Below are 72,089 nucleotides of genomic sequence, written 5' to 3' on the forward strand. Positions count from 1 at the left end.
TTGAAACATTAGTGAAGGAGAGTGAATTGCCACAAATATCATACACAGCTTGCTTAGTAACCAGGAAAAATCTTAAATATAAACATGTTGCCAGTTTAATCCGGTTTTACATTATTTCAAAATAAGATAGTCACCATTGTTCACACATTAATGGTCACACGATTAACATAAAAATGCATTAAACATTGCCTTCTAATTTTTAAAAACTGCTATTAGAAGTTGCAATCTGTACTTGAACAAGGTGTGTGGGAAGGAAATGCTAAAGCTGGAGGAAAATGCTTCAGCCTGAGAGTAGCCAACATTTGTTATAAATGGCCATATCTACAGTTTAAGATTTATTTTTTAAAATAAATGGCTCCATCTATTCAGTAAATGCTGACATGACCAAGGACAGTCTTTGCACGAGAAGATCTGTCCTGTTCTGTGAATAGGATCCACACAAATGAATCCCTGGTCATGGAATAGGACAAGAAAGTTTATGCATATGGAAGATTTATATTAGTTAGAACATGGAATAAGAACCCAAGTAAACACAGTATGCATTTCTCTTCCCCATATAATTTCTGAAGGGGTCTATGTAACAATTCCCAAAATTGACTTTGTACATTCTGTGGAAAGTAGCAAAATGATTTTTAGAACAGATTTGTTCAACAGCATGCAAATTTTTTTGTCCACAATTCATCACTATCCTTTTGCAAGCTTACCATACTTTTCTAATATTTCATCTCCTTAATTGTGGCTTCCCAGTAACAAAACAAACTGTGCTATTAAGTAGAATATCTTTTTAAATGTATTTAACCACTTTCCTTATCAAGTGACTTAAAAAAAAAATTGGTACATACACAAAAACTTTGCAAAATCCCATATATTTCTTTTGACCTATACTGAAGGAAAGTTTCTACCATAACTTGATCTGTTTTTTCACTTTGTAGTAACATTTACAGAATGTAACAGAATTTTAGCAATTGCTGATCAAGTTTGAAAAATGCTTTTTATTGGCATCAGGAATAAAAAGGTGTAACGTTAATTTTCACATTCAAAACTTTAGCCTTGTTTTGATATATCGTAAATCTTCAAAGAATAAAGCAAATATGAGGTGTTTTCTCCAGCTTTTCCTGCAGAAAAATCTAAAAAAATATTTCACTTTTCAGACAAGGTTTGAAAAAAATATATCAGAAAAACAGCACTTAATAAAACGACAAACCAGTTTGTAGCTTATCACTAAAAACCTCAAATCTGTTTTGTGATTTCCACTTTTTCAAAATGAAGCTTAACTTCAGAAATTCATTTTGATTCAATTGATTTGGCATTTGGTGCCCCCTAGTGCAGATGATGTGCTACATTTCTTAAGCTTTGTACCAAGTTATTTTCCTCCCAAGTTGCTTTATTATTACAGCTTTCAGCACGCAAAGCAACTTTCTCATGGAGTATAATTTTCCAAAATCTTAATTATTTTATTGCTTTGAATGTTAGCTAAGTTGTTCAAGCCACATTTCAAATACCTGCCAACAAAAAACTCTAAAATTACATCAATAATTTTAGGCATCAAATGTCGTCTCAAACACATCTTAACTAGGTACTGCATTTTTAATAGCATTAGAAAGCAGATCAGGGCCTTCAAGTAGAATGCAAAAGTGCATATAATTACAAAATGCAATCATTCCATTCCAAGCAAACTAAAACCTAATGTTTTCTTTGGAATTTTCAACATCTGGTTCAATATCCAAAATGAAGACATGAAAAATATAAGATTCCCGTACCAACTCATGTAGATTTCTTTGAAGCTTTGTCTAGTGACCTCTACTTGAAAAAAAAAACCTGACTGTTCAGAAACAAAAAACAAAACTTTATTTGGTCCCACCAATGATTCAGTGTGTGGTGCTGGCTTCATGATTTTGAAGTCTCAGGCACTGTGTGAAGTCTTCATTTGAGCCTATTTCATTTTGAAATGAAATCATGACAAGGTTTGCTTTGTGGTCCCACTAATTATAAAGTTAATTCAACGATATGTGCAGTGTGATCAGATGCCATGCATTAAACTTAATGAAATTGAGAATCCTGAACTCTTATCTATGCACTCATTCTGAGAAAAGCCATGCTATAGCCATGCTGAAGACAGGAAAAACTAAAGTTCACATGGACCATATCAAAAGTTTTAAGAGCTACCAATAGCATTTTACTCATAAAGCTGTGCAAGAAAATGCTTTAAATACATGTTTTACAATTATTAACAGTTATGCACATGAACATTGAAAATCAACCTCCTACCAATTCCATTGTCAATCAAGATACAACACATCATTAAAAACTTTTAAAAGTCGCAAACTTCTTCCTATACATCACTTCCAAGATTAAACAAAAGGGTGTTGAAGAATACTTCAAAATTGTTCTGAAATACATCCCACTCACCACCACAAAGCAATGTTTCTCTTAGAACAGAACTTTTCCCTGCAAACATTTGAAATTGGACTAGGGTCTGATGGTGACATTAGAAAACTGCAAATCTATAGAGGAGAAGCTTCCTTTGCTCACTGATTCCACAAAAATTGTGACAGAAGCATCTAATTCTTTTCCCTTGCAGCATTTACCATCTATACATGGAGGGACAATGGCAGGAGTTGAGGTTAGCATCCTTCAACTAATTCACCCTTTAACAGGAGTGCTACAGAATTTCATAATGAATGACAGGACAGATCCTAACAAGAGCTTGAGTATTTAGAGGAACGTGGTTTAGAGTAACTGTCAAATTTTGCTTGCTGAGATTAGCAGTAAAATCTGAATTTCCCACTAATCTTTTTCTTTTCTTTCCTGTCAAGCTTACCTCATTTCTATCCTGAACATATAGCTGTAAGAGTGATTTGTGGTTCATAGGCAATTTATTTTAATCTTTAATCTTTAGCTATTAACTGAATTACATAGTATTTACAATATATAACTACTCCAAAATATGCCCAAATACGGAAGAAAAATATAATGAAGACATGACACAGAGTACATTATGCGCTGTATGAGAGAAATAGATATTGGAGTTGAATGAACCTTGTGTAAGTGCTCCAAAAACCAGGGTGATTTTAGACATATGGCCAGAGTCAAAAACACCCATATAATAGGAAACAAATATAATAACTACATTTAAATAATACTTCAGTTGTATTCATTTTAATAATAACTTACAATCATAATACATGCTACCAAAAAGCTTGTGAATGAAGTTTATTTAGATTGAATGGTGAAGAAAGCGATACAATACAGGTAAGACACTTTCAAGATGAAATAAACCTCTAATTGCACAGGAGGATGGAAATTCAACTCAGCTCAACACAATCAAAATCATTACACATTCTGCCTTCTGAAAAATAGGTATGCCATGCAAAATTAAAAACATTCTAACCAATCCTATGGTACCATTTAAAATGCTACCAATACCACAATAATTTATATCACATTAAATAATCATTCACAAAGAATGAAATATTTTCAATAATGAAAAAATGGTTTTTAATGCTTAAATCATGGTTAGCATAGTTTTCATGAATACTTGTTCAGGTATTTGGCTAAGCTAGTGAATAGAGAACATGCAGTGCAAAGACCTCTTTTATTCAACTGAACTGTCTTTAACCAGCAGTGATCACAACAAAGTGATGTTTACTATATTTTCCACATGATTTTATAACCATCCATGCACTGACTTCACGTGCACAGCAATTATTTAAGACTCAAATCTAAGATACCATACTGTATGAACCAGACAATTTAAGCACTCTTGGCAATTTTTTAAAAAACCATAATGTAAGAATGATGTATAATTAAAAGTACATCATGGGACATGGTCTTAAAGGTTGAAGAACTGCAATTAATTGCTCATTTAAAATTGGATCAATGAAAAAATTGAATTATATATACAGATATATATTACAGATGAACCTGTAAGATGAAAAGTATCTTGATTGAACTAAAGGAATAAGGAAACGACATTTTGGAAGAGGGTGTATGAAAACGTTTTCAGTGTTTTGAAGGGCGTGGGTACCCTTTCCCATCTTTGTCCCACCTACAAAAGATCCTTTTTGATTTTATAGCGCCATTACATCTAAACAGAAATCAGGAACATATGCTTGTTCACTCTTAAATACCCTGTTTTAATGTGAATCAAAAGTTTCCCTATGTTAGACAAATGATTAGCTAACTTATCCCCATCCAAAAGATATTTTAAGTAGTGATCAATGTGATGAACAAGTGGAATGTTTACTAGATTCCTCAGGAATATGCACAATTTAGGAACAATCTACTGGAATACATTTTCCTCCATTAAACTAAACTGAAGAAAAGCCAAATGAATGCTGCTGCTTAATATGCAAGACTCTCAAGTGGTCCTTTTCACAGCTGCTTGTGATGAAATGCAGATGGGGATGTGAAGTTTATAGGTTTTCCATGTACTGCAGTTTTGAAACACTTATTTTACAAATACAATGCAAATAAATATCAGGCTAGTAGAAAATATCTTATTTACAGTTTTACAAATGCAATCATTCTCTGTGTAAATGTAGTGTTTTAAAGAACAGAGTTTTAATAAAATGAGTTCCTGTATAGCAACAGTTTGTTAGTTTTCACTGAAACGGCAAATAGAAAACAAAGTTCAAGTTAATATCTGTTTTATAATTTAGTACAGCATCACCTGGAATGAGATCTGTTAAAGTGCTGAAAAAGTTTCTGAACTTGTAGAAAACGTACTATACAGTTATTAAAGCTTCATCTGTCAAAAATGTTAGATTTTATTCACATTTTCTACCACCAAGATGCGGAAGAGGGGAGGGAAGGATATACGTGTAGATATATTAGCAATTAAGATTACTGCTAAATTTGACCTTTGTAAAATAGCTGGAGCTTCAAGCTTCTGTGACAATTTCAGGCTTTACAATCTGGTAGGTAATCAAATATTCTGGATAGGCCTGAAAGATAAAATAGTGGTGATCAAAATATTTACAGAACGTGAAGCCAAATATATGTGTGCGTTTATGTACACACACACACAGAGAGAGAGAGAGAGAGAGAGAGAGAGAGAGAGAGAGAGAGAGAGAGAGAGAGAGAGAGAGAGAGAGAGAGAGAGAATAGACGAGTTTTGAATGAAGAAATAGAATTGTTGAAGTAACTAAACTGATTTAATATTGAACTATTAAACGCTAGTGAAAGTAAGAAACTGCCAAAAGTCCCCTTTAGTTTTGGTCCAATGGAGGTATCTGCAGTTTTGAAAGACAACATGATATATTCACAAAAGGCTGCCACGAAAGGGAGTTGCCCATGGTCAAAATGATCACCATAGAGAATATCTGCAGTAATTAAAGTAATTCCCAAAATTCTTTCCACTGCCCCCAGTTTAATTTTATTTATTGCCATGCTATGCTATTCTACTCTAGGTAGGCTCTCAGTGGTTTATAAGAAAAGGCAATGAATTAAAATTTCATCTTATTTTTTGTGGTAGCATTTTCAAATAAGCTACTGGCCATCATTTTTATTTTCTAGAATAAAAATGATGGCTAGAGAAGTTCTAAAAATACCTGTACTTTGTTTTGTAACATATACACACTCACTTCATTTTTTAAAAGGCATGTTACTGCTAACAGGTAATATCCTGGGGACCAAAAAAATTATGCTATACCTTTTCTTGCTGAACAAAGCAAAATAAAAAAAGTTTTGAATAGATCTTCATACATTTAAGGAAAACATGTGTTTATTAGATGTGCAAAATTTGTTGACTAATGATTACAACATCCAGGATCCAGACTAAAGACATTTGACGTATTTCAAAGGGAGGCTTCTTCATAATATTCAGTTTCCAGATCATTGAATATTGTACATTCTAATATTTACAAAATAAAACCCTAAATACACTACCTGTTCTCCTCTATAGATGACATATTCTGCTAAAGCTAGCCCATTCACACTAGGTCGTCCAGTAACTGAATGGTGTCCTGGTGGAGAATGAGCCATTTTCATGGCACTGAACTGTAGGAATGATTTACCCAAAGTTACTCGGCAAAAAAGCAACTGCCTATATTAAACAAAAAAAGCATTTCATTAGTAAATGTGTAAAAAAAACCAAATCCAGTGAAAAAAATACCCTTGAGTACAGGATCACGTTGTAAAGACTCTGAGTACAATCTAAACATTATATTAATCAATTAAAATGATGCCTTTCTCTAATCCATTCAACCCATCATTCTTGGAAATCTCCAGTGAAGGAGCACACACAACTTCTGGAGGAAAAGTTTGTCACCCATTAATTGTTCTGACTATCAGGAAATTTCTGCTTATTCTAGGTTGGGTCTCTCTTTATTCATTTTCCATCTGTTACTTCTTTCTTGCCCCAAGGTACTTCGGAGAATAGTTGACTCTTCTGACAACCCTCAAATATTGGAAGACTGTTATCATGTCACCCCAGTCCTTTTCTTTGTTAGACTAGACAGTCTCAGCATCTTTTCTGTATCATGGCGATACAAAACTGGATGCAGTATTCCAAGTATAGTCATACCAGTGCCGTATAAAGTAGTACTATCATTTCATGTGATCTTGATACTATCCTTGATCCCAGGTTGATGGAACCTGGGACTGCATTGGCTTTTTTGGCAGCCATGGCACGTTGCTATAGCTAGCTCATTAAGTGGTTGTTCACTAGGACACCTAGTTCCCTTTTATAGTAACTACTGTTGAGCCAGGTGCCACGTATTCTATACCGGTGTGTTTGGTTTTTCCTGTTATTTTATTTGTTTAGACCCACTGAAATATGTGTGCCAAATAAGATTCTCTGAAGAGGAGCTTATAACCATAAAAATAAATATAACTTACCTATGGCAGATGTAACAAGACCTGTCTTTGTGAATGGGGCAACCTGTGCCGCCACCAATACCATAGACATACTGATTGCTTTTGGAAGAATTTTCAGCAAAATAAATTCCTGCTCCAAACATTCCTCCAATGTAAGCATGCCTCTCATCAAAGCCTTTGTGAATAATTGCATTCACAAAAGGAGAGCCTGAAAATAAAACAGAAAGTGGTTTTTATATTCTTCGAATACAAGTATTTTTCCCATGTTTATACATACAGTTTCTGCCACTTATGCAGAAAAACATACTGGAACATCTAGCCCAGAAAAGAATTGTGACTGGATTAAATATTGGGATGGGGGGGGGGATCTGATAAGGATTCTGGCATGGAATAAGACATCTAATTGGGTTACAACTAATTCTGACATGAAGCCTAATGTACATATTCCTTAACCAGCACTGATTTAGTGCATCAGAGAAAAGTCTGGTTTGAGGTCTGTAAATCTATGACTGTACTACAGAACCAACACCTGACTCTAAATTAGGCATACACAATCACTAAACATTCAGTTTTATGTAGGGCAGTTGCAGACACTGGAAATGCCCATCATGATCTAACTGCATATATCTATATCTATATCTATATCTATATCTATATCTATATCTATATCTATATCTATATCTATCTCTATCTCTATCTCTCTCTCTATCTCTATCTCTCTCTCTATATATATGTCTTCTCAAGTTTTCGCTGGTGTGTGTATGTAAAAAGTTAAAGTCTCGGGTGTTTTCCCGCGTCATTAAAAGTCTGTTAGTTGAAATGCTTAAAATCCTGGCTAAAATCCCAGTTTAAGATCCTCCAAAATTCCAACAAAGCACTTTGTAAGGTCTTTTGAAACTCTGGCTAAAATCCTAACCAACACTTCAAAAGTTTTCTTTTTGGCAACGTCTATCTTCTGGCTCGGTTTTCTCTCTCTCCCTGCTACCTATCATCTGCAAAGAGGGAAGGACTCTGGCAGGCATTACAACACCACTGGTTGCCTGTTGGGAGCTCTGCCTATCCTCTGATGTTAAAACTCGAGTTTCCCTTAGTGCAGGTTATCAAGTATTTGGAGACCTGCACTTAGGGAAACTCGAGTTTTAACATCAGAGGATAGGCAGAGATCCCAACAGGCAACCAGTGGTGTTGTAATGCCTGCCAGAGTCTTTCCCTCTTTGCAGATGATAGCTAGCAGTAGGGAGAGAGAGAGAACCGAGCCAGAAGATAGGCTGAGATCTCAACAAGCAATCAGCGGTGTTGTGATGCCTACCAGAATTCTTCCTTCTTTGCAGTTGACAGTTAGTAATAGGGAACCAGAGAAAGCTGGGCCTTTAACACGCAGTCAGGCTGCAGCTAGGATAATGAAGCAGGAGAAAAAACTGCTGCCCTCCAATCAGGACCCAGAGTTGCAGGCTAACCAGCATACATCAGCAGCAGCGAACATAGAAAAGCGACAACTCCGATCTTGCAGCATACCCATAACTTCTAAACTGAAAGTAGGGGCCCGATGATGACAAGTTAGAGAGCTTGTCGAAGGTCTAACAACTCCCCCCCCCCCATCACACAATGCCTTTGGGCCTTATCTGGCCTTTCCCAGGAGAAAGCTGCCAGTTTAGGAAGATTCTTATAGGTAGGGAACAACAGAATAGCTAGTTTGAACTCTACAGGTGTGAATCCGATTGTGCCTGACAGATGTCATTACAGTCTGGTTATTTTAAATCAATGTATATATGGTATATATTTATAGATTACATACTCTGGAAATTCACTAATAGGATTTTGATTGACTTGCACACGCCAATTAATCATTTATTAGTTAAAAGTCAATAAAGATCTTGTATATACAGTGATCAGAATTTCTAACGATGAACAATATACTGAAATCATGTGAAGAAATGCAATATAACTTTTAGACAAAATGAAATACCATGAAACAACATCCTTTCATTAGCATGATTATGATTCTCTTCAGAAACCTCTTTCCTCCTGTGAGTGTATCTTTCCCAAAGCTTTTTGTTACATACTTTTTGTATCTAGAGGGGAAAAAAATCCAAAATTTCAGTCAATGTTCTTTCATACTTTCTGATATCAACTGCATTATACCAGTGTTTCCCAAAGTGTGGTACGCGTACCCCCAGGGGTACGGGAAGAGTTTGGTGGGGGTACGCATTGCACCGGAGTTTGGTGGGGATCACGTGGGAATATCCACTGCACCGTGCTTAGCTGCGCCCACAGAACAAGGAAAGAAATAAAAATCGCAGTTTTTACACGGGAACTGGGGCCATCGTACATCGTATCGCAACTCACTATGGCGGGAACTTCTGCGCATCCTTTGCGCAGCTCAGGTTCGGCCATTTTTAAACTGCGGGAACATTAGCAGTTGACGTTGAGCCGCGGAGCTGTTTAAACGCCTGAGAATTGCAGTGTTTTTTATGTTATTTTATGTTTTTTATGAGGGGTACTCAGCGTTACGAAAATTATAGAAGGGGTACACATATGTCAAAAGTTTGGGAAACACTGCATTATACAATTAACATGGAATAAACAGATAATTCTTCCTAAAATAAATCCACACTGGTAAGATAAAGTTTCTTTTTATAGAATTTTTGATAATCTAAAACTTTATTTAAAAGTAAAAACAGTTTTTACTGTTTTACTGACAGTTAACTATAGATAGTCCTCAACTTATGATTGGGTGCCCAAACTGCAGTCTTGTGACCTTGGGGGCATGTCGTAATTTCAGAACAAAGCTGTACGTACAGTGGCTTTTGGGCAGTCGGTCATAATGTAAAAAGGACACTAAGTGATTGGTCCTAAGTTGAGAACTACCTATTTTGAAGTACCTATTATTTGCATTTGAACTGATTATGTTTACATTTTTCAGAAATAATAGTGACAGAATGAGGACATACATAAAGTTAAAACCACAAATTCAAATTAAATTATATACTTATTTATAATAAGTAAATAATAAATAATGTTAAGAAATTTTTTTTAAAAAAATCTGATTTTTTAAAATTTAAATCAGAGTTTTTGATTTTTATCAAATTTATTTTAATAAAATGCTTTTGGAGTAAAAATCTATCTAAAGATACTTTTCTATTTAAGATACATTGATACTTTAGTATTTCAGCATGAAATGGAGCTTATTTATGTAGCATGAGGCTGTATATTCTGCAATATTGGGACTGTCGGTGAGTCAATAGCGGGTCAGAGGAGGAGCTGCTACAGGACAGAGATGACAGTTGCTCTTTAAAAATTATTATTTAAATTGAGTTGATTTAAATCAAGTCTTTTTACTAGTGATTTAAATCATGATTGAAACTGTGATTTAAATCGACTTGATTTAAATCAAATCCACCCTGCTTCAACTAGAATGTCAATCACTGTTATCGATTAGCTGAAGACTTCAAATCCCAAATTTCTTTAAAAATAATGCATTATTTAGAAGCTACTACTAACCCCTTTCAGCTTTTAAAATTACTCATTTGAGAGAAGGATACCAGAGTTACCTACACATTACCTTTAAGATGTTGTATCTGTTGAAAATTCCACCAGCATGGCCACCATCTCTGTGTTCTCGTACAGTGCTTTGCATCTTAATATTAAAATGTACACAGATAAATATATAAATAAAATCTAAATCAAAACACCTGAATTTAAGTCAGCTGAATAAAACGTTCTTGTCTGGAAATAATTTCCTCATAATTGATCAGTGTTCTCTATCGGAGTTATGTAAATTGGTATTGGCTTATTTTGTAGACTCTCAAATGCAGATTCATATAATCTCATTTGAAGCAGGTAGTTGGTGGATGAAATTTACATTAGTCTTCATTTCAATTAATTCTTTGGAAAGTCACAAGTACTGCTTACTATAATCCATTTTAAAAGGTTTTTTCTTCTTCTATTCAATGTTTTATTCTTAGAGTCTTCCGGTTTCTAGCTGGATACCTTAGCCACACCACCAAACTTGCTCTCTCAAAAGATAATTTACTATTGGCATAATTATGATTATAATACATTGTAAACTGCCCTTGGGTTTGAAGAGTGGAAAACAACAATATGAAATTAGGACTAATTGTTCCCAAAGTAGTCAGCGTTAACTGCTGAATCAGTCATGCCAGGAAAATTACAGTTACATTTATTGTATTTCATAGCAATAGATTTAACTAATGCTAGACATAATGTTTAAGTATTTAAGGATATACATCAATAATATACCTCATCCTCCACCGACTGAAACTCTTTATCATCCGGAGAGAGATCTATAAGGATTGTTCCACTACCCGAAGTATTCAATGTTAGATATTGATTAAGACCTAAGAGAAATGAAAACATTAGCATTGCATCTTGAGTATATTTTAGACCTACTGTCTGATTCATTCATATTTTTTTTGGTGACTAAAATAAATGAAAACTGCAACATTACAATTTTGAATTACAGAAATGCATAAAATGTATCTTAAATATTTTACTTATTATAACATACCTTGCTGTCCAGAGATCAGCCTCTCAACTCCTTTTATTATTTTGTGTCTATGACCATAAGCATTAATTCCAATTTCCTTTAATTCTCTGTGCCCCATTTCAACAAGTACATCCAATGTTATCTGCAAAGAAAAGGAATGATTAAATATTAAAATTATTAATTTTCTTCATAACAATTCAATAGATTGCCAAAAAGGTGTGGTCAGATTTCTGCATTTCAACCGATAAAGTGATAATGTTTTTATAGAAGCCATATTGTTATTTAATGCTTTGAAAAAAGAGTGAAGTAGTTTTGCCATGCTAATAACAAAAATCACAATTTCTTAAAGTTTTTCTTAACCATTGAAATATATTCTGCATTTGAAAATAAATCTTAACACTTTTTTCTTTAAAATACATTTAAGAAAATATGTGACAGCCCATTGCTTGAATAAGAGATACTTACTTCTCTTATTGTTTTACTATTGTTATCACTAATTTTTTAATACTTGTTTAAAATTTAATTTAAATCAAATAGTTCGAGATGCTAGGAAATGAAGTGTTATTACACATTTCAAATCTTTCACACAAAGGCTTTGTTAAGATGCAACAAGCCATACAAGGTTTGTAGCTATACAACCGAAACTCAGATATGTATGCTACTTCTTCATCTGTAAAACAGCTATACCCAAACTAACCATATAATGTGAGGGACAGTATCAATGTTATTTTGTTGTAAATTGTGAACTCTGATTTGCCATATTAGAAAAAAAGAGGGAGAGAATTATACCAGTTTATACTTCCAAGATAAATGAGTAATGAATTGAGGCAAAAACGATGCCTTATAACAGGGGGGTGTCAAACTGGCAGCCCGCAGGCCGGATGAGTCATGGGCGGGCCGTGCCCATCCTGGCTCCACAAAGGGAAAAAAGCAGCGATACGTCACAAAATATCACATGATACGATCGAGTTTGACACCTGTGCCTTAGATGCTGAATATGTGGAAGCTTCTTGCATAATCCTTTTTATCTCAATCAACAAATTAACTTCATTAGTAAAACACTGGTGTAATCAAAATAAAAATAACATACTATTAAAAATCTTTCATGTTTAGCACAACTGGAATGCTGAATTATTGGTGTAATTACTAATATAGGTAAATCAGTGTTCATATCATTATATTTCCTGAAGTTAGCAAAAATAATTTGCAGACAAAATCAATTCTCTAAAACGTTGTATTAGTTTAAGACATATTTTAGAGAACTATAGGAAATGAAAGAGGGAAAGCTGGTATGTGTTCATGTATTTTAACTTAGCTGCTTGAAACTCAAGATATAATCAATCTTCACAAATCCTGGTTATGAACATTCTCCCAAGCTAAAATTTAAACCAACGATTTTGCAATTGTTTCCCTGGTTTCCAAACCAAGATGGTTACTTACCTGCTCTCTTTCAAGTATGTCAATCAAATGTTCAAGTCCAAGATTTCTCACAAATTGATTGATGCTAAAATCTACACTGAGAACTAAATATGAAAGTAATTATTAGCTACATATAAATTGAACTGAAATTATTCTATCAGATTACAGGAATATGTTCACATCATTCTCTACAAGAATATCCAATGCAATATTTTCATAAAACTACCATATTGAAATACACTTTTAAAGTCCAAATTGACCTTATACTCCACTTAAAATTCTATTTAGCCAAATTAAACAATTTTAGTATCTTCTTAAATCTTATCTTCACTATACATCCAGTGTATAGTGTACACATTGAAAAACATTTTTGGTAGAATGTAGGATTCCATGGGAAATCCTACATAAACATAACATGTCTAAGCCCACAATTAATTACTTTCATGATGCTAATTTTTTCCAGGAAAAAGATACACAAAACTCCCCAAATCTTAAGATATTAGAAATTGAATAGATCAGTTTTATTGTTGCCCACTTCAAGTCAAGCTTCAAGTCAAACTTAGATACATTTAACCCACAGATGATTATTAAAGCGATCACTTAAATAAACTTTAATTTAGATTCTTGCATAGAGCAAGCGGTTGGATTAACAGTACCTTCCAATTTTATGATTCTGCATTAAAATTATACCAAATATGAATCTGTGATGGAGAAACCTAGCTTTAGTCAGATCATCATTAGATGTTAGTCTTAATGCATAACTATACTGCCTTTTGTTTAGCAACTTAAAGCTGACCCAGTAGAAAATGCCAGGCTCACCTTCTTTCTTTTCCAAACTAGAGGCTCCTTCAGCACCGTTTGTATTAACAACTGAGAGTTCAGAAAAGCTACCAGACAAGCTGTCCAGACTACTGGCAGCTGACAAATTAGATGGACTGGATGGAATGGAAGAAAGTGAATCAGCTGACGTTCCTGTATTCTGAGACACATTTATAACCTGAGGCTTATAACAAGATGGCAAGGCAGAAAGTGGCATGGCAGCTGCTAAGAGTGAACTAACATCATCTGCCTGGAAATTAAAAAAAAAAAATCAACATTTTGTTAAAATAGTCACACTTACATGCAAGTCAATTGCAAGATTAGGTAAACAGTGCTTTAGTTGAATTACTCTAATTTTCTTTTTGTTACTTACAATGTAATTTCAGATACTCTGCCCAGAGGTCCCTTTGAGTATGGTAACTCTGATGCCAAGACTGAGACATACTTAAATTTTAGTTCTACTTGTTTAAGGGTCTGATTAAAATCTATTTCCTGCTACAAATCTGAACATCACTCTCTTGCTTTCTAACCTACCTCTCACAGGCTTAAAGATTAAAATGCTGCACTTGTAACTTACAATCCTATACTCACTTACCTGGGTGAGTGCCCTGTTGAATTCAGAGGAATATATTTCTGAGTACCCAGTTGTAGGATAGCAATTTAAAACCACTAAATGCTTATGGGATACAGCTAAATGCACAAGAATGCCAATTTAAGCATAACAATGAATGGGTGATTTTGGACTTAACTAAATATATTTACAGTATTCATGGTATATTCATGGCATATACAATTTACAGATATAAGACATATTACATCTTGAAACAAAAATTTGTTTCACGTGGTTAAAATACTTCCTAAAAAATTACGTTATACTTATATTTATGGGCCTTAAAATATTTAATTCCTAAAACTTAATGCAAAAACAATTTAAAATATAAAACCACATTATTCATACATATGGTTATGTTAATCCAAGAATGGTGTTTCAAACTAGAACACCATGGCTGGAATACCTCAAATTGCTTCTGGTTTTATTGGATTTACTTCTGGAAACTGCTGAAATCCCCAGGAGAAGCATGGTCCAAAGGGGACTGAATATTCTGAAGTTCTCTTGAAAATACAGTTCATGGATCAATGGATTTTGCGCATCCATCTTTAATGATTCCCAAGTCATATATAGCCCAGGAAACATGAATCTTGGACAAAGAGCACATATAGGCTGCTCCAATTCCAACAAACCAAGCATGGCTGGTATTTTAAATGTGGTCACAAATTGGTTTTAAATGTTGAAAACACATAACTGCTTCTGTAATCCCTCGCTGTACTTACAAAAGCTACACTTACATTCCTTATGCCCATCTTCAATGAGATTTGTGGAGTTGCTGTCCTTGCTTGAGCTTGTAGTCCACAACGGTAACTATGTGTTTTAAAACCCTCAAATCTGATGCCCTGGTCAGCAGCCAGCAACGGAAGCTTAATACAAACTTCTCAAAAAATTCCCATCACTTACGGTGACTAGGTCTAATGGCGTTTGTCCTTCCTGGTTTTTCAGAGTAGGATCAGCTCCATGGGCCAATAATAAGGCACAAAGCTGTGTCCTTCCTTTCTGGGCTGCTTCATGCAAAGGTGTGAAAGCCCATTTGTCTGTAGCATTTACACACGCATTATACTTTATAAGCAAAGCTGCTACATCTACATGCTGGAAAATAAAATACATTTATATAGTGCAATCTTCAGGAAAAAAAACTTTTTCCCCTATAATTTGGTTCAGGATATTAAGTGCAATATACAAATCTTCAATTAATGCTGCTTTTCACCACAAATGACCTTGGCTGGAAAGTGGATCTTTGAGAAGGTGAAGTTTCAGATCGTCAAATTAAACTGTAGCCCCTCAAGATATTCTTACACACTCCACTTCTTATTAGAATTATTTTGCTAGATCTCATGGACATTTTAAAAAATGCTATGGTGTTTTTGTTGTCATCCTCCCCACAAGTAGAAAAAGCGAGCTCTTGGTGAAAGAGTTGTCCTTAAAGATAAGTTTAGGCCACCTTACATTTTCTAAGGCAACATTAGTTGCAAATGAACCTTTTAAACATACAACACATAATGTGTATGTCTTGTCAGACTGCTGAAGTCATAATCCCAACATTTGAATATATAAAGAAAATCAATCTGGCCAAGAACTTTTGGTTAAAAAAAAAATCTGACAGAGGAAAGCAGTACTGAAGCAAACACAAAATCCTTGCCACTAGCAGAGCCTTGCAGTATTCTAAGAAGAGGTGAAGAAAAACTGAATTGTAGACTTAAGTCTATTATGCTTTAGACCTTCCTTTCAAATTACTTTGAAATTGAAAAAAACAAATTAGTAATTACAAATTTAGATCTGATGGATTATAGCAAAGTGCACAACTTATCTTTCCGCAGTCTACTGCGACCAACGTTCAGTAACTGAGGATAGTTCTAGATGACCTAACTATCAAAATTTCCAATGTCTTACTGCATGAGGCTTACAATCCTGAAAAAAATCTTTCACATCTTTAAGATGTGACTACATCTAAACACATAATCATGAAGAGCCTATGCGTAACATACTGCTAGCAACGCTTTTCTTTGTCAACTGGTTATCATCAGGTCCTCTACAGTCTGGTCACTTTAATCTCAGAATGTCAGGGATGGGAGTAGAAGAGAACTGAGACAGCAAACCTCAGATATCATTTTTTTAGACATCATCTGTAATATTTTTGCCTATAGGTATATCAGAAAGTTTAATACACACCAGTTAACACAATGTTTGTTTCATATTACTATGAGGAACATTCCATATTATTATTGGTCACAGTCAGCCAGATGTTTATACTGGATTTGGCATTTTTATCCGCCTATTTAGTCCATCCCAAGGTTCTAAAATATATGCTCTTTGATAGTTTTTATTTATTTGCATCCCGCCTTTATTATTTTTACAAATAACTCAAGGTGGCAAATACATCTAACACACCTTCCTATTTTCTCCACAACAACTTGTAAGGTGGACTAGGCTGAAAGAGAGTAACTGGTCCAAAATCACCCAGCTGTTGAACTCAAAGAGTTTCCTACTTTCTAGCCCAGGGTGCCAAACTGGCGGCCCATGGGCTGGATGCGTCACACACAGGCCACACCGTCAGCTCCACAAAGGGAAAACCGTCGTGATATGTCATGTGACATGGTGAATTTGACACCTGTGTTCTAGCCTGTTAGAAGTATCATGAAAGGAAGTAAGCTGTTCTAAATAAAGCTGCCTTTTGGAATTGACTGATGGTGATTTTGTCAATGCTGATGGTGTTCAAGTACTGTTCCAGATGTTTTGGGGTTGCACCCAAGTATACTTGTAACCATTGGTAGTATCTTTGCATTCTTTTACCACAGTTGTTCTACATCTATTTGCAGGTCTTTTTCTCTTTATTCTGCTGTCTCCAGGTATTATCACGTCCACTATCCAGATTTTTTTCTCTTTCTTATCAACAATTGTTAAGTCTGGAGTGATTTGCGGCAAGTGACTGTCTATTTGAATTCTGAAGTCCTAGACCACTTTAGCATCTTCCTTTTCTATTACTTTGTCTATTTATTGTTCCACCAATTTATTATTAATTCCATATTACTATGGAAATGACTGAATATGAATACACTGGGACATATAACATTCCTTCAAGTAGAAAAGCCAAATTCTGCTTTTCTTTAATGAGACCAAGGCTATGGATGTGATTATTTTGCTCATTTTTACATTCATTATAATTCTATAAGGAGTTGAAGCTTACAAATACTGACTTGCCTAAGGTCAACCAGTGACCAACAGAGATGATGGTTATCTCTGAATGGGTCCTTGTACTTGTTTTGTCAGTCCTAGTTCACCACAACATTGCAGTAGTAATATCCATAAATATATTCTGCTCTTTATATTGAAATAACCATAGATTTCATTGCACATAAAACTTCAATGTATCAGTGAAATAATACTATGCAAAAAGAATTGAATTGCTGCAATTTTGACTAGGGATCATCCCACTGAAAACAAACCAAACAAAATGTGTGCTCATAGATGAGCTTTCACTGGCGTGTTTTCTTCATCCTATTAGCAAACTCATAGTTTGATTCCAAGACTCACAAAATGGAAACAAAACAGTTACTCTATATTTTCACGCTAAATCATTAGTTTAAATAGAGACCTCCCGTAGTATAAACTATTCTAAACTGAAGAAGGAAAAGAATAGTGATAATAAAAACATGAAGGGATTTTTGGAATCTTTCAGAAATTTACTGATGAGACACATTGTTATATTGCTTTATTTTTGTAGCAATCACGATGGAAGAGATTTCAATCCATATATGTGAATGCAAAAATTCAGGAAAAAGCCTTGAAGCTGCAGTGCCAGAAAGGTTTAAGAGACCCACACTGGCTCCTTTAAAGCTGATGTGTAATTTTAAAATGTTTACAATGAAAGATCAACCTACTTACCCCATAGGATGCTGCGTTATGTAAAGGAATTAAACCTCCTTTGTCCTGTGCATTTACATCAGCGCCGTGCTGTAATAAGTATTCAGCAACTTCCAGATTGTTGTAACCAGCTAGGAGGCAGTAAGAAAAAATAGTTTTAATAAATTATTCTGTATCTAACTAAACAAGTACAATAAAAAGCATCACCCACTTCTTTTCCTATTTTCTGAACATTAAACCACAGGTACTTTTTTTTTCAACACAGGCAGCCATATACAAGCAGCAGTCATATGGGGCAAAGCACAATGGCAGGATACATGTTTTTCTGCATTAAAAATTCCAGGTTCAACCCTTTACCTCACCAGTAAAGACAGCTAGGAAAAACCAAGATCTAAGACCCTCGAAACCTGCAGCTTTTCAGAATAGACAGATGCTGGAATACACTATATTATCCAAACATCTGACTCTTAAGGTAAGTTTCATATATCTCTAGGGGCAATTTTCAAAATTAAAATCAAAATATGTCTGAAGTAGGGCTTTGACAATCATTAACAACAATTACTGCTATTAACACACTTATTTTGCTCAGCCCTTTATGATGACTTAACCAATATATGTGATGTTCTACTCCAGAATCCTACTCAAGAGCTTTTCCATATGAGGATTGTGATACAGCAACATCATTATATTTTTTAGAGAACTCACCTGCTAAATGGAGTGGAGTAGAATGCCGGCCTTGTGTATCACGACAGTTGACATTATCAGGGGAACACAATTTTTTCACCCTAGCCAAACAGCCCTTCTTTGCAGCATCAAGCAAAGCTGCATCTCCTCTAAGGAGATCTTGAATATCTGTATCACCATCTTTAACAAGGTCTAATGGGGTATTTCCATCTCTGTTTTTCTTTGTAGGGTCAGCACCATGCTAATTCGGTAACAAATTGAAAAAAATACATATTAATTCCACTATAATGTACAACAATCCACCATATTCCTTCTAGCATTTGTGTCACAACCTGCACAATTTAGATAATTTCCTCTATTCATGTGAAACATTATGAATACAATTGAATTTTACACACACATCATCTAGATGTCATGGGATAAACCTTTCATAAGGCATGCATTTCAAGCTATTTACCTGTAACAGTAGTTTACAAATTTCATATTTTCCTTTTGCTGCAGCTTCATGCAAAGGAGTGAATTTCCATAAATCAGCCACATTCACAACTGCACCATGTTTAACAAGAAGTTCTGCCACTTCATAGTGTCCATAAGAACAAGCATTGTGCAAAGGAACCAGGCCACTGAAATTTTTGAAGGAAAACAGAAATTTCAGTTTAAACTAATATTTCAATACTCTAAAAAGATAGCATAGTAGGCCAAAAACTTCGGCTATAATATTGAATTGGAGAAATGGGAGAAACTTTGGAACAAAAACTATAAATTGACGATGTCAGTAGCTCATAAAGAAAACATGTATAAAATGTTTTATAGGTGGCATCTCCCACCAGCGAGACTGGCTAAAATGTTCCCAAATACTTCATCAACCTGTTGGAAATGTAAACCAAATCAGAGAACATATTACCACATGTGGTGGAAGTGCCCCAAAGCAAAACAATATTGGAATAAAATAAGAATATATTTAGAAGAGATAACCAAACAGCAAATAGATATGAAATCAGAATTATTTTTGTTAGGAATACTTTCAGGGAATTATGACAAAAAATACAATATTTAATTATCCATATCACAACAGCAGTGAGAATAATATATGCACAAAATTGGAAGAACAACAATATACCATCAAGAGGAAAACGTGATAAGGAAAGTTTTAGAGTGCGCAGAGATGGATAGACTCACAAAAGAAATACAAGATAAGGGAGAAACAGAGTGCTATATGGTATGGAATAAATGGTATGAATGGTTAGAGGAGAGGTGCAAAGGGTAAGGACAGATTAAACGAGGAAGATACAGGAGTTAGAATGTAATAACAAACTTGTAGAAATGGAAATGACACATAATATATGATTGTAATGTAGTACATTGATATACCAATATGTATAAATAAATATTAGAACCATATGTATAGATAAAGGTAAACTGAAGTAAGGTGGGGGGGGATGGATATATATGAGATGAATACTGATATGGAAATGTTGTAAAGAAGAAAATTGTAAAAAATGTTTTAATTTTGTTTAATAAAATCTTTTTTTTTTAAAAAAAAAGATAGCATAGTAACCTTCAGGAAAAATTATTAATCTGAAGTTTTAAATAATAGTATACTGATGGACTAAGTCAGGTGTGTCAAACTCAATTTCATAGAGGGCTGCATCAGGACTGTGGTTAACCCTGGGGGTGGTGGTAACTGGGTGGGCATGGCCAGCTTGACGCCACTCCCCAAACTGCTGGCATGTTTCCTCTTTGCATCGGGTAAATCGGGCCGAAGCTACACTGGCCTGATGTTGCCTCTTCGCATTAGGTAGACTGGGCTGAAGGACGTGGGCTGGCCCCTTACATTTTCCAGGATGGCCCCGTGGGCTGGATCCGGCCCACGGGCTTTGTGTTTGACACCCCTGGACTAAGTGCTTTAATAATTCAGAAATTACTTATTACAATGACTGTAGTCACATTACAAATACAGCATACATAATTGATCAAGTAGTTATCATAACATATTTTATATAATCAGTGAAGTGGGCATTAAAGAGTATTATGATAAAAAGGCAATATAATAGATACCATGCAGTGGTGGGTTTCAACCGGTGTTACCACCTGTTTGCTTCATGCACGCGCTGTGTGTATTAAGGAACAGCTGAGACGCAGCAATCCACTCTGCCGCACCTTTCAGCTGGGCTAAAAATGACCGAATATAAGATATGTATAATGCAGGGGCAGGCAGAGGGCCAAGCTAACCATCAGAGAAAACCGGTTTGCTCTCACCTCACCATCTCCACTACCGGCGAACTGGGGAGAACTGGTAGCAACCCACCAATGATACCATGTATCATGACAGAACCCAAATAAATGCAGTAAGAAAGGGAATTCTCCATTCCTCTTTGTGCCAATACCCAACACCTGCATTACAATGGATTTGTGTCACTTTATAAATTTTCCATCCACAATATGCGTCACAAGGAACCACTCAGTCATTGGATATGAGATGGGCAGCAAATAAATAAATAATTGATTAACTTCCTCATAACATTTTTGTCATATACAGACAAAAAAGTTATATGCAGAGAGATGAAGCCTTAATTGCACAAAACTTTATGCATAAGATTTGTAATACAAGTATCTAGGAATATAGACCTTCAAGGCTTGCCATCCCTGAAAACAAATGAACAAACAGAAGAAATGTGAGCATTTGCAAACCAAATATGGAGTGGATTTTTACCCTTTGTCTTTTGCGTGGACATCAGCCCCATGCTGCAAAAGATATTCAACTACAGACACTCTATTGTATCCTGCTGCAAAGTGAAGCGGTGTGGACTGGCGCCCTTCAATATCCCGGCAATTCACACTCTGCGTTGTGCATAACTTCTGTGGAATGCAAAAATTGAGGCGAACATTAATGGCAGAATCTCCCTACCCGATATGCACAAGCAGGAAGGACATACTGAAAATTTCCTCCTGTCAGAAAATCCAGCAGCAGGAGACTTGGACATGGGTGACCATGTGGGAGCTCCCTTCTTGTGGAATAACCGGCCCTCAGAGGCAGGATTGGCTCCTTCCATAATCCTCTGAGGACTGAGGGAATGAATGAGATGTACAATGTTCGAGCAAGATGTAAACACTGTAGATATATTCTACTAATCATGTATTCCTTGTTTAAAAAGTAAAATGTTGATTCTTTTGTTTGTATTGAATTTTTTTTATTCACACGGAATTGCTTAGATTGAAGCAGCATAAAAATTACAGCACCAAGTCTTCAACCCTCCTGCTTTATATTTCTGATACCATCAATACTATCTTAAAAGTTCAATCTGGAACATTGGATGATTTAAATTCTTATACTTTAAAAAGAAATCCCTCTGTTCCCAATGTTATTGATATCACATTCCAAGAACACAGACAAGCTCAAAAGCTATTCTGGAACACTAGACAGAAACTAAAAAGCTAGGTAAAATCCTGGGGTCCCACTAAATAATTGATGGAGCTTATTTTGGTTATTTACCTTCTTCCCAGTTCCAAAGGTTCCCTTTCTTACTACTCAAGAAAATCTCCCAACTCTCCTGAACGTATTTTCAGAGAGCATGAAGGGACTATATAGAGTAGAGAAAGTAAATGGGAAGCAGCCTCTCAGTTCAATCTTTTATTGTGAGAATATACTGGGAAAGAATTGTTCAGTTAGCTTAGGTATTTAGTGATTCATTATACATTGTAAACTGGAACCTCAAGTGCACCAGAAAGTGGTATGCATACTCTTTGAATATGAACTGCTCTGAACAGGAAGTGCCCTTTTTGAGACTGAAACTGGATATTCAATCATTCTGGGGGCATTTCAAGTTCAAAACATTTCATAATGAAACACTTTCAAAATGATAAAAAAAAAAACACTTGGGGTCTAAAAACTGTTTCAAATTTTGAGTACACATCCACATTAAACCTTAACCAATAGGAGAATGAAGATGACAAAAATGATTCTTATGAAGGTCATGAAGCATACAATTTTTTAAAGAGTTGCTAAAAAAAACAGTATTTCAAATACCTATTGGTGTCTATTGTTATTATCATCATGTGTAAGGTTTATCATATATCTTTATCATACTATTTTCATTAGCATGGTTACACATATTTCTAAGATGATGCAGTGAAGTCTTGGTGACTTTTTCTGACATCCAAGTCCATATTTGAATAAGGAAAACCCTAAATGGAAAATTAAAATTGTCCTAATAATGCAAATATGACTTCTCAGGTCATTTTGTCCTTTTAAAAAAAAATGCATCTTTCCAAAGCAGCTGAATTGGCCAATTACTGAGGGCGCAATGAAGACAGAAGTCTGCAGTTTGCCTATAATTTAGTTGTTTTAAATCTGAGATTTTTCAAACCAGTTAAGGTGCAAAGTGAAATTTGATTTTCAATTTTTCTATCTCCAAAGATTTAAGGACAACCTAAACTGATTTGCTTTTCTTGTTAGATGTTAACTTTCTTCTGCAACCATCAAATTGTTTTACCTTTACTGTGTCTACATCTCCTGCCTTTGCTGCTTCCAATAACTGTCGATCGGCTTCTGAATTGCCCAAAGGAACACCTTCTGTAGAAGAAGAACTTAATACTTATCAAGTATTACATATATCAAAGTACAAAATCAAAAAGGTGCCATTAATATTATCATTTAGTATAGAGAAATGCCAATTTAAATGCAATCTGAGGCAAGTGGCTCTGTTTTCAAAAAGACTACAGTTAGTAATCATAAATGCCAAAGTCAGACAGATTCACATTTATCAGTCCAAATTAGCTATAAAATGACCGACTGGAACAATTGAAAAGATTGAATGGGCATTTCGGTCTTCCTTCACATATAGAACAGGAACATGATCAACTTTTATCCATGCATTAACTGTGTACAAAAATCAGGCATGGTCATTCTGTTAGTTATCTGTGAGGCCATCATGAATTAACTTTTTGTTTGTTCATTTCTCTAAAGCCTCTTCAGATCATTTTTCAGGGAACTATTAGTTCAAAGGAATTTAGCAAAGATTCCTAATTGGCCTTTGTTAAAATGCAAAAAACACAAACAAAAACTATACATTATTACCTTGTAGCAACTGCTGAATGCTTTCATTTCCCATCTGAGAAGCTGTGAAACCCTGTAGTGATATAATGGAGGGATCACAGCCAAAACTCAACAACAACCGGCATGTCTGTAAGTGGCCACAGTGCGCTGCTCTATGCAAAGATGTCTGGCCAAGATTATCCAAAGCATTGACCTAAAAATTATCAGAGAATCTTAACAATGCAGGAAGTACAGAGTATGGTATCTGGTTCTTTAGAGAAGTTCATAATGGAACAATAGAGAACTGTCTACTTTGAGAAAACAAGAGTACTAAAAGGCAGCAAATATTTTAAGGCTGAACAGCCTTTCCAAAGTCATAGTATCTTCTCTGACCTCAAAACAGTACATTCCACATGTACTGCAAGTAGTACAACCTTGAAATAGTTTATTACAACTTCTGTCCCAAAGTCTGGAACAGACATTCTGAGGATATTCAATGAAATGTTTTGCACATCTCTACTGACTATATTAATATCCAGAATTGCTGTTCCTACCATCATCTACTGATTTCCACAGGAATGACAGGCTATCAAATCCCCAAAATATCAATACTGTTAAGCACCACCTTTCTTTTGGCCTCTATACAGTTGGAAGAGAACAAAAATCATAAATGATGCTCTTCTCAAAGTTTAATTATAAACATTTATAAATGTACATGTCATTTTTTTATTCTGCCCAAAAATATGATTGATTTATGCTAAAAATGATTCATACCTTTGCTTCATGCTTCACAACTACTTCAACAACATCATTATGAGCTTTTTCTGATGCCACATGAAGAGGTGTCAGGAAGCTTTATAAAAACAAAATAAGTCATAATTGATCTCCATTTCATTCTTGCTGAATGAGTTTTCAGAATGCTGAAAATTAGTACAGATGTGATGGGAGTTAAAGTAAACAACACAATGCCTGTTGGCATTCTTTGACACTCCTTTGGCAGCCAATACGTCCTTGCACATCTCAAATATTTTTGGCAACTCAATAGCAAACTGAGTTCATATAGTATAGGCCCAGACCTTTCTTTGAAAGAAAAGGATTAGACAGTGGGAAGCTATCCATTTTAGATACCTCCTCCTCTCCCACTGGAAGGAATGGTTTGAAAGGAAGTAAAAGATGCTGTAATGTAAGCCTGGGTTGCAAATAAGATCTAAGGAGTAGCAGAAAAGGTAAGAGGAAGTGAGAAGTAACAAGGTTCAGTAATTAAGATGTTGATCACAGAAGCTCACTGGATTATTTTAAGACAATCACTCACTCTCAATCCAAGCTGTGAGAATAAAATATAGATCCCACATAAACTACCTCGAATTCCTAGAAAAGGCAGCATATATAACAATCAATGAAACCATATCTCTATGTGCCTGTATATACCAAAGGCAAAAGAACATTCACAGACTTAATCTGAGGGAAAGGTAAAATGTGCATAAGGGTAAGTAATTGGGGATAAGTCTAAATTTTAAAATTAAAATTAGTTCTAAAGTTATTTACAGGCAATAAAGATAAATGTATTTGCTTTTCTGTGAAATAAGCATCCATATAGCGTAGTAAATTGTGAATTCGAAGAGCACTTTTTGAGAAATAGTATTTCACTGCAGTAAGAAATTTAGTGGTGGCCTGCATTCTATAACCTGTATTTTACAACTTCCCAAGAACACTCATGTTGTGACATTTTCCAAAATTCAAATTCATCCACAATCCAAAAAAAGTTGGAAAGGGCCCAGAGAGAAAACCATATCAGAAGAATTGATGTCAAAGTCACTGATTTTCTTTGAATTAAGTCACTCACTCTCACATCTTATCTCACAGGGTAGTTGTGAGGATAAAATGAAAGGGACAAAACCTGTGTGGCATGTGTGTTTTTTTTACCATATCCATGGATGAATAAGATAAAAGGAATAGAAAATAGAAACCAGCTCACTCTTTTGTCTTTTCGTTGATGTTGGCTCCTTTTCTTAGAAGTAACTCGCAGACTTGCTTTCGCTTAGGATATAGAGATGCAGCAGCACAATGCTATTAAAGGATGAGATTATGATATTATTTGCTAGCCAATATTAACACCAGTGAAATGAGGGCTGAGCATATTTTTAACATTATTCAGAGGTAGGTGAGCACAGGACCTCTTTCCTAATCAAAAGCAGACCCTCTTTTTTCAACATTCAAGTGAGCCTGAAAAAAAAGCTGCACCTGCTTCAAGACATATACAAGTTTACTGAATCAACTCATTTAGGAAGCTGCATCTTTTTAAAAAAAATTGGTGTGAAAGCTTGAAAAACTACAAGCTTCTTTTAAGGAAGAACACTATGCTCCAAAGCCTTACTTCCAAAACATTTTAAAATGGTAATTACTCTACATAATTATAGTGCTGAAAACTGGTGACTACAATAAAAGGTACATGAAAATAATATATATAAAGCAGAAATTAGAAAAGCATCTAATTAGACAAAAGTATGTACAACCAATGCACTATGCTGAGATTATAAATTATCTTAATTCTTTCCAGTAGAGAAAGAAATCATGTTTTGATTCTTCATCTGCTCAATTTGGCCAGAAAGGTAGTCCTTGATTTATGACCACAATTTGGACTTAAGAGATGCAGTTATTAAATGAATCATCACATGACCAGATCTGATATTATGACCATTTTTACCAGTCATTAAACAAATCACCATGACATCATTAAGCAAATCATGTGGTTATTAAGCGATTCTGGCTTCCCCTGTTGACTTTGCAGGCTGCAAAGGTCACAAATCATGATTATGTGACCACAAGACACTGCAACTAGTTGTAAATGTGAGTCAATTGCAAAGCACTCAAACTGCAATGACGTGACCTTAGGGGGTGGTGTAAAGTTGTAACTTTGAAGTCAAGTCCTAAGTCATGATTTTCAGTGCCATCGTAACTTTGAACCATTGTTAAATGAATGGTCATAAATGAAGGACTACCGGTAACAGACAACTTTCATCGAAAAGGTATGATCAACAGAATTACCAAAGGAGTTTCGTGAGTCTGAGGATGTTTGAAATTAATAATTTCAAGAGAGAGATGCTTTTTTACACGATTCACATCTGATTCCCTTGCAGCCTGTAGTAACGAATGGCCTTTGAATTCATCTACGAGAAAAAGAAAGTTTTATGGCATTTAAGCCTCAAATATCACAGACGTTCAGAATTATAGAAATAGGAATCAATTACAAACAGTGGATGATTATCAAGATCAGCCATTGAATGGATCCATCTAGAAAACTGAAAAAAAGTAATAATCTCTGTTCATCTTATTTTCTCTGTACTCACATGCCAATCGTTCTTTTAACTGAGGTGTAGGGGCCAAATCAATTGTACTTTTATTATGGCAGTTTAACAGTGTAGGGTCAGCACCGTAACTCAGCAAGAGGGAGCACACCTCTACTCTGTTCTTAGAAGCTGCTTCGTGAAGAGGAGTAAACTGCCATAAATCCATTGCATTTACACAGGCTCCATGCTAGGAGAGGAAAGAGAATCATATATAATTTTCTCCTGGAAAAATGTTAAAGTAGAGCTCTAATGTACATGGAAGGATGTTCTATCTAACAATTGTCTAGGAATGCTTAACGAGGTAGGGGCAAAAATCATACTTTGCATTATTTTGTCCTTTTAGTGAAGTTCAAAATGGCAGAATAGTTTACATGTGAGACATTCACTTAAGATCACAGACTTAAGAATTTTTACCTGGAATTTAATTAACTGCGATTTAGTTCCGTGATAGTGAACCTATGTCACACATGCCAGATGTGGCATGCAGAGCCCTTTCTGTGGCACGTGCGCAGTTCCCCTGCCCAGCCCCAATCACGTTTCTCCGTCGCGTTTCACTCAATCAATTCCAACTTCTTGCGGAAGAAAAAGTTCTTGCAAAGTTGGGATTGATTGAGTAAACTTTTTCACTTGCGCACTTCACAATGGGGGGAGACGGGATCCCATCCTCCTCCTGAAACCCAATACGAGAGCCACAATGCGACCCTGTGTCGGCTCGGCAAAAAAAAGCAGTTTCTTTTCCTGCAGAGCTGTTGGTGGTAGGATGCCCCGCCAGCCAGCTGGGCTTCTTCAGGCCACCTATTAGCTCCACCCCACCTTCAGCCTCAGCGGGTGGTGTGCAAAGGTTCATCCGGGCTCCCCAAGAGACGGAGTTTGCAGGGGGCCGATCTAGCACCTGGGCTACTGGCTACAAGACAAACGTTCATTCTCGGCTTTGAGATTCCTAGCTGCAAGGGGCAGCAAAGCTAGGTTCGCCCCCCCCCCCCGCGCCGATCCAGCAGACAAAACAGGAAAAGGAGACGGAGAGAAATAGTCCCATTGCCAAGGTATGCGCGGGTCAGTGGGGGGCAGAAATTCCAACTTCAGCCTCCTGGTGTGGTGCGGGGCTTTGGGCGAAGGCTGAAAGAAAGCACCATTGGCTCGCTCATGCTTTCTCCATCCCCAGTCTAGTTTGACACAGGTGGCAATGCAGCTCACATTGCCCTTTGCAAGCCCACTGTCGGTGAAGCTGGACACTGGTGAGGGCTGGCTTTTTGTTTTGTCCAGCTGTTGGGGGGAAAACGGACAGGGGTCTGGAGAGGAAGCTAGACTGGGAAAGCTGAGAGGAAGAGAAGCCAGGCGAGCCTGACCCACACACTTCCCGAGTCCCAGAAGCAGCAACCTCGCACTTTCCCCACTCTGCTAGCCCCCTTCTTCGACGGGATCACCCAGCAATGGGAATGGAGAGGGAGGAGGGGGCGGCGCTTCTGCATGCTGATGTTTCTGTGTGGCACTTTCCCCACAATGCTAGCAGACGTTGCTGCCCCCTTTTCCCTCTCCGTTCCCGCTGCTGGATGATCCCGTGCGAAGAAGGGAAGAGTGCGAAATTGCTGCTTCTGGGACTCGGGAAACGTCTAGGTCCAGCTCACTCGGCTTCTCTTCCTCTCGCAGCCAGCTTTCGCAGTCTAGCTTGATACAGGCTTCCCCCCCAGGTCCCCGTCCATTTTCCCGACATCCAGACAAAGCTAGGCAAAAAGCCAGCCCTCACTGACGCCCAGCTTCACTGACAGCGGGCTTGCAAAGGGCAATGTGAGTTGTGTTGCCACCTATGTCAAGCTAGACTGGGGCGGGAGAATGTGAGCGAGCACCGAGGAGACCACAGAGGAGGGAAGCCAGGCAAAGGGGTGTCTGCAGTATGCCGGGCCTGGCAGACTTTCTAAGCCTGCCTAAAGCAGGGAGGGAGGAAGATAAGAGATCCAATCTAACCTTTGTATGTGTGTGTGTGTGTGTGAGAGAGAGAGAGAGGGAGAGACTTAAGACTCTCTCTCTCTCTCTCTCTCTCACACACACACACACATTTTTTTTACATAAAATACTTGAAGTTTGTTTTTATAAACAAGTTTTATAAGCAGTTTTTATAAAAAGCAAAGAAAGATTAGTTGTTCTAAGGTAAAAATCAATAAACAAGAAATGTACACATTTTTACAAAAACCCATTTTACCAGCTCAAGTTCAACATTTTTCTCAATAAATGTATGTAGTGATTTGTTTTGGAGGACAAATTTTAACTGACCTGGATATTTTTATTTATTTTTTTGACAGACTAAGTAAAATAGCCTTGTAAAGATCATTGGACAAGCAAAGAATTCTATTAGATATTCTTGAAGACACAACATAATTGTTTTTCTATTTTTATAGATATGCCAAGAAACCTACTCCCCTGGAAAGCTGATGAAGTGAAAAAACAGAGTTTTCTAGTAGCTATCATGTTGGATGCTGCTTCTATGAAGCCCCTGAAACTTACATGCTGAGTCTGAGCATTTGTTTTGTGCCTTCAATAAGCACCTTGTTGTTAGATCCCAATGTGGTGCAGTGATAAGACACTGCATGACACCAGCAAGTCTAGTCTTGCACATGGAAGTTTACAGGGTAACTTTGGGCCAACCAATCTCAAATCAAACTACCTAACAAGGTTATTATTGTGGGACTAATGGGTGGAGATAAGGTATGTTGGTTTGACCTGTTGAACAAAAGACAGGATATCAATCTAATGAACAAATGCTAACAGCACTTCTCCATTTATCAAATTATTTGCATAGGTGTAAAACATAAGGAAATCTGTCTATACAAGTTGCACATTATTATGTACTAACCTTTACTAGAAGTTCTGTTACTTCATAGTGCCCATAAGAACAGGCATTGTGAAGAGGCACCAGATCTCTGAAAAGTGTAGACAATTGTTAAAAATCATTGATCATTATAGTAATGAGAAAATCCAAATGTCTATCTGACAAAGTAGAAAACCAGATAAAATTTAGAAGACTTTTATCAAATGTTAAATGGCACGTAGTGACATTAATATATATTTAATATAAAAAAACTATTAACATAGTGTTTAATTGGAGGAATAATTGAGGAAGTTGCTATTGAATCAAAGACAATCAATAGGAAATGCCCCATAAATACAATAGTGGTTGCACTTTGGATCTGGTTATTAGCTTGGGGCAGTTGCGATGTGATCTAGTTTTAGAGGACTTTACCATCAATCTATTGTTGTGGACAAATCATGCCGATTGCCTCCCAGTTCAGTTATGTCACCTTGCCTCACAGGGACACAGGGCCTACAAGATCATCACCCTGTCTCCAAAGACTTAAAGACCTTATCGGGTTCCAGATAAAACTTGAGGTTTTTTTCCTGAGGATCTGATGGATAGTTCAGCCAAGATGTTAATTATAAAATAGGTAGATAATGGAGACCATGGCCACATTGACTTTATGGCCTACTTGTGTGCTAATCTCAGCACGCACCTTTACAAAGGAGCTCCAGGAAATGAAGTGGCAGAAGACACCCCCCCCGAATATTAATGAAGGAAGATAAAGAGCAAGTTTGGCCAAACATAAGTGTTGGCGATAAGGCTGGGAAAATTATGTCATTTCTCCACTCTTACTATAATTGCCAATAGCTATTTGATGTTAATAGTCTGCAGGATCTTTGTATGTATCCATCCAATATGTGAATTTGCAGATGTTCCTAGAATGGGAGACCCTTCAGTTAAGTCACCTATATGCTAGTCATCTAATAGTTGAATGGTAATGCACTGTACATAGGGTTGCTCTCCAAGATTATCCAGATGCTACAAAAAACAATAGAAATAACACTTATATACCGCTTCATAGTGCTTTACAGCCCTCTCTAAGCAGTTTACAGAGTCTGCATATTGCCCCCCAAAATCTGGGTCCTCATTTTACTGATCTCAGAAGGATGGAAGGCTGAGTCAACCTTGAACCAGTCAGAATAGAACTCCTGGTAGTGAGCAATGAGTTAGCCTCAAATATTGCATTCTAACCACTGCCCCTCCTACAAATGGGCAAATCAAATCCATCTCTAGCAGAGAAATCTGTGAATTCTTTCTCTAGGTATAGTGTCAATTGTACTGGTTTATATACATTAATTTTAAAGAGTTATTAATCCTATTAACATTAGTTGGAATGCAGCCTCCATTGCATATCCATATATAGAAGTGCACACAAACACTTATCACAAATACCTATTTCTTGGAGAAAATAAGCTCCAATAATATTGATTTTAGAAGGAATTGGTAATCATTGTTGATTAAGCAGGAAAACTACCAGAGTGTATATAGTTGACATATTTGATAAAGCAGTTGATAAACGAAGGGGAATGGATAGTGCAACCTTTTTTGTCTTCTGTCTGAAATGTGGAACTATTTTCTTTTCAGGCAATACATGGGAAAATTAATAAAAATCTCTTAAAGCATCATCTTCTTAGACACTCACCCTTTATCCTTTGCATGAACATCTGCTCCATGTTGTAATAATAGCTGCACTATTTTAACACGGTTATAGCCAGCAGCTAAGTGTAATGGAGTTGACTAGAAAGAAAAGATTGAATATAATAAACTTAGATCTAACAAACAAATATAGAAAACAGCTTTTAATTTTTTTAAAAAAATAATCTGTTAAACGTTCCTCTCCTCTCCTCAAGCCCTGGTCTTCTGGCTCATCTTGGTGGGTGAAGGGGAGTTCCTGGGAGGAATGAGCAAACAACACCTGGAGTGTTCTCAATACTATATATCCCCAGCAGGATCACCCAAGGTATGAAAGTCATCCTAGTTGCTAGCTAAAGCAAACAGCCAACAATGATAAGCATCTGAAGGCAGATGTTCATTTTATGGACAATAGCAAAGGCATTAATTCATATTGGCAGAAGACAATGGTAACTACCCCCTTTTTTTTTTACCAGAAAACCACATGCACAGAAAAGTATCAAACGGTTGATGATACTGTGTTGAAAGATGGGCCCCCAGTTGAATGGCACTCAATGTGCCACTGAGAAGGAGTCCAGGATCTTTCAGAGAACTAATGGTGTTTATAATGTGGCTAGGCTATCTAGTCTCAGGATATCTAGCTATTGATGTTGCCATACAGGAAAAGAAAATCTAAAGCTGCAAAGACAGAATTATAGTGGGAACATGGAATGTAAGAAGTATGAACATGAGCAATACAATGAAAAATGTAAAAACTGCAAATTGATATCTTAGGTATCTTGAAGTGGACTAGGACTGGATACTTTCATTCAAAGGATCATACTGTCCAGGACATGAAAAACATAGAAGGAACTGCATAGTTAGGAAGGGTAGAGCAAGAATAGTACTTGGCTACAATGTAATTAGATTTTGTGGATCTTTTAATATGATCATCATCCAAATTTATGCTACTACTGATGTAGATTTGAAACCAACGAAGTATACAAACAAGATTTACTACTACTAGAATGTAAAGTTGGAAATATTAAATAGGATAATGTAGCTGAGTTATATTACTTAGGAACGGGGTCCCCAACCTCTGGGCTGTGGCCCACTAGTAGGCTGTGAGGTGTTTGCAACTGGGTTGTGGAAACAGTGGGTGCACGCATGTGCGCATCCCCCACTTGCATGAGCAGCAGGCAAGCATGTGCACTTGCGCTCCATTTGGGTGAGCGGCAGGTGTGTGTGCACACACCATTCATGCAAATTGAGCTGTGCACATGCACTTTCCAGACACTCACGCAGAACCATCACCTCTCCCACTTCTGCCAATCCGCAGAGCCAGAAAGGTTGGGGAACTCTGACTCAGGAAATCAAAATGAAAGAGAAATCGATTTCTGCGACCCAATTATTCCTTCATAGCTAACACTGTCTTCAAACAACCAAAGTAATGGTTGTATATACAGACATCACCAGTTGGAGTATATAAAAATAACTGACTATTTTTGTAAAAGCTTGGTGATAACATCAAAAATATGACCAGGTGCTAACTACTGAACAGAATATGAACTCCTCTTGAGCAAGTTCCAATTTAAGCTAAAGAAGAAAGACAACCAATTATCCACAATGATTTTCAGAATGTAGCCACCCTTTTCAAGAAAAACACCAAGAAGCCTTGAATCTCATTGTTAAGAGGACCAGAGGAACTATGAAATGGACTTAAAGAAGTGGTTCAGGATGAATGTAAAAAGAAACTGAATTTAAGGAAATCCTTCAGCTCTCAAAGATACTACCAATATGAATATAGAAGACAACCAATTTACATTTATTCTTCCTGCAAGCACAAATATAATTATTGCTTAGCTTGGTAGTATTTTACGATATGGTAATTATAGTACTTGAACAAACTCAAGTTTTCTTAGTAATATTGCTACCTGAGTTTTGAAAAGTTCTATTAAACTTTTATTTCTTATAAACACTATAAAGTAAAAATATAAGTAAAACAACCCAAAGCTAAAGATTACATCACGTGAAATATTATCAAATAACTTTAATGTCATTTTCTTATTTTGCTAATTCAAAAAAAAACGAATGTGTTTAAAAATACCTTTCTGCCATCGCTTGCATGGCAATTGACATTTAATGGTGTTAGAAGAGCCATTAATTTTTCTTCATTTCCACTCCTAAAAAGAAAATTAATATTCATGAACATTTTGCAAACTGCAAACTTTCATTTTCCTCAATTTGATTAGTAATAAAGTAATTTATTTATTTTACTCATCTCTGCAAGGCAAACTATTACTATATTAAGTCTAATTATTAAATATATATCTTTAGACTTGATTTTACAAGTGTAATTAGCTTTCTACCTATTATGCTTTGTATGCTCATTATGCTTAAACTCCATTTGCCAAGATTTAATGATTTATTTTAAATAACACATGGTATAGTGCTTAAATCATCAGGCTAGAAACCGGGAGATTGAGTTCGAGTCCTGCCTTGGGCATAAAACCATGAGCCAGTCATTCTCTCTCAGACCTAGGTAATTGCAAACTATTTCTGAAAAACCTTGCCATGAATACCAGAGACTTGTCTAGGCAGTTGCCTGGAGTCAATACTGACTCAAAGGCACAAACAAAAAAGTATTGTGAAGTATACATATTAACCTGCACACAAATGTAGCTGAATTGGTATTGCTTCCAAATGGACTGTAAGGGTAAAAGATCAAGTCCACATATGAAGGTTCAATTAAGCTGATTTATTGCTAATAGCCTATGCACAGGAAATCTTCTCAACTAAGTCAGCACCTGATGAGTTAGATAAGGGTCAGTGGGACTCAAGGGGTGTTGAGATATAGTTTGCTTGTAGCTACACAGAGATTCTAGGCTGATCCCTCTTTTCATTCTGCCTCTAGGCTCTCTCATTCATTCTCTTACATGGCAAAGATAATTGTATTATAAATGTATAATATTTTCAAGCACCTTCTTTCATGCCATTTTTATTACATACCTTTTATTATTTTTCCTTATATTAAACAATTAGAAAGTATAAACCTATTTTTAGACTACAGTTATAATGCAAGACTTGTACAACAATAAAATTGGACCAAAGAAAAAAATCTTCAAGTCTTACTCAAGCTAACGTTTTCAGGTCAGATTTAATTACAAGAGACCATTACATTTGAAACAAATTAAAATTTAAGAAATACTCCTAAAGGAACTAAAGATCTACTCAATTGTTTTGTTGTTAGAAAAGGAAGGGGAATTGTGCTGCTAACCCTGCCTTGATGTGATACCCTTAATCTGCAACTCCATCTCCCCACCCACCAAAATAATGGGACAAATATCTGCATACAGGTAGTCCTTGCCTAATGACCACAAATGGGACGGGTAACTCATCACAAAATGAAACATTGCATGATTGCTAGAGACTTATAACATCATTTCTACTATAATCATTAAGTGAATTCCCTGTGGTCATTAAGGAAGATATTACCAGCAAAGAATTTTATTGTTACTTTTTAAAAAAATGTTTGTTGGAAGATAAATATGACGTGCCCAAATGGTGATCACATGGGAACACTGCAACAGTTGGATGTAATGTTATTTTTCCAGCAAAACTAAAAAATATTTCTTATTTTCTTAACATCACCTACCTGGCACTTTCCAATAGTTCATCTTTCTTGTATTCACCTGAAAATTAACATAGCAATCTTAGGATTTTCTAATTCATGTACATATTTTTTAGAATTATTTTCCTTTCTAATAGGAATGGGCCCAATATTCCAACTTCAAAATAGTACCAGAGGGATGCTTTATTCCATGGATGTTAGAATGGTTTAACATACTGCAAGTAGATTTGTTATTTTTTAAAACCTCCTGCGATGGAGACTCAGACTGTGCACAGCTAATAAAACAGCAGGCAAAGAGCTCTTTCCTCAGGCTGCAGACTAGTATGGGTGACAGATCGTTTTGGAGAAAGACTATTTTGTGAAAATTCTATATTACTTTTCCAGATATGTGATATATGTATTGTTTTATTTTGAAGTGGATACTGGTATTTTTTCAGAATCATGATGGAAGCATGATTCTTTAATAAATTTAATAAATAAATTTAATAAATAATATTAATAACTATATATACCATCCTCAAATTCCATCAAGCTAAGAAAAAAGATAATTACCAGAAGAAATGGACTATGGAAGATTCCACCCACCTGTAAGCACTGCTTTTGCTGATGGATCTGCTAAGTCAAGTGCTGTTCTTCCATCAGTATTACGGATACTCGGATCAGCACCATGCTGCAACAATACTAAAAGGAGCAGGAATATATTTAAAATCCTCTGGTGGAATGCTTAGCCTTCTAGCAGGCATGCAATATCTCAAAACCAACGATGACTTTTCCTCATACTTTTTGAGATGTATCTATCAGAGCTAGTGCAGTTCAGTAGCTAAGGTAAGACTAGGAACAGGGATACTCAGATTCACATTTATCTTCACCCACAATGTTCCCTGGAGGACCATGCCAGCTCCTATGCAATCAATAGCCTATTGTGATTAATTTATCTAATGGGATATATCTGAACACAAACATATTAAATACAGCCAGGCTACATTAATATCCCAAGCCACTTCTTTAATTCATCTTTATGCTAAACAGCTTCTCCTCAAATATTCAAATCATCTGCATGTACATTTGTTTGGCCAAGTAGAACAACTGTTTTTACTTAACTTTGTTTACAAAAAGGATGATGAAATTCAGAAGCCACATTAGTAAAATTCCCTTGAATATTCAAGTTCCTGATCTTCAGATTCCAGATAGCTATGTTACATGTTGTTTTAAAAAACAGCTGACCAATTCGGATCCTACTCTAAATTTTCAAGGAAATGGACATACAAATTTTCAAAGAAATACATAGAACTGGATATTAATTTATTTCCTGTGACTAATTTAAGTGCAGTTACTCATGTACTCTCTCTCTCTCCCCCCCTCCCCCAACTGGAACAGAAAATGTTTATCTTGCATCTTTCTGTCTCTTCCCTCTGGCAAAAAAATTATGGAAACTGCAACTCTGAGCCTAGGACTACAAAATCATATCAGGACAAATTCGAATTATTATAGTAGTTTGGTCCAAAATATTTATGGATCAAGGAATAATGTTATGTTGGGCTATTAATTATATTTCCAGGCACACACTAAAGGATAAACTCCTAAACCATTCTTAATGCTGATCATATTACTAATTCCTCAGCCAACTTCCCACAAACATAAGCAAAATAATAGGATTCTTTTGCAACACCCACAAAATTCAACATATTTAACAAACAAAGACTTTCAAAAATATCTAATGATATTTAAAAGTACTTTAAATCAAGAATGTCAATTTGACTTGGATAGTTTGGAGGTCTGGTTTATGCTAAGAAAGATTCTTGAATTTTTTATGTAGAAATCACTGGAAAAAGAATATCAAAGTGTTACCTATGCAGACATCAATTTTGCCTTTGATGGCAGCTTCATGAAGAGGAGTATAATTCCAATTATCTCTTGCATTAGGATCTGCACCATGGCGCAGGAGAAGATTGACAACTTCAGCATGACCAAATGAGCAAGCATTATGAAGTGGAATGAGTCCTCCATCATCTCGTGCATGTACATTAGAACCACTCTGAAGCAAGTATTCTACTACATCTCTCCGACCAAAACCTGAAATAAAAAGAAGTCTTTGACCTAGTATGGAATCATTAAACAAAATAAAGCCCAAAAAGTACATTCTTCAAATAAGAAACATTTCTAACAAAATTGTGGAATTATGAAGAGAAAAAAACCATATTTACCTTTAGAAATGAACAAATTGGAAAAATCAAGGATAATTATCAGCCATAAGCAATTGTCCCTTCAGGTTACATTTTTAGAAGGGGAAATAGCTCTTGGATACCCCTTAATATTGACTTATTAGTCCTTCTAAATATACATACAGCTTTTGGTGCCATACCACAAATCATGGTACCCTTTGGGGTTGCTACCCTGTTTCCCCCAAAATAAGATATCCCCTAATAATAAGCCCAATTGGGCTTTTGAGCGCATGGCAATAAGGCCAAGCACTTATTCCAGGGTTCAAAAAAACGTAAGACAGGGTCTTATTTTCAGGGAAACACGGTAGTGTGTCACAATATTTAAATAGTTTCAGGTCTCTCTAGATAGCTGAATTAATAGTAAGAATATTTAGTTTCCACAGAAACCTTCTAATCCTATCTTTTTCTCCTTTGCTTTTAATATCCGTTTGAAACAATCGTGGGACATTTTTTTGAGGGTTGATTTGCGATATCAACCAGATGACCTGAATGTCTGCATCAATTTTCCACTGACTGTGAAATGCAAACAGGTATTTGGAGGTGGTATAGACATGCCACCTCCATGGGCCTGTTTTGACAGGAAGTCAAAACAGGCCCATCCTTATCTTAGGCCCGTGATGGCGAGCCTATAGCACCCATGCCAGAGGTAGCACGCAGCGCCCTCTGATGGCATGCGAGCTGTTGCCCCAGTTCACGCATGCGCGCACCTCCCACCGGCCAGCTGGTCTTCAGGTCTCTGCCGCACATGCATGGAGGGCATGCGGGGGGGGGCAGGGCGCATGCCCAGGGCCGCGCACACATTGCATTTTGGGAGTTCGGGCACATGTGCGCTTTGGCCACTCGGTCCAGAAAAGTCTTAGGCTATGTATGTGCGCGCTCATCATTATTTATCTACACGCATCCTTCTCCCTTCTGATAGGAGAAAGAAGCCTCATAAGTGCAGTCCTCAAACCACCTTTCCACTCCAGGTGAATGGCAGAGAGGGGATAAGAGATAGATATGGAAGATGTGATAGTACCCATTCTACTTTCCTGACTGCCCTTTTGTTTCATTCTCTTTACTCCTTTTATTTTTCAAGGTACAGGTAGTCCTCAATTTAAGACCACAATGGAGCCCCAAATTTCTGTTGCTAAGCGAGACAGTTGAGTGAATTTTGCCTCATTTTAGGATCACTCTTGCCAGAATTGTTAAGTGAATCACTGCAGTTGTTACATTAGTAACCCGGTTGTTAAGGTTGTTAAATCTGGCTTTCCCATTGACTTTGCTTGTCAAAAGGTCGCAACCGTCATAAGTATGAGACGTTTGCCAAGCGCCTGAATTTTAATTACGTGACCACTGGGATGTCACAAAGGTTTGTAAATGCAAAAAAACCACGGCCATTAAGTTACATTTTTCAGTGCCGTTAACTTTGAACGGTCACTAAATGAACGGCTGTAACACGAGGACTACCTGTATTCAGAAAAACCTTTTAATAACCTTTTTAATTCTAGCCCCCCTATTACCAAGAGAAACCCCCCTTTAATTTTTTTTTTTTAAATTTTAGTCCTTCCCTTCCCAAATCCATTGAGCCTCCACTGCAGTTCAGCATTCATTTCAATGAAAATTAATCACCTCAATGGCCAGTTTCCGCTCCCATTATGTCCCTTGGCTCCCCCCCCCTTTTTTTTTTTTATTAACGATACGCCCAGCCACGCCATACGCCAAATAAATAAATAAAATGCCCAGACGGCCGCTGTCCCCCAAGTGGCTCTTCTCCACCTCGGTCGAGAAGGGAGTATCTGCCCAATATCAGCCCAGAGCCAGAGACCTACAACCACCACACCTGCTTTTGCAAGGAAAGGTAGGGGAGGGGAGGGGGGCGGATGAAGAGAGAGGTTGCCACATTGTCAACCAGGCGCCCTCGAAGGGGAAGGAGCCCGAGGCGGTTGGTGGGGGGGGGGAGGGGGAAGGTGCGCGAGCGCCAAGGCTGGTTACCTGCGGCGAAATGGAGGGGGCTGGACTTCCTGCCGGCCGTGTCTCTGCCGTTGACGTTCTCGGGCCTCACGAGCCGCTTCACGCGCTCCACGTCGCCATTCCGGCAAGCCTCGAAGAGCTCGCGGGCGGGCTCCGACGCGGCTCCCCCAACGCAGCACGAAGGCGACTGCTGCAGCATTTCCCCCAAGGGACCCACCGCCAACGCCCCGCCGCCCCCCGCGCCCCGCCGCCCGGCCATGCCTAACGCCCTCCGTGCTCACAGCCGAGCGGCCGCCATTGGCCGGTGGCGGAGTCTTCCCGGTGAGGCGGCAGGGAGCGCCGAAGCGGCGGCGGGGGTGGGGAAAGAGAAAGGAAGGCGCTACGTCAGCGGCGGCCAAACCAGCAACAGGCGGGGAGGCGGAACAGCTCAGGTGCGCACGCATCCCGAGAGCCGGAGCGTTGCTTGAGCGGGACGCCTGCGCAGTGAGATACGGGAAGGAGGAAGGCCCCGCCCACATGGGTTGATGAAGCCTGTACTGAATTATCAGCAAAAAGGGACAAGGGGAGGGAGGGGTGGGGTGAACCCAACATTGGGTTCTTTCTTCTTACGAAACTATAAGAAGATACAATTGTAGTTTAAGGTTGCAGGGGTAAGTTGGTCTAGCCCAGGTTTCCACTCAACGGAAATTAAGGCATCACTGAGATGAACAAAGTTGCAGCAAAGAAAATCATAAATCATAATTATCGTATAATTATGGGTGTTATAGAGAAAAACAACCAGGCTCATTTTGGGAAAACTTGGGAGGCCAGTTGGAAACGTGTAGAACACCTAAAACTTTCCTTGACCTAACTCAAATTCATGCTGAGAGTCGATAATGCAAATCTTCCATCAACTTAATACTCAGCTATTGTCTCAACATGACTTTTAAGTAATAAAATGTTAGTCTTGAGGATATGGCAATAGTATATTGTTTCCACTGTAGGAAGTTAGCACCCACCCCTTTCCTAGAAGAATGAAATATTTTAGGAAATATTAAAAAGACAGAATATTATGTTTCCCTGGTTGAGAAATGGAGAAACATGTTTTAAAGACAAAGCAACTCCCACCTTCCTGCCTCCCCCCCTTTGTTAATGGGCCAGAGGCAGAAACTCAATCTTTGTCAATGGACCTCATCTGCAAGACAATGGGACCCATCTAGAACAGAAACTCACCACATGGCACCTGGGAAGATTACATCAGCCAGCAAGGCTAAATAAGACCCCCACTCCCTGGAAGTCTGACAACCAATCAGGATACTCTTTCGGGGCCCCAGGAAGTTCAAAGCCAGAGAGAGCATAAAACCCGGGGATTTGCTGTATCTCACCCTTTTTCTGTTCAGGAACTCAAGCCATGTGATCCTGTCCACCATTAAACCATCTTTCCAAACAGTCTCCATGTTTCCAGTGTCTTTTTCCCCACTTGGAGCTAACCCAGAAGGATATTTCTTCCAACACCACTGTCACAGATTAACACATCTGTGCCTATGCTAATTACATATCTATGGTTAAGACACGCTCAGCTATGCACATGAAGTACATAGTCCTTGGTTGTCTTAAGGCAGAGTTGGTTGAATATATGAGCATCTGCAAAGGGACCAAATGACTAATCAAGATTTGCAGCTTCACCTTGGAAGTTCCACCCCTTTTGTACATGTGATGCAATATGCAAGCTGGCAGAACTTTCCTTGCAACACCCATGTACGGAACCCATGTGTGTTCTCTCACCCTAATGAAACAATCGGATACTGTGGGTGTCTGTCCTCAAAACTGGCAAATGATTACAGAGAATAAGCATTAGCTATATTCAAAATCTGTTTCCTTGACTACAAATAATGGCTTTATGCAGAATCCACTAGCAATTACATACCTTGGACTCTGGTGCAGCAAGGACACCTTTGGGGGCAGCCTGATTAAAGGCATTATGGTTTATTGGCAGCATCAGCATGGATGAAAGCAGAGGTTTGAAAGAGGGGTAATAGAGGTGATTTATGTTAACATTGAGCAGCCCTCTCTCAATAGAGGAGGAGTGATAAGATGTCACCTACTGTATCCCCAATTTACAATTCAGCCCTTTTGGCTGTTCCAAGAAGTTTCCACACTACTGATTCAGGTGACCCTGAGGTCACAGACAAAACCCCAAGTAACCACAATGGCTCTCAGTGTTAAGACCAGTTGACTGCATACAAAACACAATATTTCCATTTCACCACCACCACCATCCTGTTAGAACCTCTCACCCCACCCCAACTAATCTCAACTGTCAATAACTGACCTTCCATTTTCCAAGCATCCAATGCAACAGATGAAGCTTCCAGGGTAGGAAGTGAAATGTCTTCTTCCTCAAAAAAAAAAAAAATCAGTCTGGTTGCCTTTTTTAAAATAAAACCCTCTTTCGTGGTTTACAGATGGTAATGAATATTATTTCATTTAACTAAGCCAGTCTGCTTGCATTTGGACACTTTACTGATTCCAAGTGAGATCTCTGTTCCAAAATCCAGTTTTAATGTGGTGCTCTCTGTTTCTCTGTGCAGGTGTTTGTTCTGCTTCATTTAATTTATCCAGTCCAAATATTTATTTTTCCCCTCTTGGTCAGCATTTTGTTCATCTGTTTATTCTGTTCACTCATGTAAGTTTAGAATCCTAAACACAGTTGGGCTATCTGGAGAGAAGGAGGAAGGGACTGAAAGTGATTTCTTTCAAGTAGAATATTGGGAAACTATTTTGCTTTGGGGAGTGGGGGAATTCCCCCATGTTTTTCAGCCCTGAGTTTACTGTTTCTTTTCTCTTTTGCATAAAGCATGCAATGTTGGCTCCAGGAACATAGCTCATGTTATATTCGTTGGCAGAATAAATGTCACAATGAGAGGCATACATCTAGAGAGTAATCTACTGATCACAGCTAGGTGGTTGCGGCAGTGGCATCGAGGGAGAAATTTGGGACAGGAGAACCCCATACATTTAAATTGGACTGTCTGATGGTAGAATGGTACCAGTTGCACCTGAAATCCTTCCTAGGTTGAAAAAACCAAAATGAAGATGATTCCAAGAGGAATAAACAAATAATGGTTCATCCATCACTGTTGAAAATAAAAAAGTCCAGCAGCTACCTGGAATTCATCTAAATCTTTACATGAATTAATCAGGTTGTTTGGTAGGAGGAAAGCCACAATAATAGTAATAACTTTCAAAACCCACAATTATTACGTATTTATGCAAGCTCTGTTATTTGAATAGCACACTCTACATATCCTGTCATCTTTTTAAAAATCATCTTCACTGATTAGACATTATGGATATGTTGAAAGATTGTTTGTTGTTTAAGAGCTAAAATTTGCCTAATCAAGGTAGTGCCCTAATATGAATTGTAAATAAGTTAATGTTTAATTATTTTGCAAATAAGATGAATACAGAATGAGAATTATCCCATGATGTCACATAAGCTATGAATAACTGTACGTTTGTACAGTAGTCCTATGTCAACGACTATGTGTACAGTAAAATATACTATAAGTTGAGGAATGCAAGGAATTGTAGTCCAACTTACCTTGGAATCTGCTAGTCTGGAAAACTTTTTGTATATTACTTTTAAAAATAATTTAGGATATGGAAAGATAAGCAGACTGCAAATACTGTAGACAGTATTTGTCTACAGTTCAGCTCTATAGGGGTGGTGTCAGGAAAGAGATGTGAATGGATCAAGGTTAGTGAAGTAGGCTAAGAATAACAGAAAATGTGGGGGTCCTTGGTGTTTTCTGAGCTTGATTATTTAACATCTTCTGTGCTAGTAAGCGTGGGGTTTCCTCTGTTTTTAATATACAGTAGCTTGCCCTGCCAGTGTTGGCAGGTCAAGGGTGTCTGTCTACTTTTCTTCTTGATAGTTCTTGATTAGGGTATTGGTTTTTGCTAGATTGTGTGGTGTAATCCCTGGTTATTTGGATATTACTGCTGGAGAGGATGTTTCCTTTTTGTTTCTTTCTTAGCTTTTTAATTGTCTCTTTTGAATAGTGCGTAAATATGGACTATACTGTATGTGTGTATTGGTGGTTGATTTGTCTGAATGCCGACTTCCAGGAATTCCCTAATGTTTTATTTAGCTCAGTCTAAGATACTCAGTTTTCTAGTTAAAATTATGATTGAGTGTATCCGTGTGTTGTGAGATTAAAAGTTTTCATTATATTGTTCATGGATGTGCTCTGCTATCTTCTGCCTTTCTGTCCTGTAGAAGACTAGCAAATCTTGTTTGTCCTACGGAAGACTAGCAGATCCTAATAAAGAAACTTTCAGAGAGACATTCACAACCCACTAACACTGGCAGGGCAAGGTACTATACAGTGATGAAATGTAAAATTTGTTACTACTGGTTCTGTGGGCATGGCTTGGTGTGTGTGTGTGTGTAATGTGACTGGATGGGCGTGGCCAACTTTTTTTTTTTAACTTTTAAAACCATTTTTTTTACAACCTCTTTGGCCAAAGAGGTTGTAGAAAAAATGCTTTTAAAAGCCTCTGACGATCCCAGCTGAGCCGCGCGATCGTCAGAGGCTTTTTTTTTTTTTTTTACTTTTAAAAGCATTTTTTCGGCCGAAGAGGTTGTAGAAAACATGCTTTTAAAAATAATAATAAAAAAGCCTCTGATGATTGCATGGCTCAGCTGGGCATGGGAGGGGGCAGAGATTTTTGCTACCGGTTCTCCGAACCACCTGCTGCCATCACTACCGGATCGGGCGATCTGGTCTGAACCGGGAGCATTTCATCCCTGGTACTTATATATAAACAGGGAACAAACTCCACAGTACTGATGATATTACCTAGTCTGCTAACGAAACATCTGAAAGCAAACAACTAAACTCAAGAGGGCATCAAGGACGCCATAGTTCAATCCTGAACTGCATATATTCTCTTCTGTTAGAACAACAAAAAGGTCTAGATATGTTAGGTATATTCAAAATAAAGAAAAAAAGAAAAATATTTGTAATAGCCTCCATCATATAAAATACTCCCATAAGTATACACAACTTGCTGCAATTGTGGTTAAAACTGCCATTTCAATGCATGTTGGGTCCAAACTGACTATGAATATAGTCTTGTTATCTTGGCTTTCTGTAATTATATGCTGCCCAGAGTCCACTGGAATTGGCAGGTAGTACCTGTAAGTTTAAAAAAGAAAGAAATCTTAAATTGTTTATTTATTCTTTTTGTTTTGATTTTGTTGCTCATGTTATCATATGTTGCTTAGGGTCCTTTGGAATTGTGTTATGAGTACCATAACAAACCAACCAGACAAGCATTATTAGCTGTTCAGTGAGGATACCAAAGTCCTAACACAGGTAAAAAAAACAAACCCCAAAAGATTCTAAAGGAAACCATAAACAGGTCAAACTGTGTGCATCTGAAAATAAGGAGTTACCAAGAGTAAACACCAAATCTTGCTGGTCTAAACCCCAAAGTATTTTAGATGTGCAATGCATGTTAACGCATGTAAAGAGTGGGAGTTCAATCACATCTTGACATTTTTGCCTACCTCTCCGTTGATACCATTTATATGGAATAAATAGATAAATTGACTTTCTGCACTAAGCAGGTAAATCCAGATGCTCAAATGGTTTTTCAAACTGCAACTCTTTATGTTTACATCTTACTAGTTTTACATTTATATAGTAGTCTTATTCTGAATGCAATAAGAACACTTATTTAATCAATTTTCCATATTTTTCATTACCTGGGCAGTTTAGAAATAAATAATTACAGGTCATCCTCCACTAATCTTTTCCCTTTTTTCCCTTTTGAAAATGTAAATTTTAATCTGTTTTAAATTATTGGGGTGTTTTAAATCTGTCTTGGGCCAAATTGTTTAATTCAGTTTTACTTTGCTTTTAAATTTTGTATTTAGGTGTTTTATCTTGTGGCTGTTCACCGCCCTGAGTCCTTCGGGAGTAGGGCAGTATATAAATCAAATAAAATGACAAAAAAAAATGACACTTAAATGACAATTGAGCAAAAAAATTTCTATTGTTAAGTGACTTTTGCCCTATTTTACAAACTTTCTTGCCATAGTTATTAATGGAATCACTGTAGTTATTAAAATAATAACAACAAGACTGTTAAGTGAATCTAATTTTCCAATTGATTTTGCTTGTCAGAACGTTACAAAAGATGATCATACGTCCCTGCCACACTGCAACCATCATAAATATGAACCACTTGTCAAGCATCCAAATTTTGATCATATGACCATGGCAGCAGTCGTAAGTGTGAAAAACGACAGTAAGTCACTTTTTTCAGTTCCCTTGTAACTTCGAATGATCATGAAATGAACGGTTGTAAATCAAGGACTACCTGTATTAGGACTGCATTTTCCTTTACAAAACACATGTAACATACTGTTCTATGCAGCATATTTACAAGTGAAGCAAATTGTAATAAATATGTATCTGTTCAATGAGTATTTATTAGGCTATAACATTAATGCTCAAAGTAATAATATTAATCAGAAATAATTATTTATAAGATAAATTTATCCTTTATCCTTCTATGTAACTACTCTATGCTAGCTAATATTGAATATTTCATAATCATTCCTTTAAAATTTAAAGTTTTAAAAATATTCTTTGCCACAAGAGGGCAGAAAAACACAAGGTAAAAACATATTTAGCTAGTAATCATTACAAAGATTAGGCCATTGCCATTTACCTGAATTTCAGTATATTTCAAGAACAAACTAGCAAGTGAAACTTTGAAGCATGATTAACAGGGGATATGCAAAACTGTCTCCAGTATATTTTAAGTGAGGTGCTAGCAATTCATATCCAAACGCGGAATGAGACTTATTTGGTTTCACAATTTTAATCCAAGGCAATTGAATTTTATTTCATAGGGTTTTTTTAAATACTTCCTACTTTTTTAAAAAAAAAAAAAACTTGTAAATTTTGGTCACCATCTTGTTTAACCTTTTGTTTCCTGGCAAATGCTTCCAGGAAGCCCACGACTGGGGCATGAAGGAAACATGTTTTCTATCCTTCATGGCATTTAGTGGCATAGTCCTACTAATATCTGAAGGTTCCACATGGCCATCATAGCCAATATTAACTAATCTGCATTCCATATGTCAGCTATACTGAACCTAATCTGTTGCCATAAGTAATGGATAAGACACTCAGGCTTCACAGGGATAGAGGTGTCCACAGAGTACCGTCAGAGTAATCAAAACTGGACCACAAAAATTGCTCCTGCAACTTCGCCTGTTTTTATAAATATTCCACCTATGGAATTTGGATGGAGCTTTCATTGTACCTTTATGGCTGCCGTCATGGCTTTTCTGATCATATATTGCATACAAACCACACAGGAATATTAGCACCTGCCAACTGGGTGCAGTGGCTGACTGTGGCAAGTGCCGCATAATATTGCCTCTGTTCTTTGGAACATCTTTCCCCCTAGAGTGAGGTTGGCTCCAACCTTCCTGACCTTCCGCAAAGCAGCAGCACTTAGACTTATATATCGCTTCACAGTGCTTTACAGCCCTCTCTAAGCGGTTTGCAGAGTCAGCATCTTGTCCCCAACAATCTAGGTCCTCGTTTTATCGACCTCAGGAGGATGGAAGGCTGAGTCAACCTTGAGCCTGGTGAGACTCGAACTGCCAAACTGCAACCAGTAGTCAGCAGAAGTAGCCTGCAGTACTGCATTGTAACCACACTGCCACCATGGCTCTTAAATAGCTTAAAAGACCTGGCTCCGCCATTTGGCTTGGGGCTCCAAAGGGAAGGGCGCTCCACATTGGGGGTGGTTGATAGACTAATAGCATATCCCCCCTCCCCCTCCCATCTTTTGGCTAGAGTTGTGTATTGTACTTTAGTAGTATTTTATTTGTATAGTTTTATCTTTTTAATATTGTAAGCCACCCAGAGCTATCCCATGGTAAAATGATGGCCAATAACTAACCTACCTACCTACCTGTCTACCGTACCTACCTGCCTACCCTATCTATCTATCTATCTATCTATCTATCTATCTATCTATCTATCTATCCATCTATCTATCTATCTATCTATCTATCATCTATCTATTGTGTTTCCCCAAAAATAAGACCCTGTTTTATATTTTTTGAACCCCGAAATAAGTGCTTGGCCTTATTTTCAGGAAGGTCTTATTATGTTGGGGTGCGTGGAGCAAGATGGGGTTCCTCTTGCCATCATACCTGATTTCCAGCTCTGTCTCCCTAACCCTAATCAGAGGAATGGCGGGGACCGGTTGTGCATGCGTTTAAATATTTTTGGGGAGGGCTTATTTTAGCGCATGCGCTCAAAGGCCCAATTGCGCTTACTATCAGGGGATGTCTTATTTTCAGGGAAACAGGATATCTATCTATCTATCTATCTATCTATCTATCTATCTATCTATCTATCTATCTATCTATCTATCGATCTATCTCAGAAGACCCACCAGATTTGAATGCCTTGGCCTGAAGGCTGCCTTCCCAGGTGACTCTACTATGATACAAGCAGACTCCATGGCTACCCGGCCCATAATTCTTCAGAGAATGAAGCACTGAAAGGCATAATTGCATGCACTTTTGTTTGTGATGCAGAAAGGGAAGGGCAGGCAGTGAAACATTCTTTCTGCTGAGGCTTTGTGACAATTTATACCATCTCTTTTTACCCATACATTTATTGAATTAGGTCTTACCCTTCGGCAGCGTGAAAGACTAATGAGCGCTTGTGGAATCTTGTGCCTCAGATGCAGACTTAATCAGCTTTCGGTATTACTGTGACTTAGAGGGGTGTGATTTCATTTGTTGCTTTGCCTAAGGCAATAAAGCATATTGGCTTGTTTTCTTCCCATGCTATTTGGGTGTGAAAATCAATTTTGATTCTAAGCAGCTGACAGCGGTATCACCATATAGTCATAATACAAGTAAGTCTTCGATTTAGAACACAATTGAATCCAAAATTTCTGTTGCTAAGTAACATGGTTGCTAAGTGAGTTTTGCGGCCCCATTTCACGACCTTTCTTGCCACAGTTGTAAAGTGAATCACTGCAAGTTAGTACAGGTAGCCCTCGACTTACAACAGTTCATTTAGTGATCTTGCATCTGGTGGGGGCTTCTGCAATGAATGCCCACCTGCGAGTTCCCGCTCACTGCATCTCATTGGGGACTCTGGATTTTCTGCAAGCTCTTTCTTCGGGCATTCCTTGCAAAGGCAGATTCTGTTCAGAGTAAATAGACTCATAAGTCAGCGGTCCCCAACCTTTGCAGCTTGGGAGTGAAGAGGGGGACCGAGCTGTGCAAGTGGCAGGCCGGCACGGGTGTGCAGTTCATCTCATGAGTGGCAGGCTGGTATGCATGCCGAGAAAAGCCTTTGGCAGTTTGCCTAATTATCCCAAGGTCGGTGATAAACTGAGGAATGGTGTTTTGAAGAATTTGCTTTAATTTAGTTTGGACTATGCTGAGAACGAGTTAATTCTCAGCTGTTCTATTAAAGTCTGTTTGTTTTCGAACTGTTTGTATTTAATACTAACTACTTGGGCTGTTCTGTCCCCGTCCCACACACGCACCTCCACAGACGGCCCGGAGTTAATAAGCCACACGACAAAATATTTGAAGATAAAGCTGGCAGCAACCCAGTGGCTAGCTGCCAATTCAGACTTTACTCACACAAAACAAAGATTAGACTGTAAGCATTCCGATAAAGCAGGCAAAGTTTCCGCAATACAAGGATTAGTCCAAATGCAGTCCGACAAGGCAGGCAGAAGTCCAGTAATGCAGAGATCATGGATTGTTTCTAGTTTTTGCTCGTCACAAACTGAACTGGCCACCACACCCACATTTATACCCTGTGGGGTGTGGTCCAGTGACTCAGCTAATCTCTGGCACGCCTTCCCCTCTGCTGCGCACGCTTCTCCCTGCGCCTCTGCCAAGGGTCCAGCCAGCATTTATCTACTTCGTCGCTGTCCACCTGTGTCTGCGGGGACATGCTTGACTCTGGGTCTATCTCTTGGCCTTCGGTGTCCTCCGGAGGCATTGCCAGAGAGGAGGGTCCTAGAGAGGGATGCCTTGCCAACTCCTCTCCCTCACTCTCAGAGTCTGCATCTGTCGATAGCCCAGGCTCAGACAACGGAGCCACAACATGGGCCTGGGTCACAACGGCAACAGCATTGCACCAGACAGAAACGCCATAAGGTTCAACCTCTTCTCCCCAACACACACTGACTGTAATGGTCTGCTCAGGAAGGAGCAGAGATACCATAAAACTGCATTAATTCCAAACTGTTATGGGTGGTCCAGAAGGATGCCATACACCCACGTTAAATATATATTTACAAATGTAAATACAAATGTAAAGCCAGTTATGAGTTAACAAATATAGCTCTCTCTGTCAGGGGGATGAACAGGTGCTAGAGAGAAAGCACAGATCCCTCAGCACCTTAACTGCCATTCTCAATTTGAACACTGCTCATGTAATGAATGATACCGCACTGATCAAGCATATTCCCTCTCATGAGATAAACCTGTCTTCTGGTGACGGGAGAGCTCTCCTCAAAACACTTACTGTAGTTATGGATTCAAGCTGTTCAATCAAAGTAGAGGAACAGAGATATAGTCCTTGACCTGGTTTGTTTAACGATGATTACAAGTTGGCTTCAGAAAAAGAGGTATGATCTGTACTTGATATATGAATATGAGCATTTAATAATAAACCAGAGGCATTTTCATCATCCAGATTTCTAACTAGGAAGAGTTTTTGAAGGAGAGCAAGGAAACAACTAAACTGTTAATGCAGCTGACCATTTAAAAATAGGTCTATGTGTCAATTCATGTCAAAACTGAGATGGGCAGTTAATCAACAATAGGGAACAGTTTTAAAGCACAGAGAAAACGAGCTGTTCCTTACCGCATCCCTGGAATTAATTTAGCTCGCATCATATGGCAATCTAATTATGAATACTGGCAAACATACAATGTAGTCAAATCCTAATATAATAGGATTTAAAGTCATTGTTATTGATTAGCTTTGGGTACAGAAAGAAGGAATTGGGAATGCTTTGAGATGAAGAATGAAGGTTGCCAGTCCATAAGAGTTGAAGGAGAAAAGATGGCAGGCTTCCCAAATAAATGAACTGAAATAAACCTTTCAGTTTTCAAACTCTGTATTTTTTAGAATTCTTACCATAATGACTTGTCTGATGAGGAAGCAGGGAACCAATGGGCAAAGTTACCTGGAGATGATAGTTTAAATCATCTAGATCAGGGGTGTCAAACTCGATTTCATTGAGGGCCACATCAGGATTGTGTTTGACCTTGGGGAGGAGGGGCATGGCCAGGGTGGGCATAGCCAGCTTGATGTCACTTGGGTCAGGGGCGCCTTAGGGGCCTGAGCATTCTGCCAGCAAAAATGGGCTCCTAAGCTCTGTTTCCGGCTGCAACAACCTCCTGCAATCCTCTGCCAGTGAAAACAGAGCTCGGGAGGGCCGCCCGTGGTCCTCTTGAGCTCCATTTTCACTGTCAGAGGCACCACGAGCCGGTCCTTCACTGTTTCCAGGACAGCCCGATGGGCCAGATTTAAGCATCCCATGGACTGGATCCGGCCTGCGGGCCTTGAGTTTGATACCCCGATCTGGATAGTGATGGTTGAATCTATACAGAAATCTGGTCTGCAGTAGGGCATTCCTCTGGAACAGACTGTAGACATCTAAAAGGACTCCCACTACACTACACTGGATGGAGATCAACTGTGATGCACAATCTATTATTGGTTCTATTATTGATTGTATCTAGGATTAGAGTTAAGTGACAGAACAATGGCTTTGCATGCATAAAATTCCAAGATTCAGTTCCTTGACATCTCCAGACAAAGTTCCTGCTTGGAAAAATTGAAAGATGTAGGGAAAAAATGGGCAGATGGAAAAGGCAGCTTCCAATATTTTCTTACCAAGAAGCAACAGGGTCCTTCAGAAAGCAGTATAAAAACAGTGAATGAATTGGACAGGAGACAATGCAGGAAGCCGTTAATACACACGGGACTTTTTTCTAGTATGCTTTGTGTACACTCATCTGTACCACTGCTCCTTCTAATCCAGGTGTGTCAAACTGGTGGCCCGCAGGCCGGATGCATCATGCGCAGCCCACACCTACCCCAGTTCCGCAAAGGGGAAAATGTCGCAATATGTCACATGACAACAATGTTACACGGTGAGTTTGACACCGGTGTTCTTATCCAATTTACAGTTTGTAGCCCAAGGATCACATTTAACCCCTAATCCATGCCTATTCAGATATTTGGGGTATTTCCCCCCCAATACTCTTGAGAACCAGTTTAAGATGATCACTAATTAGTTCATTATGTAAATGTACATAATATTTTTCTTCTGTGGTAATTTTGCATAACTATATCAATTTAGAATAAATGTGTATTTAAGTTGTTCCTTTGGCTTCTAGAAATATAGAGCTTGTTTTAATATGTAACAGTGCCAAACCTTTTCTCTCTTCAAGATTTCTGCCTTATAAAAGATATAACAAAATACAATAAATTATAAAATAAAATATAATTCCTATCTGGAATGTTGAGCAGATTAACCCTTTTCTTTTTCTATATGGCACTTCTTGCCCTAAATCTTTGCTATTTTTTTAAGATCATATCATGGAGTGATCCTAGGGCAGCGTTCCACAATCTAGCACACTCTACGGTAGAAGTATTTTGTTTTAATTCCTAAAATGTTCAGTCAAAATGACATTAGTTATTATAGAAGTGAGTCCATCACATATAGAAGTGGCATCAAGCTGGAGCATTGCCTAGAAGACACCCTACAGGTTGAATGTGCAATGACTTACAATGTCATTCTAAATCTATGGTCTTGTAGATGCCGTTGAATTATGGTTGCTGACAGTTCGGCCATTATAAACAGTGGTGGATAATCAGGGAACCTTGGAAGGTGTACTTAGCATTGTTTTAACCTACCCTATCTGATCTGGCCAGGAAGGGCTACAGTCAGCTACAGAGTATTAACTGGTGGGGTCCAAAGGAGACCCTTTTCTAGCATGGCACCCCACTCCTTTGGAATATCATTCCCTCTGAGATTAGATTGGCTTGAACTCTATTGGGGCTCTAGATATTGATTAGAATCCATCTTCTGGTTGTATGGATAGCTTGGATTGTCCATGGCTGCTGCATTTTTTATTTTGGATTTATATTATGCATCTTGTGTTTTTGCTTTTATTTTTATTGTAAGCTGCCTGGAATCGTGTAACACGAGATGGATAGCTATATAAATGGAATAAATCAATAACTATCTTGAGAACCACAGCTTATCATCTTCGTTCAATTAAAAAGAATATTCAGCTTCCATATTCTGCAAGGTATCAGCCATGATTCATTGATTGTAAAATACTGTCACTTGTGACATTTGGATTAACAACACTCCAAACCTCGGTTTTAATTATAGGCATTACATAACAGATATCCCTACGTCACACACGATATGAGAGTATTTTTAAAAGACAAGCATTGAATATAGAAGCTTCTGCTGTTTCATATGTCTTGCTTATAGATTTCTACAAATAACAACCTTAAATGGGAAATCGTGTGTTTTGATCATCGCTGTGCATCTGAAATAACAGAAATGATGACCCACTGACAATAGGCAGTTTATTTTCAGAGAAAATAAGAGGATGTTGACTTTCAATCTTGGCTTCAGAATTAAACTCCAATCAGTAAGTAAAATAGTACCTACTAAACCTACTACCTACTCAATATATGTATGAGAAAAGAAGAGACACTGCAAAAATCTGGCAGCCACTCCATGAAGTGCTTGTCCAGCTTTAGATATTCTGAAATCAAAGGATAATTAGATCACTTGTCCAATCTGGTGAACTTCCTGAGTTCAAATGTCAACTTAAACAATTCTCATGCTGGCCAGGAAGATGGTATGGTATGGTTTGCCCATTATATATGGATGGGGTCAGGTTGAGGAGAGGTATAATGATCTAGAGAAAACAATAAAGTCTAATCATGAAATATAATAAAATCTGATGAGAGAATACATTTGGTGGAAAGTTTGGGATTGAGACATTTAGTTTTCTCTTAGGGCTGAGGTAGAGATAGAAAGCAATGTAAGCAACTATTCATTGTTTGTGGACAAAGTAGTAATAGAACACAGAACAATAGAGTTGGAAGGGACCTTGGAGGTCTTCTAGAATCTAGTCTAATAACCTGTTCGAGCAGGAGATCCTATATATCATTTCAGATGAATGGTTGTCCACTCTCTTTTTGAAAGCCTTCAATGATGGACCACTCACAACTTCTGAAGGGCAAGCTATTCCATTGATTGATTGCTCTCACCGTTAGGAAATTTCTCCTTAGTTCTAGGTTGCTTCTCTCCTTGGCTAGTTTCCATCCATTGTTTCTTGTCTTGCCTTTTGGTGCTTTGGAAAATAGTTTGATCTCCTCGTTTTTGTAGGAGCCGCTCAAATACTGGAACATTGCTATCATGGCAACCCAATTCCTGTAACCATAATACATCATCATCATCATAATCACCCCCACCACTATCACCATTACTTTTATTTCTTAACAGGATTTTTTAAAGGAATGGGGCAGGCTGGTACATGAAAATATCAGGGAAGGGTCTGCTTAACCCTTTTCTTGCCATCATTTTTCCCATTTGAAGCCTATTCTATCCATCTGTCTTTTAATTTTCAACCTGTACGATCAATTCATAAATACTGGCAGAAGCCGCAACTTTATTATTTTTTTTTTTTGATGCAATTTTAAAATACTGCAATGAAAACTGCCAGTTATCTCCATCTCTATGTCAGGAAATATATGGTCTCTGAAGGGCTCTACTTATTTAAAAGACAAGAAATTTGATTTTTTTTTTTTAAAACAATGTAATTTTCAATGTATACATCTTGACTTGAAATATTGCTCTAAAAAAATCAGAATCATGCTTTTCATGTAACAGTACTTCAATTTCTATATTTCCCCCCATAATAATGGCCCCAGTAACACAAACCCCTCCCACTTCAAGATATATTTATCTGACATGGCACTCTCTGCCCACTAAAACGTCAACTTCAAAGAAGTCATTGCAGGTAATGCACTTTAAAGATATATTCTGGAATTGTGGGGTTTCTTTCTTTTTTTGAATTCACAAAACCTAAGCAAAAAAAAAAAAAAAAGATAAAGCTTGGAATGATTTTTGAAAAGCCGACTTCATTTTTAAATTATTAAAAGTTAGTATTAAAAGCTGTAGAATAAATTACTCCACAAGGAAACAGAATTTTCTGCTGGCCATCGCTGGATATGTTTGACTGTAGTATCGTTTTCCAAATGGGAGGGGGGGGTTAATAAGGGGAGTTTGTAAGAGGGGGGGGGCTTCGTTTCCTTTACATGTATCAGTGTTGTAACCTAGGCTCACTGAGTCATTACAAGACAGAATTAGTTCCAAACAAACCTATTTTATTATAACAGCTGAGAATTACTTCATTCCCAGCTTAGTCCAAATTAATTCCAAAACAAGTCCTTCAGGCTTATCACAAATCTTTATCTTCTTTGGCACCCTGCCAAAGGCCTTTCTTGGCAAAGCCCCATGAAGTTCAGAAACAAGAGACACCGATTGGAAACTGATTTAGCAACATTGCTTTCCTACGAAGAGTCCAAGAGTCTTTGCTGCTCTTTAAAGCCTTATGGGAGGGGCCAATCATCTCCTGGCCTTACTCCCAAGTCGTCCCTTTCACTTTAGCTGCTCTTGCTCAGCTCTGTGCATGTGTACAGGCTCCTCCTGTTCCTCTGCCTCTCTGCTGTCCGACTCTGGAGGCTCCAGAGTCCACGCGTTACTCCCAGATGGCCCTGGCCCCATCTCTGCCTCCAATGCAGAGCCCTCATCCGGGCCTTCCCCAGACTCCAGGACTGGCCCATGGTCCTCCCCAGCCTCCTCACTGTCCGACTCCTCTGCTAGCTCCGCAGGCTGCTGGTGGACCACAACAATCAGCTACAACTAAGACAACTCAGCTTTTCAAGTTGATATTATGTTTTTATCTCATCAATGTGGTTCATGCCAATTGTAGCAGTTACAATGGCATCAATACATTTGACCAGTCACCTTATCTGGGTTCATTTGGAATTGATTACTCTGGAAGACAAGCTCAGGAATCCAAAAAGAACTTGACAGACTTGAACAATAGGCTCTATCCAACAAAATGAAATTTAATGTGGAGAAAAGCAAGGTTTTATACTTAGGCAGGAAAAAACAATGGTACAAGTACAGATTAGGTGAAACCTGGCTCAAAAACAGTAATTGTGAGAGGGACCTTGGAGTCCTAGTGGATGATCACTTGAATATGAGCCAGCAGTGTACAGCAGCAGCCAAAAGAGCTAACACAATCCTTGGTTTTATAAACAGAGGCACAAAAACAGAATTACGTGAAATATTAGTACCACTTTATAATGCCTTAGTAAGGCCACACCTGGAATACTGCATCCAATTTTGGTCACCACATTACAAAAAAAATGTTGAGGCTTTGGGGAAAGTGCAAAGAAGAACAACTAAGGTTATTAAAGGCCTGGAGACTAAAACATATGAAGGGTGGTTGTAGGATTTGGGTTGGCTAGTCTAGAGAAAAGAAGGACTGGGGGGACATGATAGCAGTATTCCGGTATTTGAGAGGTTCCCACAAAGAGGAGGGCGTCAATTATTTTCCAAAGCACCAGAGGGCAGAACAAGAAACAATGGATGGAAACAAATCAAGGAGAGAAGCAACCTAGAATTAAGGAAAAACTTTCTAACAGTGAGGGCAATTAAGCTCTTGCTTTCAGAAATTGTGGGTGCTTCATCACTGGAGGTTTTTAAGAGGAAATTGGACAGCCATTTGTCAGAAATGGTAGTAGGGTTTCCTGCTTGGTCAGGGGGTTGGACTAGATGACCTACAAGGTCTCTTCCAAATCTGTTAATCTGTTAAACCTGTCAACTCATAAGGCTCAGATTGCCCAAGGATCTGCTGATACTGTCCTATAGAGGAATTATTAACTAATGGAACAGCTTGCCTTCAGAAGTTGTGGGTGATCCATCACTGGAGGTTTTTAAGAAGAAATTGGACAGCCATTTTTCTGGAATGGTATAGGGCAGTGATGGCTAACCTTTTTGCCGTCGTGTGCCAGAAGTGGGGGAAGCGGGGGGGGGGTCATGCGCACGCGTGCCCATACCCATAATTCAATGCGCCGCCCCACTCCCCTGCATATGCGTGCGCAACCCCGTGCGCTCCCCCCACTTTTGGCATGCGATGATTTTGAAGATATGGCTCATATAATAGACATAGGCTCATTATAATTAAATAAATTCATTTATTAATATATGTTTGTTCCTTTCACAGAATACATTCAGAAAGAGTAAGGATGACAGTTGGAGGTGGTCTTATATACAGGATGGGCGGAGCTAACGGTAAGTATTGACCTATCATTGATTTAGAGGGAGGAGAATGTATATTAACCCTTGCTTATCTTATGATATAGCTTTAGTTTATATAAAGCGAGGCATTTATACTTGACAGATGGCACGGTGGGCCTGGCAGGCCCGTTTTTCACCCTCCCCAGGCTCCAGAGCCTTTCTAGGAGCCTGGGGAGGGTGAAAACGGCCTTCCCCACACCCCGGAGGCCCTTCTGAGTCCAGAAACAGCTTGTTTCCTGACTTCCGATGGGCCCAGATGAGCTAGGGCAATGCTCGCATGTCCACCGATATGGCTCGGTGGTACGCGTGCCATATGTTCACCATCATGGGTATAGAGTCTGCTGCTTGAGCAGCGGGAGTGAACAAGAAGATCTTCAAGGTCCCTTCCAGCTCTATTCTATTCTATTCTGATTGATTGATTAGTTGGGTTTAAGATGTCAGAATAATTATGATAATCCCGAGACCTCAGAACTATTGTTTTTGCGCTGCCTCTGCCTTTTCTAATGTTCTTACCCAGATTCCCAAATTACACGGCAAAATGGAACTGCTACAGCTGAGAATTATAGCTAGATGTAGGCCACCAGGAAATTATATACAACGTACTTGAAGGAATAATAAGTTGTAAAGCCAGTCTATGCTTATAACTTTCCAACTCTCCAACTCATGAACCATATGCAAAGCTGCACATCCAATCCAATCTCTGGGCAGCCTCTATTAAGAGCCCAGTTAGGATTTAAAAAAAAAAATGTTTCTGAGGCGAATGGGAGGGAGAGAGTGCTGATGATAATAAATTATAGACTTACCAAACCAAAAATTGTTACTGGACCTTGAAATTATGCAGCTTTGAATAGTGTCCTATGGCATGTACAAAGTAACTATCTTTTCGGGAATTATGCTACATATTTCTCATGGATCAACCTCTTGATAAATAAGCTAGTTCCAACTGCTAATCTGTACTAATTATTATTATTTCATCTTACATGGGTATATGATTAGAACAGATTATGGCTGGCTCATAAATACTGATTTGGCTCTTAGTTTTTATCTCCATGGATTAGTACTTATTGAGTTAGTAAACCAGAGTGGGAAGGGAAAGAACCCTATAATTATGAGCTCCTCAGTTTAAAATTCCTTCTGGCACGTAGAAAAACCGCGTCGTAAATATAGCCTTTTCTTTGGTGCCATATCGGGATTCGTGCAAAAATGCTTCATGGAAATCAAAACAAGCTTTAGAAGCAAGCAAATTTTTGTAATTCTTATCTTGCGTTAAATATGAGATAACTGAAGTTTTGAATTTCTTTTTCTAATCATAAAGCCCTTCCCCGTGTGACTTTTCTGGCCTCACTTCTGGAATGGAATTGATCAACTGAAATGGCCGTCGTCGTCCCTCCCCCCGAAAGAATGGCACCAGGGTAGAAAGCAGGAGACCGGGAGTTCTAGTCCTGTCTTAGCCATGAAAGCTAGCTGGGTGACTTTGGGCCAGTCTCTCTCTCTCAACCCAACTCACCTCACAGGGTTGTTGTGGGGAAAATAGGAGAAGGAAATTTGGATGTGTTGGCTACCTTGAGTTACTTCTAAAAATAATAAAGTTGAGAAATAAATAAACAAATAAACAAACAAATAAATTCCTTCAAAACAGGACTTGCACTATAGTTCCAAAATTACGTGGGTCCAGGAATTTAATTCTAAGTGAAACTGGCTGGAATTGTGTTAAGTAAACACAGTTTAATCACTTATTTCTACTACCCCTCATCTATTTCATACATTTTACTGGGTGTAGCAAACACTATAATTTCATATAAAATGGCCAATTTGACTTGGTTCTAAGGATCATTTTAACTACTCTTAGTCATCTTTCTTGATTTGGTTGACCTTAGTACATTCTAATACAAAGACTTGGGCAGTGTCATTTCTCTCAGATTCAACCAGACTTTTTATAATGATTCAACATCTATATTTGGGGTGGGGTGGGGGGAGAAGAGCATTCTGTTCAGAATCTAGGAACGGTGGGGTTCATACGTCCTGGCAAACTGTTCCCTTATTTCTTAGTGCCAGGAACTCAGTATATTTTTCACAAAACAATCTGTGCCAGTTCCTTGTGCCCACAAATGGTGGCTGTGGGAGGGATGCTAATTAAAGAGGAGGTTTCACAAATCCAGCTGGTCCTCAATGGTGTAACGACCAATAGCTTAAACCTGCAAGAACCTCAAAAGCGACCCCATGCCTATGTGTATAACAGTTCATCCCATAGAGCCGTGCCTAAAATGTTACTCTAACATGCTCCATGCTGCTTGCTTCGTATTATATTCTTTTTCAGAAAGTTAGAATAATAACACTCAGCATTAGTGCTTGAAAACTTGAACTCTGTAACAGATTATTGTTCAAACTATCCAACAGAGTGTGTTCTGAATGCATTCATAGAATAACACTGCTGAAAGACATTTAGCTGGATGTTATTAAGTCATTTTTTCTGCTTAGACCCCACTGAGCTTTATATTTTTCTCCTCTTGGGAATGTTATTCATGCAAGCACACTGTGATGATTGAAGAGTTAATAAATGTAGAAGAGACAGCTGTCTCCCAGGGGCAGGATGGGAAGAAGTTAATTTAGTAACACAAAAAGCCAAAAAGAACTGTATTTCTTACGAAAAAAATGTTCAGATTCTTGAGATCAGATATGTATCTTAATCCAGAGAATTCTTAAAATAAACAGTACAAGTGAGCCTTGGTGGTGCATCAGACTAAAGTGCTGCTAAGTAGCACTTAGCTGCCAGCTGCCTGCAATTACTGCGAGTTCAAATCTCACCAGGCTCAAGGTTGACTCAGCCTTCCATCCTTCCGAGGTAGGTAAAATGAGGACCCGGATTGTGGGGGCAATGAACTGACTTTGTATAAAAAAGAACACCGCTTGCGGGGGGCCAAAAGCCCTATTAAGCAGGTATATACAAAAGTATGAAGGCTATTGCTTAACGTGTAAGCTGCCCTGAGTCTCCGGAGAAGGGCGGCATATAAATCGAACCAATAAATAAATAAATAAATAAATAAATAAATAAATAAATGTGAATGAATGAATGAATGAATGAATAAATAAATAAAGTGAAATCAGAGGTTTTCCTTCTAGGTTTGATGGAAGGACTTACAAATTCTTACAATGGAATAGTGGATAGTGAAGCTAATGGATGGTGAAAGTGATTACATTGATTAAAGAAAAGATTGTCTAAACTTTGTTTTTCCTTGGAAATCATTATTGGAAGCTGAAAGAAATGAACATTTAATTTGGGGAATCTGACAATTAGAGTTGCTTATGTTTATAGAAATACTGCGTATTATTGTTGATTTAGATCAGGGGTGTCAAATTCAAGGCCCGCGGGCCGGATCCAGACCATGGGGTGCTTAGATCTGGCCTACAGGGCTGCCCTGGAAACAGTGAAGGACCAGCCCATGGTGCCTCTGCCAGCAAAAATGGAGTTTGGGAGGACCGCCCGTGGCCGTCCTGAGCTCTGTTTTCACTGGCAGAGGGTTGCAGTAGACTGTCGCAGCCAAAAGTGGAATAGGGGCCCATTTACACTGGCAGATCGCTCGGGATGCTACAGGGCCCCCCCGACACGATTGAAGTCAAGCTGGCCATGACGACCCTGGCCACACCCACCCCAGCCCCCCAAGGTCAAACACAACTCTGATGCGGCCCTCAATGAAATTGAGTTTGACATCCCTGATTTAGATTAAAAGATTAATGTATTTTATATCTATATCAAAGAAAGTTGGAAATTATTCTTTTTTCCCCCCTTTCCCCGCTTTTTCTTCCTTTTGCACCCCGGTTCAGCTTTTTTCCAAAGCCGCTCTGTTTTTGCATTTTTATATTTTACCTTTTGTTGAAATATAATAAAAAACATTTTAAAAAATCCTAATTCCCTTTTTGGTCAACTCGAATGTCAAAAAATTAAGACCAAACTTTCATGTTCTCCAGAACGTTTTCTTCAAAGTGAAAAGAAGATGGATGGTTTGCATTCAATAAGTGGGTTTTTTTTTTTTTTTTGCTTTTTACATGGCAGGTGGTACAATGGTTTCCAGAGTCCCCCAAAGCTGCTCCAAAGAAAAACAAACATGAATTCCACAAAGAATAAAATCCAAAACGCTCTCCCATTCGTGCCAATATATACTTTATCTTTGTTTCTTTGGGTGGAAATGGAGGTAATCTTTTGTAAGAGCAGCAACTCATTTAACAATCTTTAATTACCAGCTTAATTTTTGGAATTAAGCAGAAAATTTTTAGCAGAGCTTAAAATGCTTCAGGGAACATATGTACATAGAACAATCATTTAATACGTGGCTCATAACCTCCCATTAGCAATTACAAGCGCAGGTGCTCTGTTAAGGGCCTTGCCTATCTTACCCCTAAAGCTGTAAAAGAAAATGTAAAGAAATGAATCCTATTCCGTCTCCTACAGAAGAAAACTTGCTGGCCAGAACATATGTTTTTTTTTAAAAAGAGAAGTTGACAGCTGCAACTGTGAAGGTGGATTTCACAGTCTTGACATTTTGTACCAAGTCTGGGTCAGCTTGATGACAAAATCATTTTCCTGCTGTCATTAACTGAAGGAAAAATACAGGCTTTAGACAATTTTGCATGATTGGTGGGAAATGTCGAAAGAAATTTGTCCGTGCTGGCACCTGTAATTAGGTCCATAAAAATGTACGTGTATTTTTTTTTTTTTTTTGCACTTGCTGTTATTTTATTGCCTCAAACTTAAGTCCTGCTTTTAATTTTAGTATTCTGTAAATTTGTTACGACACACATGCTATGTGAATGAAATAATCCATTCAAAATAAATGTGAATTTGAAGAGTTTAGGATTATTTGGAAGAAACTTTGACTATTTGAAGGTGATGCTAGAGAATGCTGCTGACTTTACACTACCAAAAAAAAAAAACAAAAAACCCAACAGTTAGAATAATTAATCAGTGGAACAACTTGCCTTCAGAAGTTGTGAATGGTCCAACACTTGAAGTTTTTAAGAAGATGTTGGATAACCGTTTGTCTGAAGTGGTGCAGGGTTTCCTGCCTAAGCAGGGGGTTGGACTAGAAGACCTCCAAGGTCCCTTCCAACTCTGCTATTCTATTCTATTCTATTCTATTCTATTCTATTCTATTCTATTCTATTCTATTCTATTCTATTCTATTCTATTCGAGCCAAGGTGGCGCAGTGGTTAGGGTGCAGTACTGCAGCTACTTCAGTGACTGCTAGTTCTGCAGATCAGCGGATCAAATCTCACCGGCTCAAGGTTGACTCAGCCTTCCATCCTTCCAAGGTGGGTAAAATGAGGACCCAGATTGTTGGGGGCAATATGCTATTTAGTATACTGTCTTTGGTGTAAGCTGCCCAGAGTCCTCGGAGAGTGGGCGGCATAGAAATATGACAAATAAGTATTGTATTGTATTGTATTGTATTGTATTGTATTGTATTGTATTGTATTGTATTGTATTGTATTGTATTGTATTGTATTGTATTGTATTGTATTGTATTGTATTCTATTCTATTCTATTCTATTCTATTCTATTCTATTCTATTCTATTCTATTCTATTCTATTCTAGTACTCATTGCTCACTACTCCAGTCTTTCCCACTTCTACTACACATCCTTCTACTACCAGTTCACAACCTTTCTTGACACAGTTAAGTCAAACACTGAAATTGTTAGTAACCCGATTGTTAAGTGAATCTGGCTTCTCCATTGACTTTGCTTGTCAGAAAGTCGCAAAAGGTGATCACGTGGATCAGCAACTGTGATGTGAAGTGATGTAGAAGAAAAAGGGGAAAGCCCTATTTAAAAACCGGAATAGCTAAAATAGTTACTGGGGCATGTTGTGTCATAGTTAGGAAGACTCAAAGAAGGGTAAAAGCAATACGTTGTACTTCCATGATCATGACTAAGAGCTGGGTGTTCTTAGTCTAATTCTGTACTTGTGTACTTAGAAGTAGATCCCATTTGGGGTTATAACCAGGGGTGAAATGCTCCTGGTTCAGACAGGATCGCCCGATCCGGTAGCGATGCGACGGGTGGTTCGGAGAACTGGTAGCAAAAATCCCTGCACCCCCATCATGCCCAGCTGAGCCGCGCGATCATCAGAGGCTTTTTTTTTTTTACTTTTAAAAGCATTTTTTCTACAACCTCTTCGGCCCAAAAAATGCTTTTAAAAGTTAAAAAAAAAGCCTCTGAAGATTAGGCAACTCAGCTGGGATCGTCAGAGGCTTTTAAAAGCATTTTTTAACAACCTCTTTGGCCGAAGAGGTTGTAGAAAAAATGCTTTTAAAAGTTAAAAAAAAAAAGTTGGCCATGCCCACCCAGTCACATTACCCCCCCCCCCCCCACCAAGCAACGCCCACAGAACTGGTAGTAACAAATTTTACATTTCACCACTGGTTATAACCCAAAGTTATGGTTTTGGCATCTCAGCCTCAATGCTATCATCTCATCCTCAGTCTCAATGCTATCCAGATCCTACCCTACTATTCTCTAGGCAAATTTTAATCTTGAGTAGAATATCTGAGCTGTTACTTAACACATAAGCCTAGTGTTCTGAAGTAGGTTGGATTTGGGTAACAAAAAGGAAACACAATACTTAATAGGGAGTAAAAACTGTCCTTGGCAGTTCCCTGAAAATTCTGACATTCAAAATGATGGTAACTATAACCTAAAATAATCAAGTAGCTGAAACACTGAAGACGGGTTATATAAAATATGGTGTCTGAGTAATAGCTCCTTTGCAAGCCAATACAACCTTCCAAGACCCTTGTCAACTTGTCAAACAAGAATGGCCTTTTTGTCACTCGGCAGGCTTAAGAGAAGCGTCATTTATCTCAGCTAAACTCAAAGCTAAGTTATATGCTCCACCAGTCACGACCCTGGAGAAATTGAAGAGCCAGAAAGAAAACATACGGAACTAAGCTGAAGTAAATAGATCAGGCCCCTAATAAATCCCTATTTTAAGGTTCCTGCAAGTGAAAAATCCAGACTGAATCCAGAGGAGAAAGCTTTCATTCATCTTGGGTCTATTTTATAGAAGACCTTCCTTGTCGAGGGAGTCCAAGAAAAACTTGGAAAAAGAATTCTAGCTCTGCTAATATAGGAGCAAAGACTTCTTCTCTGTGATACCGAAACAAGGGCGACTTTGTGAGAGACCCCTTTTCCCCTGCATATAAGAAGCTTGGTGTATCTGTTGTTTAAAAAGCATGCTAAAAAAGTGATATAACACAGTCAGGGCCCCAAATCTTTCTCCTCATGGGCTGCCATATACCCTATCCCAAAGACACGGTAATACTTTAATCTAGATATTAATTGTTCACTCTCTTTTCTTAGTCAGTGTCTCTTACAGCAGAATGAGTAGCCAAAGGCCCTTGACTTAATTTCAGAAGCCTTGATTAATTTAGGCCTGATAAAAGCTACTGTACCTATCATTTCCCAGGCAGCCTACGCTAAGAGCCAAAAGGGGAAGAAATAATTAGGAAAAGCAAACAAAGATGGGAAAAGAGGGGTCAAAAAAGAGGAGGGGACTCTTTTTTGAGGACTTACAGTTGTGGCTCCATACCAGTGGTGGGATTCAAATTTTTTTTACTACCGGTTCTGTGAGCGTGGCATGGCTTGGTGGGCGTGGCAGGGGAAGGATACTGTAAAATCTCCATTCCCACCCCACTCCAGGGGAAGGTTACTGCAAAATCCCCATTTACTCCCGATCAGCTGGGACTTGGGAGGCAGAGAATAGATGGGGCGGGGCCAGTCAGAAATTTTACTACCGGTTCTCCGAACTACTCAAAATTTCCACTACCGGTTGTCCAGAACTGGTCAGAACCTGCTGAATACCACCTCTGCTCCATACCTATCAGTTGCTCCAGGATTTCTACCATTGACATAGTTCACAGGAAGAGGCCCTAAACAAAAAGGAAAAAAAGGCAGCCCTTGGGAAGAAAAATGGTGGTTAATATTTGTAGGACAACCATAAATATACTCAAGAATAAAGATAGTTCCATCAAGAATCCTGCCCTTCATTTTAGATATCAGCTTAACTTTGTGCATTAGACAAATTAATATTGGAAGAAGCTTGATTGAAGCAAGGAGATTCATGCTTTGGGGCTGCTCAGATTTCAGAATTAAAGGACATACCAAAGAGAAGCAAATTCAGAATCTGTCTCTTTCCAGAATTTATTAACAGTTACTATGCCTGATATTCCATATCCAGTGTTCAAAACTCAGCTCCTTTTTTAGTGCTGCTGCCTTACTTTCTGCTCATCAAAAAAGATAGACCATAAAAAAACAGATTCAAAATGTATTTAGCTAAAAGCGTGATATCATCATCTGCAGATTTGACTCTGGAGTACATTTTTAAGGGTCAGTTTGTCATATCAAGCTGTTGGTTCTGATTTATGTCAATCTGTTCCATCTGATTCTACAGGATGCCACCCAGGATGAATGTTGACTGGTCAGTAGTCAGATCTTTTCTTACAAAGATGAGAAAGATTCATCTTCAGTGAGGAAGGGTATTTAAAAACAAATTAAAAAATCCTAAAAGTTAGGTAATATAAAATGGTTTAACTGCATATAAAAGCATTCCTACAAAAGAACTTCATCAATTTTACTGTCTTGCTTGTAAATATCTCTAATTTAAGCCATTACCTACCAACTTTAGAACATTTTATAAATAGCACAGATCTTTCAACATCTGAATATAACTAAAAGGCAGCACTTTTTTGAAGTGTTTTGACTGATGAAAAGTATTAAATGTTGCCATAACTCAAAAGGAATATGGTTTGAATTGTCCTGTTCAAACATGTAACAAATGTGTTAACTTTTCTACCATTGCTATATTATACTAAGCTCATTTAAGCACTATATCTGAAGAAAATAATTACCCTGTTTCCCCAAAAATAAGCCCTCCCCAAAAATATTTAAACGCAGAGCTGGAAATCAGGCAAGATGGCAAGAGAAGCTCCATCTTGCTCCATGTGCCCCAAAATAATAAGACCTACCCGAAAAATAAGGCCAAATGCTTATTTCGGGGTTCAAAAAAATATAAGACAGGGTCTTACTTTCAGAGTATGTTTCCAGCTTTTTGGTATGCTTATTTTTGTTATCAACATGTAAATCACCAGTCCCTCAGATTTTATTTTCTTATCTTCCAGCAAACATTACAGGAAAAAAATCTGATTATGATTTCCTAATTACCTATTTTTACCTATTTTTATATCCACTGTAAATGGAACTGGAATAACTCAGTAAAAATAAATATATGTTGGAATAACTGCAAAGAGAAAGGCACATTTTTATATCCACTGTAAATGGAAATATGTGCCTTTCTCTTTGTAGTTATTCCAACATATATTTATTTTTACTGAGTTATTCCAGTTCCACTAGACCCATGTATAATTTATAAATTATTTTGGACAGAAGATGAGAATTTAGAGAAAGGATGAGAATATAAACTTGGAAATCCAAATTGTATACCAATCCTCTTCCTCGGTGATGACTTGAAAGTAATTTTCCCCAAGTGCTTTTAATTCGACTAATGGGAATTATCGTGAGAAGATAAAAAGGAATACAATACATCTCCAGCAAATTCAACCAAATAATTTTGGCATCTAAAAATGGTTGCTTTGTCCATTCCCTGGAGAAAATCCAATCTTCTAAGCATGCTTCATGAAACTTCAAAAAACTCCACAATAATGGCTCTCCAATGTTGAAATTCCAACAGTGAAGAGGATAAAGAAGAAGCATTCTATGGGAGTGCCAGAAAAATGGACCCACAAATTGCAAAGCTCTTTCCCCCCAACAATATTTATTTATAACTTTCATTAGAATGAATGGGAGGAACATAATTTTGTATTGTTCCACTTCCACGAGTTTCTTGTTGGCATATGAACTCACAGACCCTAGGAAAAGTTAGCTTCTTTACCTCCTTGGGATTTAACTATTATTGTTCCATCTACAATTTCTCATCAAAAGTTCTTTTCTTTTTTCCCCTTTAATATTAGGCAGTCTTAAATTTCCTTCCCATTTTACTATGCATTGTACTTGTGAATGATGAAGGACTGCATTCAAGAAATCACACCCTCACAAATAAGAAGGCAGCTGCTTTATAGTTTTTCTAACAAATCAGAAACATTCTTACAAGGGTGATCAAAATAGCTATTCAATCAGTATTTCTTACGTTGGAACAAACAAAATATACTTACAAAAACAGATCCAACTCCCCATTTGCTTCATGAAGCTGGAAAAGGATCACAGCACTTGTACAGTTCTTTACCAAGGTCACCAAGGTTTATGAACAGTGAAGATTTAAAAAAAAGAATGTTTGAATTTATAAAATACGCAAATGTCAATATACAAATTTGGAAACTGGGCAGTCTGAAGTGCATTTGATGCAAGTAAAAAATAAATCGGAAAGCAAGCATGGAGAAGTTTTGATGCTATGCTGGCCATCATTTTATTACTGACATACAGTAGCTTAGAAAGATGCCCATGTGCCCATATAAGTATCCCCTGGCAATATACTTTTGTCTGTCTGTCTGCTGAAGTGTGTGTGCTTTTGAAGATCAGCCTGAGGGCTACCTGATGCTTGAGAAGAATTGTTTATCATGCTGAATTTAACCTTTGTATAATGCTTAAATGGTGCTTTCCCTTTTTATTTCTTCTCTACAAGAGTTAGCTTGTCTCCCCATTTCCACCCAGTTTCTCCCTCCCGTTCTTCCCTTTCCAATATAGCTACTCTTGCTTCCTACCCCCCTTCTTTGATTTGCTATTTCTGCTGGAAGGAGAGAAGAGAATGTATATGCAGATGTAGGAACCAACGATTTTGTAAATGGAGAACTTTATTTCACAAGTAATTAATTCAATTTGGTCTTTCTCACCTTCCTGCTCTGTTTGTCACGGCTGCATCTCACCTATCCAAACTTCATAGTTTAGCATTGACATTGGCATTGTGGGAGTGAGGGTAGAGGGAAAGATTGGAATGTAAGGAAAGGGGAGGATGGAAGCCCAGCTGAGCCATGTGAGAAGTTCTAGCCACCCAAGGTCAAATGATGATATGCAGAGCTAGGAACCAAGCACCTGTTTCCTGAACAATTATACAAGCCTTGATTGGACATTTGCAGATAATCGGGATGGGAGGGGGAGCAAAGCCGGATGTGAGTCCCTCTTTGTGAAGTGGGGTCGTGGAGTACAGATGGGCCTGTTGGTCACGTACCTGGCTCCCTGCCACGTGGCAACGGCCCTGCCCGAGCTCCTTAACGTTATAGCCGAGGTGGCGGTGGGCACCCCCAGACTTGCCATCATGGGGGATTTCAACCTGCCATCTATCGGTGAAACATCTGAGGTGGCTCGAGAGTTCATGGCTTCCATGACGGCCATGGACCTTACTCAGTTAATTCATGACCCCACTCACACAGGAGGACACACTCTGGACTTAGTTTTTGTCTCTGGTCAGTGGTTGAGTGGCCTTGATATAGGGGATATAGCCATCGAACCCTTGTCATGGTCTGACCACTCGCTCCTTCGACTGGACTTTCTAACCGCTGCACCCTGCCGCAGGGAGGCGGGACCGACCAGGTGGTTCCGCCCCAGGCGCCTGATGGACCCTGATAGGTTCCAGATGGAGCTTGGGCCATTTCCTGAGATTCTGGCTCATGACTCGGCCGAAGACCTGGTGGCCGCCTGGGATAGTGCGGCTGCCGGGGCCTTGGACCGAGTCGTGCCTTTGCGGCCTCTGACCCGGCACCGAACTCACCTAGCTCCTTGGTTTTCCGAAGAGCTTAGGGAGATGAAGCGCCGGAAAAGACGCCTGGAGAGTAGTTGGAGGACCAGCCGCTCCGAACCTGACCGAACACTGGTGAGGTCTCATATTAAGACCTACCTAGTGGCGATAAAAGCGGCGAAAACTATTTTGCCGCTCTTATCGCGTCATCAGATAATCGCCCGGCCGCCCTGTTTAGGGTGACCCGCTCCCTCCTCCATCTGGAAGTGCGGGATGACCCCTTGCAGGGTCGAGCTGAGGATTTTGTGCAGTATCTGTATGACAAAATCGCTCAGATTCAGGAAGGGCTGGCCTCTGACTGGGTATGTCCAGATGGGATGACTGAGGCAGGTCTTGAGAGTGTTATCTGGGGGGAGTTCGATCCTGTGGCTCCCGAGGACATGGACAGGGTCCTGGGACGGCTGAACGCGACCACATGTTTATTGGACCCGTGTCCCTCCTGGTTGGTACTGGCTTCCCGGGAGGTGACACGAGGCTGGCTCCAGAAGATTGTTAACGCTTCTTTGAGTGAGGGGGTCCTGCCGGCCGCTTTGAAAGAAGCGGTGGTGAGGCCCCTCCTCAAGAAGCCTTCTCTGGATCCGGCTGTTTTGGCTAACTATCATCCAGTCTCCAACCTTCGCTTCATTGCGAAGGTTGTTGAGAGTGTGGTGGCGCAACAGCTTCCCCGGTACCTGGATGAAGCTGTCTATCTAGACCCGCTCCAGTCCGGCTTCCGGCCTGGGCACAGCACGGAAACGGCATTGGTTGCATTGGTGGATGATCTCTGGAGGGCCCGGGATAGGGGTTGCTCCTCTATCCTGGTCCTGTTAGACCTCTCAGCGGCTTTTGATACCATCGACCATGGTATCATGTTGCACCGGTTGGCGGGGTTGGGGGTGGGAGGCACCGTTTTGCGGTGGTTCTCCTCCTACCTCTCTGACCGGTCGCAATCTGTGTTGACAGGGGGGCAGCGGTCGACCCCGAGGCACCTTGCTTGTGGGGTGCCACAAGGGTCGGTCCTCTCGCCCCTTCTGTTCAACATTTATGTAAAGCCGCTGGGTGAGATCATCCGTGGCTTCGGGGTGGAGTTCCATCAGTACGCTGATGACACCCAGCTGTACATCTCCACCCCAGGCCACCCCAATGATGCCCTTAAAGTGATGTCCCAGTGCCTGGAGGCCGTGCGGGCCTGGATGGGGAGAAACAGGCTCCAACTCAACCCCTCCAAGACCGAGTGGCTGTGGCTTCCGGCGTCCCGATATAGCCAGCTGACGCCATCGCTGGCTATTGGGGGCGAATCACTCACCCCCACGGAGAGGGCTCGTAACTTGGGCGTCCTCCTGGACGCACGGCTGTCGTTAGAAGATCATTTGGCGGCCGTGGCCAGGGGGGCTTTTTATCAGGTCCGCCTGATACGCCAGTTGCGCCCCTTTCTAGATCGGGACTCCCTACGCACAGTCACTCAGGCACTCGTCACTTCCCGCCTGGACTACTGCAACGCTCTCTACATGGGGCTCCCCCTGGGGTGCACCCGGAGGCTCCAGCTGGTCCAGAACGCGGCCGCGCCGGGGATTTTGGGGGCGACGAGGCGCTCCCACGTGACACCTCTCCTGCGCGAGCTGCACTGGCTCCCGGTGGTCTTCCGGGTGCGCTTCAAGGTGTTGGTGACCACCTTTAAAGCGCTCCATGGCTTAGGGCCGGGGTACTTACGAGACCGCCTTCTGCCACCAATAGCCTCCCACCGGCCAGTACGCTCCCACAGAGTGGGCCTCCTCAGGGTGCCGTCCGCCAGACAATGTCGGCTGGCGACCCCCAGGGGGAGAGCCTTCTCTGTGGCGGCGCCCACCCTCTGGAACAACCTCCCCCCAGAGCTACGTACAATAACAGACCTCCGGATTTTTCGTCGGGCCCTAAAAACCCATTTATTTCAACTAGCTGGGCTGGCTTGAGTCAAATTTTAAACGGATTTTAAATTGGAATGTTTTAATTACGGCCAAAATTATTTAATTATTTTAAACAGATTTTAGATTTTGTATGTTTTGTATGTATGTCTTGTTTTTACTTTGGCTGTTCACCGCCCTGAGTCCTACATTGGAGAAGGGCGGTATAGAAATTTAAACAAATAAATAAATAAAAATAAAGAGGGAACATTCCTTTGTGTTGTTTGCACAGGAAAACCTCAGATTCGGCTTATGCTACTTCTGTAACCATTTAAGCTTCATTTAAGCTTCATTTAAGTATATACTTGGCAAAACAAATGGCCAGGAGTCTTTCTGTGCTAGATGACTGAGTGGGACGGTTGACACTGTCCTCTTTTGGAAGTATGCTAATTGACCTAGACAGCGGTCAGTCAAAGTATCATATCAGTAGCTTGGCAACAGGCAATATCTTATTATTTCAATATGTGGGCTGAGTTACACTAAGGATTTATCTTAATCTATTAGTTTATTTTAAATATTGCTATCTTATTCAATCAAACTGCCAAAGGCAATACACTTACGTCAGCAGGTTCTGACCAGTTCTGGAGAAGCTGTAGTGGAGATTTGGAGTAGTTCAGAGAACTGGTAAATACCACCTCTGCCTGGCCCCACCCCCATCTATTCTCTGCCTCCCGAGTCCCAGCTGATTGAGAGGAAATGGGGATTTTGTAGTAACCTTCTCCTGGAGTGAGGAGGGAATGGAGATTTTACAGTATCCTTCCCCTGCTACGCCATGCCCACAGAACCAGTAGTAAAAAATTTTGAATCCCACCACTGACTTATGTATAGAATGTGTAACTCACTAAACTGATGGTCCGTTGTGGCCTTTAATTTCACCTTCCCCCCAAAAAGGCATTTGCTTACAGTCCCTGGTTGCATCCTACATATACAAATAGTTCTCCCGTTTGAAGTTACAACGGCGCCGAAAAAAGAGACTTACGACCATTTTTCACACATATGACCATTGTAGCATCCCTATGGTCATGTGATCAAAAGTCAGGCACTTGGCAAGTGGTTCATATCGAAAGTTGCAGTGTCCCGGGGTCATGTGATCAATCTTCTGACAAGCAAAGTTAATGGGGAAGCCAGATTCATTTAACAATCCTGTTACTAACTTAACAGCTTCAGTGATTGATTTAACCACCATGGCAAGAAAGGTCGTGAAATGGGGCAAAACTCACTTAACAAATGCAACAGAAATTTTGGACTCAATTGTAGTCGTAAGTTGAGGACTACCTGTACAAAAATAAAAGTGAGCCGTATGATTACAAGATGAATAAGCTATCGTATAAACTTGAGATCAAGAGAAGGCATTGCATATGGTTCTTGAGCCATGAAAAAAAATATCTAGGAATGTGAATGTTGAGGTATTAATTCTCACTGCTCACTTTCATTCCCAGCATTCCAAGCTTTTCCCCAAAGGTAGCAGACTTTCCATCCCAGTTAGTAGAACAAAGTAAGTCAGTATTTTGCAGCTTTGACAACT

At 38.7% G+C, this 72,089-nt stretch overlaps 1 protein-coding gene and 1 long non-coding RNA gene across 9 annotated transcripts in view; one reads left to right on the forward strand and one right to left on the reverse strand.

The window, feature by feature from the left end:
• Window positions 1-3,196: 3,196 nt before the first annotated feature.
• On the reverse strand, window positions 3,197-39,862 carry TNKS2 (tankyrase 2). 8 transcript variants are annotated; one of them, XM_087871713.1, is made up of 27 exons: window positions 39,394-39,862; window positions 37,046-37,270; window positions 35,783-35,878; window positions 35,222-35,258; window positions 33,674-33,749; window positions 31,598-31,692; window positions 29,953-30,019; window positions 27,105-27,291; window positions 26,803-26,924; window positions 25,733-25,824; window positions 24,532-24,610; window positions 23,800-23,851; window positions 23,216-23,295; window positions 21,436-21,581; window positions 19,180-19,345; window positions 18,744-18,963; window positions 18,060-18,169; window positions 15,078-15,266; window positions 13,565-13,814; window positions 12,767-12,849; window positions 11,348-11,468; window positions 11,080-11,177; window positions 10,382-10,456; window positions 8,786-8,891; window positions 6,841-7,027; window positions 5,890-6,046; window positions 3,197-4,946 (listed from the first exon to the last, which is right to left on the reverse strand). In XM_087871713.1, the coding sequence occupies exons 1-27, from the start codon at window positions 39,629-39,631 to the stop codon at window positions 4,884-4,886; spliced, it is 3,417 nt and encodes a 1,138-aa protein (XP_087727839.1). In that variant the 5' UTR covers window positions 39,632-39,862; the 3' UTR covers window positions 3,197-4,883. The 8 variants fall into 8 exon arrangements, with proteins under 8 accessions (XP_087727839.1, XP_087727838.1, XP_060538949.1 ...); XM_087871712.1 differs by having other exon boundaries at window positions 23,216-23,292; window positions 23,800-23,971; XM_060682966.2 differs by having other exon boundaries at window positions 23,800-23,971.
• An 11,394-nt stretch (window positions 39,863-51,256) lies between these two features.
• The window catches only part of LOC117673177 (uncharacterized), a 26,712-nt gene continuing 5,879 nt past the window's right edge, over window positions 51,257-72,089 (forward strand). Inside the window, exons 1-3 of the long non-coding RNA XR_009620435.2 lie at window positions 51,257-51,483; window positions 52,951-53,113; window positions 56,771-56,838. This is a non-coding gene — a long non-coding RNA (uncharacterized LOC117673177). The remainder of the gene's footprint in view (window positions 51,484-52,950; window positions 53,114-56,770; window positions 56,839-72,089) is intronic.

The sequence above is a fragment of the Pantherophis guttatus genome, chromosome 6 (genome assembly GCF_059756535.1).
Source record: "Pantherophis guttatus breed Tessera chromosome 6, ASM5975653v1, whole genome shotgun sequence".
NCBI classification, from domain to species: Eukaryota; Metazoa; Chordata; class Lepidosauria; order Squamata; family Colubridae; genus Pantherophis; species Pantherophis guttatus.

Bases quoted from the DNA above. Each gene is read 5' to 3' on its own strand.
- TNKS2 (XM_060682966.2), bottom strand. From the start codon at position 39,631: ATGGCCGGGCGGCGGGGCGCGGGGGGCGGCGGGGCGTTGGCGGTGGGT. The intron at 19,346-21,435 runs GTAAAAATCCAC...CAAAAATTTCAG, and splicing joins GTCCACGCAAAAGACAAAGG to TGGCCTGGTTCCTTTGCACA. The intron at 15,267-18,059 runs GTAAGTAGGTTG...TTTATTTTCCAG, and splicing joins ATAACGCAGCATCCTATGGG to CATGTAGATGTAGCAGCTTT.